This window comes from Lolium rigidum, chromosome 4 (assembly GCF_022539505.1).
Source record: "Lolium rigidum isolate FL_2022 chromosome 4, APGP_CSIRO_Lrig_0.1, whole genome shotgun sequence".
Classification (NCBI taxonomy): domain Eukaryota; kingdom Viridiplantae; phylum Streptophyta; class Magnoliopsida; order Poales; family Poaceae; genus Lolium; species Lolium rigidum.
Window position 1 is genome coordinate 279,288,465 of NC_061511.1, and position 72,089 is coordinate 279,360,553.

Below are 72,089 nucleotides of genomic sequence, written 5' to 3' on the forward strand. Positions count from 1 at the left end.
CCTCAATTCCCTCATGCTGGTCAAGCAATTCCCAGAGGGTGACATCGCAAAGGGAAAGATGGTGATAGACCAGCGACCGGGCTTTAAGAAGGTTCACTAGGTGGAAGCTACAAAGGAGAATGTGCGCCATAAGTGGTTGCCACCAGAGAGCAACGAGGCAAAGCTAAATGTGGATGGCACGTTTTCGACTCACGAACGCGCAGGTATTGGTATGGTGCTGTGGGACTCTAATCGTGAGGTTATTTTTGCTGCGTACAAGCAAATACAACATTTCCAGGATGCAACTGAGGCTGAGATACAAGCGATCGAGGATAGAATGCAACTAACGCTGCAGTGGTCACAGCTGCCTTTCAGCGTGGAATCTGACTGCTCCGAGGTGTAAGGGTATTTTACCCTTATCCATTATTTTGGTAACAATGACACCGTAGCTAGAGTAATCGGACTAATACATGCCTACAAGATTATTCTTAGGTATTAGTCTAATGCCGGTGCAGACCGGGCGCATTCCAGGGACTCAGCAGCACTCGCCCGGCTACGGCCCGGCCCCTCGTCCGGTTCCTGCAGGCTGGCCCGGCGACACCGGCCTATGCACCGGACGGCCCGGAGAATGCGGGCTCCTGCGACATTGACTACCGGAGGACATGTATTGTAAGCCCAAAAGCTCGTCCGGCACTGGCCCGGTGCCAGGCCCGGCGGCTGCCGGCCATTCCAGTCTGTGGCCCGGCGGCAGGCCCGGCCTCCTCGACACATTGCTGAGCTGGACAAGTCCCCAACGGTTAGATTTCAAGTGATACTATATATACCCCTTCTCCTAGCTCAGAACGGTTAGGCACTACACTACAAACTGTTCTTGATATCTCTCTCTCATACTCCATTGTTAGAAACACGAAAACCTCAGATTCCCTCCTCCTCCACCCAAACTCAAATCCCTCCTGGGAAAGGCTAGAGGAGGTTTTGATCTATAGTTCCACCAAGCTAAATATTTTTGCCCCTTGTATTCATCAAGATACCTGCTCTCTAGGGTTTCTTGGAAACCCTAGGTGGGCAAAAAGCGTCTGGAAGCATCCGGGCTATGGATTTGCTCCTGACAAGATTGTGAAGATTTGTAGGCTACATCAAAGTCTACCACAAGTGAAAGAGCTATTCCTTCGTGGGATAGGCTCGGAGAAGAAGGTGAGCCTTCGTGGCGTTTGGAAATCCTTCGTGGTATCCCCACCTCTCCAAACATGACGTGCCTTCTTGCAAAGGAAGGGAACACGGGAATACATCTTCTTCTCCGCGTGCTTACGGTTATCCCTAACCGGATTCTTTACTTGTGTTTTATATCCTGTGAGATCCTTCGTGCTTGATTTACTTGTATTATCATCTAGGGTGCCTCACCTAGTTTGCATAGGCTCACCTTTATATTCCGCAAACCCTAATATTGCAAAGAAAGAATTAAAACTTGTAGAAACCTATTCACCCCTCTAGGTTTACCATCTCTGAACTTTCAATTGGTATTTTGAGCCTGGAATCTTTTTAAGGGCCTTACAGCCTTAAGAGTGAGATGGATAAACTATTCGAGGGTTTGGATGAAGATTGTAACCTCTTGGTTAAGGAAATGAAATCCAGATTCTTAGCATATGAAGCTGAGAAAAAGAAAAAGGATGATGATCTCCAGAGCCAAATGGCGTACATGAGTGCCATACTTAAATGCCTAAATGGTGAGACTTCTAGTGGGGCTACATTCCCTCCGGAAACCTTCCATCATGTCAATCATGACTATCCTAAAAACACTTCGCCCATGCCTCATATAAACCATAGTGGGAATGTTCCACATTTTGATGGAACTCACTTTTCCTTTCTTCTATGGAATCTCATATTCGCAGCTGCGGTGTGGAGATGTGGGAGATCATTGTTGATGGATACCGGAAGCCACAAGATCCCATTAGGCTGACCACCGAATTCTACAACCGTCAACTCAATGCCTCTGCATGTGACAAAATTAGAAGTGGCATCAACCAAAAACTCCTTGATCAAGTCAATGACATTGACTCAGCCAAATAGCTTTGGGATCGGATTGTAGTAATTCAAGAGGGAACCAATCTGATCCAAAAGTCTCTATATGAATCAGCTAAGACCGAGGCGACCTTGTTCATGATCAAGGAAGGAGAAACTATGGCTGAAGCTTAGGGAAGGCTTGGAGCGCTTCGGGTAAAGGTCAAGGGCCTTGTATGTGAAAGCTACAATGATGGCTTTGAAGTGAATGAAGAGTTCATAAAGTCCAAGGTCAGTGCCATGATTGCTGTCAAACAAAAGGACACCAACCTTGCCCTCAATTTGCAAATCCTCACCAAGCAAGAAGATCTGTGCGCAGATGATCTTGTCTCCTATATGGCTGCTAATGACAACATGGCCAAGGCAGGAGAAAAACTCATGGCAATGAACCGTGTCGATGGACCCTCCCACAACCTTGCTTTGAAGTCTAGAGTAGACCGAGAAAGAGAAGAAGTCTATGAGATCGAAGAAGAAGAAGAGATGACTTCAACTAGTGACATGCAACCATACGTTGCTTTCTTTGTCAAGAAGTACAAGAATGATTTCCCAATCTCCTCCAATGAGAAGAAGAGAACGTGCTAAAACTGTGATGAAGACAATCACTTTGCAAATGAGTGCCCTCATGAAAAAAGGGTATATAAGCCAAGGTTTGTCAAAGGTGTCAAGCCAAGATTGAAGCCAAACCCAATCAATGAACGATACAAGAAGAACAAGGGAATAGCCTTTGTTGGTGCTGAGTACATCTCCGATGAAGAGGGAGAAGCTGAGGAGAAGGAGGCCAGAGTGGTTGGTTTGGCTTTCTCCAAACTTGGGTCACTCTTCACATATGATTACTCCAAGGATTATTCCATGGAGTCTTCAACTCCAAATGTTATTGGTTCTTCCTTCATGGCAAGAACAACTCATGATGATGAGTCCTCTGAATCTTCCTCCTCTACGATCATTGGCTCTTGTCTAATGGTAAGGGAAGTGATGACCCACAAGTATAGGGGGTGTATCGTAGTACTTTCGATAAATAAGAGTGTCGAACCCAACGAGGAGCAGAAGGTGTTGACAAGCAGTTTCGATGAAGGATTCACTGTAAATGCTCACAGACAAGTATTCAGGGGGTTTTAATATAGCAGATGAATAAAGTACAAGTAAGTAAAATGCGAGAGAAATAATTGCAGCGAGTGGCCCAATCCTTTTTAGCACAAAGGACAAGCCGGTTTGTTTACTTATAATGACCAAACGTTCTTGAGGACACACGGGAATTTAGTCTAGTGCTTTCGCTTCATATAGCTGATTAATCTTCATTGTTTTGATAAGTGTTGTGTGGGTGAACCTATGCTAATGCACCGCCCTTCCTAGGACTAATACATACTTGTGATTATACCCCTTGCAAGCATCCGCAAATACAAGAAAGTAATTAAGATAAATCTAACCACAGCCTTAAACTGCGAGATCCCGCTACCCCTCCCGCATCGATATACCAACGGGGTTTAGGTTTCTGTCACTCCGGCAACCCCGCAATTAGCAAACGAATACAAGATGCATTCCCCTAGGCCCATAAATGGTGAAGTATCATGTAGTCGACGTTCACATGACACCACTAGAAGAATAACACCACAACTTAAATATCATAACATTGAATACTAACCAACATAATTCACTACTAACATTTAGACTTCACCCATGTCCTCAAGAACTAAACGAACTACTCACGAGACATCATATGGAACATGATCAGAGGTGATATGATGATGAATAACAATCTGAACATAAACCTTGGTTCAACGGTTTCACTCAATAGCATCAATAACAAGTAGAAATCAATACGGGAGAGTTTCCCCTATCAAACAATCAAGATCCAACCCTAATTGTTACAGCGGTGACGAGGTGCAGCGGTGGAGATGGCGGTGATGATGATGGAGATGATGGTGATGATGATGGAGATGATGTCCAGCTCGATGACGATGACGATGGCGTCGATTTCCCCCTCCGGGAGGGAATTTCCCCGGCGGATTTCAGCATGCCGGAGAGCTCTTTTCTCTCTGGTGTTTTTCGCCCCGTAGAGGCGGCTGTGACTCTTCGCCACTATCCTCTGGAGCTTAGGTTTTCGGGACGAAGAAGTACGCGAAGGAGAGGAGGCCAGAGGGGGCTGTGGGCCCCCTCCTCACAAGGCGGCGCGGCCAGGCCTTGGCCCGCGCCGGCCTATGAGGTGGGCCCATGGCGGCCCTCCTCGGCTCCCCCTTCTGGCTCCCTTCGTCTTCTGGAAAAATAGGATTTTTCATATAATTTCCGTCAATTGTTGATCTTCCGAAATATTGCATTCTGACGGCGCTTTTTCCAGCAGAATCCTGACTCCGGTGTGTTATCCTCCAATAATCATGAAACATGCAAAATAGATGAAATAACATAAGTATCATCTCCAAATATGAAATATATCAATGAATAACAGCAATTCATGATATAAAATAGTGATGCAAAATGGACGTATCAACTCCCCCCAAGCTTAGACTTCGCTTGTCCCCAAGCAAAACTGAACTCGGTAAACAAGACCACATGTTTATGGAATGAAGAGTCGATAAATAAAATACGGACAAGAAGCATCATATTCATGCACACAAGACATTCTAGTGAACAACTTCCTCATATAATTCAACTTGAAACAAGTAGAAGGAAATCACAAATAAAGGTGCATAGGAAATCATAATTGGTGATGGCAAACTTTGTTCTTGGTCAGAGAACAGTTAACAGGTTATACTTATCTATTGAGCAGCGCTCTCATATTAAAGCTTATGATAAACTTGCATACTCAATCATAGTAATCTCCTCATAATCATTGATAACTTTCAAAGCTATATTCATTCAGATAAAACTTGTATTAAACAAGGAAGAGTAAAATACATGATGAAATAGATCACAATATAGATGGTTGGATCACAACAACTCAATTGCTTGCTTAAGATGGAGGGAAATAGGTTTACTGACTCAACATAAAGTAAAAGACAGGCCCTTCGCAGAGGGAAGCAGGGATTAAATCATGTGCTAGAGCTTTTTAAGTTTTGAAATCATATAGAGAGCATAAAAGTAAAGTTTTGAGAGGTGTTTGTTGTTGTCAACGAATGGTAGTGGGTATTCTAACCCCTTGCCAAACAGACCTCCAAAGAGCGGCTCCCATGAAGGACGTTATCTCTACCAGCAAGGTAGATCATCCCCCTTCTCTTTTGTTTACACATGTACTTTAGTTTATTTAAGGATGACACTCCTCCCAACCTTTGCTTTCTCAAGCCATGGCTAACCGAATCCTCGGGTGCCTTCCAACATTTCACATACCATGGAGGAGTGTCTATTGCAAAATTAAGTCGCTTACTGATGAATCAGGGCAAAACATGTGAAGAGAGTTATTAATGAAAGTTGATTAATTGGGGCTGGGAACCCCGTTGCCAGCTCTTCTTGCAAAATTACAGGATAAGTGGATGAAGCCACTAGTCCATTAATGGAAGTTGCCTAACAAGACTGAAAGATAAAACACCACATACTTCCTCAGGAGCTATAAAACATTAACACAAATAAGAGGTAATAATTTTTGAATTGTTTAAAGGTAGCACATGCAGTATTTACTTGGAATGGCAGGGAAATACCACATAATAGGTAGTTATGGTGGACACTGATGGCATAGGTTTGGTTTAAGGGTTTGGATGCACGAGAAGCAATCCCTCTCAGTGCAGGTTTTTGGCTAGCAAGGTTGATTAGCAAGCATAAAAGTTGAGGGAAACAAACAAATATACATGTGATAGAAACGATCATGCATCTTCCTTGTAAGCACAAACAATTTTAACTTTAGAATACTAAGCTAGGAACTAACAAGAAAGATAATAACATATCTACATGTGTTTCCTCTTTTCTACTTAAACTCAAGGTGTTGTTGCTATTGACCAATGCTAAGTTTGCCAAAACCAAATAGATTTACTCAATGCTCCCAAAGTGGTGATACCAATACTAACAACAAGATCAATCATATAATAGAGATTGCAAACTAAAATAAGATGTGCAATATGTAAATGATAAGACTTCTCATTAATATTCCATAACGATAACTCACACCAAGGGATACATAGATAACCAACTAAAGAGAGATACTCCCATACCACAACACATCTTATATGATAACTTCCCTACGCATGATATGACACTACTTGATAGTAAAAAGGTAAAAGATAGTGATGATGTGATACCGCGGCACTCCCCCAAGCTTGGAACAAACCAAGGGGGTGCCAATACCGATGATGAATTACTCCTCCGGCGGTGGTGATGAATTCTTCCCATCATCAGACTTCCAAGGAAGAGGCTCTCCATCAACAAACGACATCTTGGTCTCAGGAATCCTGAAACTAGCAGCATAGCTTATGTGTTTAAACCTGTTTTCATACTCACGAGCTTTGATTTTGAACATCATAGAGTTGAGCTTGGAGTTTGTTGGTGGTGTCGTGAAGTGAGAGGATATCGTTCCATAGCTTTGCAATCTCCTTCTCGTGTTCATCAATAAGTTCAGACACGATCTTGTGGAAGATGTCCACTTCACGCTCAGCCATCTTCTTGTAGTTAAAGACTTCTTGTTCTAGCTTCTCCATCCTGTCTTCCAAGCTTCCTTCTCCCTTAGGACCCCGGACATCTTCAATCTGCAACTCTCCATTGACGAGCAACAATTCCTTGGGGTGCATCTTCAACTCGCTCATGTACGGGTTGACGACGTCCTCAAGGAATCTGTCCTTCGGAGTTCCCGACAAAGACATGGCGGCTCTAGATCCGACGCAGATCCTGGCAGAAAACAGCTCGAAACAAAACGCGACGAGAAAATGATATACGGACCTCCAGGGGTCTGGGGGATTATATAGCAAAAAATTTCACGACAAAAGGAAAGCACCAGGTCGAACCAGAGTCGGAGAGGGGTGACGAGGGGCCCTCCTCACAGGGCATCGCGGCCAGGCTGGGGCCCGCGCCGGCCTGTGGGGGCACGCCCTCGTGCGTCTCCTCCACTCCGTTTCGATCTCGTAATTTTTCATATTTTCCAAAAGTTGCAAAAACATTGTTCGGAAAGTTAAACGCTGACTTTTTCTTACCAGAATTATGTACCTATTCAAAGTCGAACTCGCGAGATCGTCAACTTGGCCTTTGATGAAAGCTTCCGGAGTTACCACTTGAATAACATCAACATCTTTATTATAAGAATCACCAGAGATATAATGCTTGATTCTTTGTCCATTTACCACTTGTGTGGCATTACCTTGCAGAGAGCTAATTTTAATTGCTCCTGATCGATACACCTCATCAATGACATATGTTCCTTCCCATTTTGAGAGTAATTTCCCTGCAAAAAATCTGAGACGAGACCGATACAATAGGACTTTATCTCCAACATTAAATTCTATTTTGATAATTCTTCTATCATGCCATTTCTTAACTTTCTCTTTAAAGAGTTTAGCATTTTCATAAGCTTCACTTCTCCATTCATCTAGAGAACTCAATTGTAGCAATCTCTTCTTACCGGCAAGTTTAGGATCTTTATTTAGTTCTCTCACAGCCCGATAAGCTTTGTGCTCTAGTTCTAAAGGTAAATGACAAGCTTTCCCATAAACCATTTTATACGGTGACATACCCATGGGATTTTTATAAGCAATTCTATAAGCCCATAGTGCTTCTTTCAATTTAATAGCCCGAGTTCTTTCTAGATTTATTAACGAGTCTTTTGCAAGATAGATTTAATCTCTCTATTTGATAATTCTACTTGCCCACTAGTTTGAGGATGATAAGCAGAAGCAATTCTATGATTAATACCATATTTAGCAAGAGTTTTTCTAAAACCACCATGAATAAAATGAGAACCTCCATCAGTCATAATATATCTAGGAACTCCAAATCTAGGAAAAATAATATCTAAAAGCATTCTTAAAGAGGTCTCACCATCAAGCACTTTTTGTAGGTATGGCTTCCACGCATTTAGTAACATAATCAACAACGACAAGTATATGAGTGTTACCTTTTGAAGAAGGGAAAGGACCCATGAAGTCAAATCCCCAACAGTCGAATGGTTCAATAACAAGAGTATAATTCATAGGCATTTCATTGCGTCTGGAGATATTACCAACCCTTTGACATTCATCACAAGATAAAATAAACTTCCTTGCATCTTTGAAGAGAGTTGGCCAATAAAAACCTGATTGTAGAACCTTTTGCGCGGTTCTATCTCCGCGTGATGTCCTCCATAAACACTACCATGACACTTACTCAATATCTCTTGTTGTTCATATTCGGGAACACATCTTCGCAGAATACCATCCACTCCTTCTTTATATAAGTGTGGGTCATCCAAAAAATAATGCCTCAAGTCATAAAAGAATTTCCTTCTTTGCTGAGCTGAAAAGGTTGGAGGCAAGTACTTGGATACAATAAAGTTAGCATAATCAGCGTACCAAGGACTATCTCGCGAGCTCACATTTATTATAGCCAATTGTTCATTTGGAAAACTATCATTAACAGGAACAGGATCATAAGCAATATTTTCCAATCTAGACAAATTATCAGCAATGGGATTATCGGCACCTTTCCTATCTATAATATGTAAATCAAATTCTTGCAAGAGAAGCACCCATCTAATAAGTCTTGGTTTAGCATCTTTCTTTGTCATAAGGTATCTAATTGCAAGCATGATCGGTATGAATTGTAACTTTTGAATCAACAATATAGGATCTAAACTTGTCACAAGCAAAGACTACAGCTAATAATTCCTTTTCAGTGGTAGCATAATTTCTTTGAGCAGCATCAAGAGTTTTGCTAGCATAATGAATAACATTCAGTTTCTTATCTACTCGCTGTCCAAGAACAGCGCCTATAGCAAAATTACTAGCATCACACATAATTTCAAAAGGTAAATTCCAATCAGGAGGTTCAACTACAGGAGCAGTTGTTAAGGCTTTCTTTAGAGTTTCAAAAGCTTCCTTACAATCATCATCAAAAACAAAAGGTACATCTTTTTGAAGAAGATTAGTAAGAGGCTTTGAAATCTTAGAAAAGTCTTTAATAAATCTCCTATAAAACCCAGCATGACCAAGAACACTACGAATACCTTTAACATCCCTAGGATAGGGCATCTTCTCAATTGCTTCAACTTTAGCTCTATCAACTTCAATACCGGCCTCTCTCAGAAATTTTATGTCCCAATACAATTCCTTCATTAACCATAAAGTGGCACTTCTCCCAATTAAGAACAAGATTAGTTTCTTCACATCTCTGCAATACTTTATCAAGGTTTCGCAAGCAATTATCAAAGGAATTCCCATAGACAGAAAAATCATCCATGAATACCTCTACAATATTCTCACAAAAGCCATGAAAAATAGCAGACATGCATCTTTGAAAAGTAGCAGGAGCATTACATAAACCAAAAGGCATACGCCTATAAGCATAAGTTCCATAAGGACAAGTGAAAGTGGTTTTCTCTTGATCTTTAGTTTTAACAGCAATTTGTGAAAACCCAGAATAACCATCAAGAAAGCAAAAATGAGTATTTTTAGACAACCTTTCTAACATTTGATCAATAAAAGGTAAAGGGTAATGATCTTTCTTAGTGACTTTATTAACTTTTCGATAATCAATGCACATTCTATACCCTACAACTACTCTTTGAGGGATGAGCTCATCATTATCGTTAGGCACAACGAGTCATTCCTCCTTTCTTAGGAACACAATGCACAGGACTAACCCATCTACTATCAGCAATAGGATATATAATACCAGCTTCAAGAAGTTTTAATACCTCATTCCTTACCACATCCTTCATCTTCGGAATTAGACGACGCTGATGTTCAACAATAGGCTTCGCATCATCTTCCATATTGATAGCATGTTGGCAAATAGAGGGAGAAATCCCCTTCAAGTCATCAAGAGTGTAGCCAATAGCTCCTCGGTGTTTCTTCAATATTTCCAATAACCTTTCTTCCTCAATATCTGAAAGCTTAGAACTAATAATAACAGGATATATTTTCTTATCATCAATATGAGCGTACTTAAGATTATCAGGCAATGGTTTTAAATCAAAAACAGGATCTTCCTTTGGTGGTGGTGTTGTACCTAGATCTTCAACCGGCAAGTCATGTTTAAGAATAGGTTGACGAAGGAAAATGGTTCTTTTTACGAAACCACTTTGAGTGCCAACATATTTGGCAAACACATCGCCAACCTTATCCTTATGTAGAGAATAAGCACCATGGATCAAGATAGGGTTGGATGAGTTACCACTAGTGCAAAAGGAGGAGATGTGGCCCTTCTCACGGCATATGTAGCATGTTCTTCTCTTTTCCTTCTTCTCAATTGATTTCTCCACAACGGGAGCCTTGGCTTGATCCTTCTTGGGTAGCGGCCTTTCTTCAAGTCGAGGAAGACCTTGAGCTTGGCCTTGAGGAAGACCATGAGCTCCATCTTGAGGCCGCTTCCCTTGTTTCTTCTCGCCAAGTGGCTTCTTCTTCAAGGGGCATGATCTAACATGATGCCCTTCAATCTTGCACTTGAAGCACACAATCTTGGCGGGGTCCTTCACATGCCCTTGTCCCTTCTTCCGCTTGTGCGTGGTGGACTTGTTCTTGTTGTTGGAGTTGAATCCAATTCCACTCTTGTCATTGGGGGATTGCTTCCCTTCATGACCATTTACCAAGTCCTTCTTCAAAGAAGTGACTTGCGCCTCGAGCTCTTCGATTTCCTCTACATGGTTAGTAATAACACAAGTACTAGAGGAAGTGGAAGCTTCATTGTGAGAGCAACAAGGCAAGGTATGTAATTCACCACAAGGTATAGCAATAGCATGGGTGGGTGAATTACTAGCACTAGCACGTGGAATTGTAGAGCAACAAGGCATAGAAGGTAGTTCACCACAAGATAAATCAATAGCATGAGTGGGTGAACTAAAAGCACTAGCACATGGCAAAATAGCATTTTGAGAGGTAGTGCTAGTACTCACATGAGGCTCACAAGATTTTACCTTTGGCATGATAGCCTCATGAGCTAACTTTAGCAAATCATGAGAGACTAGAAGATCATCATGGGAGCTAGAAATCTTTCCATGACTTTCTTCCAATTTCTCATAATTGCTTGTTAGCAAAGCAAGTTGAGCCCTTAGCTCAACATTCTCCTTCAAGATGGATGCTTCACAAGAGGTAGAGTTAGTAGCACAAGCATTATCAATTATAGCATAAGGAGAAGGCAACTTAGCAAGCTCAATTAGGTTGAGAGCCTTAAATCGCTCATGTGACTCGGTGAGTTTGATGAGCTCACTCTCAATGGTCCTAGAACCATTTTTTGAGAAGCTCAAAATCCTCAAGGAGTTTAGCATGAGCAATTACTAGCTCATCATTTTTAATTTGAAAATCATGTGCCACCTCTAAAGCTCTATCACGAGATTCCTTTACTTTAGATAGCTCTAGAGTAAAGGTCTCCTCAAGAGATTCATTGGTGGTTTGTTGTTCTTCAAGAGCTTCACTAAGAGTTGCAATCTCGTTTGCATACTCGCGCTCATGCCCTTCCATTTTCTCAATAAGTTTTGTGCTCTCAATGGCAAAAGCCAAGATTTTCATGAAGTTAGAGCAAGCAAATTTCTTATCATGGAGATCATGGAATACAAACTCACCCATCATGTTTAAGGAAGCAACATTAAGTTCTTCCATATCATCATCCTCATCATCACTAGATAGATAGGGTTCCAAGGAAGGAGATACCTTAGAAGCCTTAGCCATAAGGCAAGTGTAAGAACCGTGAGATGAAGAGGATGAAGTAGTTGAAGCTCCATCCAAGATCTTGTCTTGGCCCATAGTATCTTCGGTTTTCTCTACATTGTTAGTCACACAAATACTAGAGTAAAACGAAGCATTCTTATCATGGCCACAAGACAAGGCAAGCATATCAACATGGGATGAAGATATGCAAGGACTATCAACACTAGCATGTAAAGCATTTATAGTGCTATAAGTGTTCAAGTCCAAAGATGAAACATTGCAATGGGATAGGGATGAAGAATCATCAAGAGAAGGCTCACCATCAACAATGCAATGTTCATCACCACTCACCATAGCATTACCTTGTGTCTTACCACACATTGGTGAAGTGGAAGGAGTGCGATCATCCTCAATGGTCTTGGACCCACCATATGTATCTCCAAGCTTTGTCCAAAACTCATGAGCACTCCGGAAAGGCGCGATGGAGGAAATCACTACATGACTCACAACATGGCAAAGCACTTTAGTAGCTTGAGCATCTAGATAAGAGTTTTTCTTCTCCTCAAAAGATGGATTTTGTGGATCCTTAGGAGGAGAAAAACCCATATCAAGAATTTTCTCCACATGTGGGTGCATGCCCCTAAAATAATCAAGCATGTAGAATTTCCAAGCATCATAATTAGTGCCATCAAATGTATAATAGGAAATGTGCACTAATCCTCTAGCCGACGTCATACTCTCTAGGCGGTGAAGCCCAACAAGATAAGAGAGCCCTATCTCTGTTACCAATTGAATGTACTAGGACGTCGCCTAGAGGGGGGTGAATAGGCGGTGTATAAAAACTTCTACTTGAGAGCTAAACTAGGCGGAATAAAACTAAGCATGTGTATACTAGTTTAGCTCAAAGCCTATCAACTAGGGGTTTGCCTAAGAGCACCAACAACCTATGCTAGCATGATGAGCAACAAGGTGATAACAAGCTAGGTATAGCACATCAAGCAAGATAGATATAACAAGGTAAAGCGCATAGGTAAAGGAGCTCGGGTTGAGAAGTAACCGGTGCACGAGGAGACGACGATATATCCCGAAGTTCACACCCAAGGGTGCTATGTCTCCGCCTGGAGCGGTGTGGAGGCACAAGGCACTCCAATGAGCCACTAGGGCCACCGTATTCTCATCGAGCCTTTCCACCAAGGGGAAAGCCTCGATCCACTAAGGGACCCTTGAGGGTGGTCACCGAACCCGTACAAGCTTGGGCAAAACCCCAAGTATCAAGCTTGAGGCAACTCCACAACACGGAGGCTCTCAAGTACAAGGCCACAAGAGGCTACAACACGCCACACTGGCAACAAAGCCACAAAGACACCAACGCGCCACAACCGGCTCCAAAACCACAAAGGCTAACACACTCCACAAAGGCCACAATGCCACAAAGGCCACCACGCCACAAAGACGATAAGGCCACTAAGGCTACAAGGCCACAAAGGATACAACACCACAAAGGCAACAACGCCACAAAGGCCACCACGCCACAAAGACGATAAGACCACTAAGGCAAGAACACCACTAAGGTAACAAGGCCACTAAGGAAACAACACCACTAAGGTAACATGCCCTCTACAAGATCGAAACCCCGGAGAGAACCCAAACCGATGCACCTAATGCAATGGCTAAGAACACCACTAAGATGCCCAAGTTCTTCTCTCCCAAATTCCAACAAAGCTACAAAAGCTATTGGGGGAATAAGGGAGGAAGAACAAATATGTGGAGAAACACCAAATAACTCCAAGACCTAGATCTAGCAAGATCCCCTCACTTGGAGAGGGATTCAATTGGTGAAGCTCTAGATCTAGGTCTCCTCTCTCCTTTCCCCAAAAAAATATGCAAGAAATAGTGGGGGATCAAGAGGAGGAAGAAACAACTCAAGGTCAACAATGGAGGAGAGAGAATGGAGGGGAAGAAGTGTTTAGGTCGGAGGTGGGAGAGAGGTATATATAGGGGACCCAGAAATATGACTGTTGGGGCTGAAAAACGGTCAGATCCGCGCCCAAAGCGGTACTACCGCTTGTCGAAGCGGTACTACCGCTTGCGCGTGAACTGCGCACAAACCAGATGGAAAACACCCCAAACCGGTAGTACCGCTACTCGGAGCGGTACTACCGCTTGTGTGTAAATCTGAGCAAAACTGAAATCAGAGAGAGAGTTGGCGGCGCGGTGGGCAGAGCAGCAGTGCAGCAGCATGCGGTAGCAGCGGCAGCATGCGGCGTGAGCGGGAGAGCGAGGCGCGCACGCGTAGATCGAGGGCGAGCAGCGAGCGGCAGCGTGGGCGTCGAGGCGCGTGCGGGTCAACGCGCTTGCGTCTCCGCGCGAGAGCGTGCGAGGCCTGGCTGCAGCGAGCGGGCAGCGGCAGCAGTGCGGTGGTGGGCCAGCGAGCTGCGGCGGCCCACGCGGGGATGGAGGCGCGGCCAGCTGGGCAGGAGATGGGGCCGGCCGGATGGGGCTGGGCCGGTACTGCCGGCCACGGTACCGGGCCGGTACCGTAAGTGGGCTACGGTACTACCGGGCCGGTACCGGCCTGGTACCGCTTGCGATCCAGTAAGCCAAAACGCGCGTGCGGTACTTTGGCCGGTACCGCCCACGGTACTACCACCCGGCCCAATAAGATTTTCCTTTTTCTTTTTAAATAGATGCATACGGAAAACGCAATATCTTGAGCTAGGAAGATCGGAATGACATGAAACCAATTTTGTTGGAAAGAGGGCGACAAGAGCTACATCTTTACAAGGTGAAGACATGCAAAGGAGTGAGTGATGGTTTTTTCATGGTCATAGAGGTGTAACCTCTCAATATGGTATATCGGGAAAATCATCACCCTCGCACATGCAACATGCAATGCAACCGGAATCCGTTTCAGATGAGCTAGAGCTTGTCATGAGAATGAAAACAAGCTCTAACTCATCTCATGGATAAGAACCAAGAACAACCAAGAAACACGATGCAATGCATGCAAGGTTTGAGCTCTCTCCGATGATGCGACCCGCTATCCTATTGAGCACAAACCTTGTCCTTGCACGTTCCTCTCGAGTCGGCAAGCTCCGTCTTCATCCTCTTCATGATTGTACATGCCACCGTCTTCCTCCAACATACACACCACCGTCTTCTTCCATCTTGTACGCACGCCACCGTCTTCATCCATCTTCAACGCCGTCTTCTCTCTTCATCTTCTACGCCGTCTTCTCTCTTCATCTTCAACACCGTCTTCTCTCTTCATCTTCTACACCGTCTTCGTCTCTCTTCGACACCATCTTCATCATTGTACTCCGTCTTCTCCATCTTTCAACCTTGAGTCCAACATGGCTATGGACTTGACCTAAGATTCTCAATGCAACCGTTAGTCCATAGGGATTATCGTCAATTACCAAAACCACACATGGTGTAATGGACATGTTCTTTCAGCAGAGAAGGAGGAGAGCGTGAGGGCTCTCTCTCTTCTCACTCACTTACAAGAACTAGAACAGGCCCCCTTATAACCACTCCACATTTCTCTCAGCTAGCAACGTGGGACTCAACTTTAGTCCCACACCTTGCCATACCCACATGGGACAAGAGAATTTTAGAATTTGTATCGGGCTATAAGCTCAAACACCATTTCCAACAATCTTCCACAAAATCTCGTTGGCACAATTAATACCATTATTCCAGAATATTGTTTTATATACTAGTGCGAGGTGGGGACTCTTAAGTTGAACTTCCACTAAGAACTTGATATTACACTAGTTTGCAGTTTGAATACTAGACTATGCCTTGAACTACAAGTTTTTTGTGCACTAGCTTCACACAAAGCTTAGACCGATATAGGTCTATCGTGAGGCTTCCTCGCGGTGCGGAGCTTAATTATCTGTCATACTCCAAGGCCTTTCATTAGTTTATTAGAGAACACCCAAATCTCATAGATGGCGGCGTTTAACAATCAGACTCACATAGATGTGTTCTTCAAAAGATGTTCTGTAGGACAACATCTTTGCTTGAATAATCCACTTAGAACACATTAAGATAAACATCAACCTGCCATGTATATTAGGAGATTATTGCATCTTCACGGAAAGGTAATTCAGTGTAGGGATACTCTCCTCCCAAATGACCAACAACTTGTCTCCCAGCTCTAATTCCACTTAGAACACATTAAGATAAACATCAACCTGCCATGCATATTAGGAGAGTATTGCATCTTCACGAAAAGGTAATTCAGTCTAGGGATACTGTCCTCCTAGGTGACCAACAACTTGTCTCCCAGCTCTAATTCACGGGATCTCCGATCACATAGAGTGGGTTACCGCTATGGACAACTCATAGTGTGGGTCGCAAGCCCACCTCCATCGATGCATTCTCTATCACATTGCGCGATAGACCCTTTATGAAGGGATCTGCCAAGTTTCTCGATGTCGCGTCTCGCCTACGCGGGCACCGGAGATGATCACACCCCCATTTCTTGTTGGTTAGTGGGCACAAAGGCGTTTCGGCCTCAACGCCGCCTTAGGATCATTCCTAGACGGAGAAATATCATACACAAAGCACACACGGTCATTTTTTACCCAGGTTCAAGCCGCCCTTCGGCTAACAACCCTACGTCCTGCTTTGGTGGATTATCTTGTGGATACAAAGTATAATGGAGATGAACTCTTAGCCGGGAGGACGCTTTGATCGGATCCTACACCTCCCGGACTTCCTCAATCTTTTCCTCACTCTCCCCCTCTCTCGATCTTGGCCTTGATGTTGCCAAGAACATGTCTTTGTCTCTCTCTCTATTGACCGCGTGTTCCTCCTTCTCTCTCTGGAACGTAAAACTTCCTCGCAACCTAAAACCTCTCCTTCCGTGAAAACCTCTCTTCTGAATGTCCAAAAAACCCTCTTGCAACGTGTGAATCTCTGCCTTATATACCTCCAGAGGTGATCACAACGAATCACTGGGGCACCGCCCAAGAGGTTTTCCGGCTCAATCAGATGGAGCCACGATGTGTATGGCAATATATCAATTTCCCATGTTATTCTGTGTCTCGATGTCTTTGTTTGAGTAGTGACTTGTCCATGGCAATTGTGATATAGTTTGTTGTTGGTTGCATATAAGCATATGTTATCTTCTATGATGATATTGTTGTACTAACATATGAGTGCACGCATATGTTGGGGGATGCACAAGGTTTTCATGTTGATAGGATGATGGACATCTGGAGCTTGACAAAAACCATGTCCTAATGGGAAGATTCATGTTGTATTAATTCATGGTTAATCAACGGGGGTATAACTATGGGAACCTCTAAACTTACAGCGGTTGTTGGACTTTATGTCTTAATAATTCCCTTGTTTGTTCTTAATTGGCCTTGGGATCAATCACTAGCTAGTTGTGTATTTGATCATGTTTATGGTTGCACCAATCTATGGCTCCTCTCTACAAGAAATAATAAAAAGACTATCTTTGTGCTTCACTAATTGTGGCAACCAACCAAATGATATAGCAATTTGCTTGAACTATTACTCCCTTGAGTTACTCCACTTTACCTCACTTTAATTTACTTTTTTGCATTAGTTTTACTCTTTGCATTTTAATTTCAGCACATATAGTTTTATACTAGAAACCTCTTCACACACACAAACACATTATAGATCCTAGCGTTGCACAGAAGGCCACATAAGTAGGTTATTGGGATTTAGAGAATAGTTAGTTTACCTTTAGCTCCTCGTGGGTTTGACACTCAAATACTTAATGAACTGTACTACGGTAATCCCCGCACTTGGAGGGTATCAACGACTCAATATCTTTTCCACATAGTGGGACTGAAGCAATGTAATCCCACCGTTATCATGCTTGAGAAGATTGATATTTAAGATTACATAAGCTACTGCTAAGTCCTCCATCTCAGAGCAACGAGATATAAACTCTTTGACCCCCTTAATAACAATAAGGCTGGTCCCAAAGATCAGTATGTCATGAACATAGAGACAAAGGATAATTCCCTCGCCCCACCATGGTGATAGTATACACACTTGTTAGATTCGTTTACAACAAAGCGTTCAGTGTTTAAGGTTCTTTTGAACTTCTTGTGCCACTGCTTAGGTGCTTGCTTTAGACCATACAAAGACTTCAATAACTTACACACCTTTCCTTCCTAACCAGCTACTACATATCCATCCTCATCAAGCTCTCCATTTAGGAAAGCTGTCTTAACGTCCATTTGATGAACGAGACGACCATACGAGGCAACCAAGGAAGGAGATACTTCAATAGTGGTCACTTCGAGCTACACGTGAATATGTATTAAAGAAGTCTTCGCCTTCCTTTTGGGTATAACCCTTTGGCCACAAGACGTGCCTTGTACTTTCCAATAGTACCATTGCGCCTAAGTTTTTTCTTGAACGCCTATTTACATCCTACAGGTGTGCACCAATAAGGAAGATTAGTAACCTCCCAAGTTCCATTAGCTACGATGGAATCCATCTCGCTACAGACGGTTTCTTTCCAATAGTCAGCATCCTGATATGCATAAGCTTCTGAAATTAAAGTGGGCGTATCATCCACGAGGTACACAATGAAATCATCACCAAAGAACTTTGTCCTCTATCTCTTGCTACTTTTGGGAGCTTCATTATTGTCCTCCACAGGATTATCATGGTGTTATATTGTTGCCTGCCAAAACTCACCGGCGAGCAGTGGTTAAGCAACACGAAGAGCCGGGAGGCTCCCAAGGCCGCTTAGTGGACCCTGGCACCTCGCGTCGTCCCGCAAGTTTCCTGCACACGTCCTGGCGGTTGCAAGGGCGTGCCACCCGACCTAGACCCGATCGGGAAGGTGTTAGATTGCTTCGATTGTTCCTGCATGGTAGACACGTAAACATTAAATACGAGCCCTATCGGCTCTCGGGTTGCCACTGTGGATCGGCTCAAAGAGCCGATCGCCCCATGGTTCACGTTGGATTTGCAATGACATGGGGATCCTGCTTGATCAAAACAAAGCTAAACCAATCTACGACAGTTTAGGGTTTTCACCGCATAACCGGAACATCCTACGCGTAGTTGGGCCTAGCAGACACGAAAGATGATGCAAACTATCCCTAGAAGAGGCCTAAAAACCAACATTACGTCAATTCCCGGAACATCCCTTATAGGAACGGTAAACAACACCTAGCGCGCTACCGGATCCTCCAACCCCGGCATAAGGCCTAATCATGCGAGATATTAAACTAATCCTTGAAGAACAAGGAGCAACTATAACGAGATCGGATCTACTAAGCATCGAACAAGCAAGATGCTGCCCTTACGCCCGCATAGGCGTAAGGGCAGCTAGGTGTCGAGAGACGGCATTGCTAAGCGGATATGCATAAGAAAAGCATCAATGCAAGCCCCAAAACACCTAAGATAGGTAGTGCTACTCGCCATCAACAACGCTTCGGCCACGAGTAACACAAGGTAGACGAATAAACGTGTACTGCCTAGATCGCGAGATGCGATCTAGGCAGCATGATGCTTACCCGGAAGGAAACCCTCGAAGTAAGGGGTGGCGATGCGCCTAGTTTGTGTTTGTTGTGAACGTTGATTGTTGTTTATTTCATAAACCCTAGATACATATTTATAGTCCTGGGGACTTTCTAATTCAGGCGTGCACCGAACCGTGCACGGGTTAAACTCTAACTTCTAAACTAAGATGCGATCTACTATAATACGGATACACGGGCAATTTAGCCCAAACTCTTCGTGTAAGGCCGCTTCAAAGATGCTTCACGTGTAATCTTCTAAGCCCATCTCACTTACGGCCTATCTCCTGATTTGGCCAAAATCTGGTGATAACACATGCCCCCTGGTTTTGGTAATGATAATTTCAAAACCACTCTGTTTTTCCTTTGAAGGGTCATGTCGTGGCAGAGCCGAACTGTCGCAGAGTCTTTCATCATGTCGCCTCGCCTCCTCAGCTTTTCTGCGTGCATTGACAGATTCGGCATCATGTCCTCGAGAACCGTTATGGCATTAAATCTCCACCACAACCCCTTTATTTATCTGTGCCGAACGGTTCGCCACTTCATCCCCCTGCTCTGTCCTGTCCACCAACACCCAAAAAACCCTCCTCCCCTGTAGCAATGTCTTCCTCTTCTCCTACCTCCTCAGGTCTCTCCACCCAATCTTCGCCGAAGAGCAAGAATGAAGACGACCTCCACTCCGGGGCGAACCCCACCTCCTCCGACAAGGAGGAGAAAGCAGAAGAAGTAGGGGAGAAAGAGGGGAAGGATGATTCCTCCTCCTCCGCCAGGTACCCGCCAAAGAAGCGCTCCCGCATGTGGGCGGACAGCGAGGACGATGATGACGACGAGGAAGGAGAAGAAGAGGAGGAGGATGATTCCTCCTCTTCCGTTGGGTATCCGCCGGCGAAGCCCTTCCGCGCTTGGGCGGACAGCGAGGATGATGATGATGACGAGGAAGAAGAGGCTCCGGCCGAAGGCTGGGGCAGCAGCGACAAGGAATTCTCCGGAGGCAGCACCGATGGCAACTCCGATGCCGACGATGATGCTAGCGAGGATTAGCAATGTAGGATTAGTAGTCCCTGAGCAATCGGCTCTTCTTTTGTTCTTGCCTTCTTGAGCAATCGGCTCCTCATTGTAAAAATCCTCCCTTATTAATGAAGAAGGCATTTCTCAGCTGATTCTGTCCCTTTTCACACTTTGCCGATTAAAGCGAGTCGACACATTAAGAGCCGATAGCAGAGCATCGGCCCTTGCCATAAAACGCGAGCAAGGCCAACTCTATCGATTTTCAAATGGTGACCTGCGACCTATCTGAAGCGCATAACTCAGATCCCCAAATTACCGTTTGAACAGATCCAGCCCACGGCCATATGAACCTCAGGTGTCGATCGTGCAGATTTGCAACTGCAGCGGTCCCAAGGGCAATATCACCTAATGCCCATGCTATGGTTTCCTTCCAGCAACTCTGGTGATTTTCTTCTGCAACAACCCACCACTTCGGCAGAAGCTTATGATGCAGGGTCAGCCGATGACACTCCGGTCGGCTTCCCAAAACAGAATGCCTACCAAATCAGCTGCCCTCCGAGCCTCAGCCAAGGCGAGAAAAGTAGTGAGCCAGCCAAACGTGCCACCATCGGCTTCCAAGTTATAATGCAGAGCCAGCCGATTTCAACAAAATCGGCTCCCCAGAGCAGAGAACCTTCAGGGTGAGCTGCCCCCCGAGCTTCTCCAGTTCACTTCTTGCGTCTTGCTGATCAGATCGGCTCATCATCTCTGGCAGGCTGATGTAACTCACCCTTAACCTGATCTGCATGCTTATACTGGCACTGCTAAACTCGAGGATCTGCAGAAGGAGTTGGAGGCCTTGAGAAGGAGTTCATCCAGTAGAGCCTCTCCTTGTAACTCGATAACTGCTCCATTGAGCCTCTGCTTATAACAGTTGTACCTCCTGAGTCGATGGCCATGCATCGGCTTTCTATCCTTAAGTCGATGTCTGCGCATCGGCTATGCTAAAAAAAATTGTATTTTTTACGGCCGAGTTATTTATGCATCGGCCCCCATACTTCAATACCCATCATCATCAAAGAATATCTTGGGCTGTTGGGCATTTGAAAGCCACTTCAAACTTCATATCCTCGTGTTTTATCCACCTAGGTGCCCCCCGAGCCGATTCTTTCAAGTAATTGAGGGTATCGGCTCTTCAGACATTCCCTGTTAGATCAATGCTGAACCCAGGCAAAAACATATGTCGAGGATAATTTTGGCCGATTGCTGGAATCGGCCTCCTTCTTCATTGCAATGCTTAGTAAATTTTTACCACGTCTTGATCTCTTACTGTAGCTACGTGACATGCTTGAGATGAGATTTTTGCTTTCCATTTTTTGGGGCCGATCGCTGGGATCAGCCTCGCCACGTACGTCCATTGTCTTGGACCTTGCTACTCTGTCAGGATCATGGACACTATGTTTGTATCAGCCGATGCCTCTGCATCGGCTTTTGTCTGTTTAGGGCGCCACACTTTCTTCGGCGGGCGCCACCGTCTCCAATGTTTGCTGAATTTTCACGGCCAAATCGGGTCGTGCTTTCCTCAACGTATACAGGTACTGTGCCTCGGCTTCCTCCAGGTTTCGTAGCCGCTGCACCCTACGCTTCTGAGAATGGCTGAGTCCATCAGGGCACCACCTTGGCCGGTGATACCTATCTTATTCACCATCTGACTCCTCAAAGTCTTCTTCTTGAGATGACTCAGCTCGTTTGTTCTGAGGTGGGAGAGGTCCTAGACGCTCGAACACTGAAACCTTGTTTGTCCTTTTCCTTCGCTGTCTGCATTCTGGGCAGTTCCCGATTGTTGGCAAAACAAAGGACAGTCCCAATGCCTATCCATGTTATCTTGCTCCCTTGACCTCCCTCTAGCGTGAAGCTCGTACCCGTTGTTGTTTCTATCATGTTGACGATACCTCCTGTCCTCGACATCAGACCGACGATATCTCTCATCATCTACGTCGTAGCGCCGACGTCGGTCATACTGCTGTTCATATTTGTTAAGGAGATGCGCGGAGAGTGGACATTGATACCGCACGCTTCTCACTTCCTCTTCGGTTAGGTACCATCTATCATCGTCATGGGGCCGGTCGCGTGGATCGGCCTCCTCTTTATCCTTGCCATGGGAGTGGCTGCTCTCTGCTTTATCTTTGCCATGGTGATTCACAAGCCCTGCCATGTTGACATCAAAAGAAAACTCTGGCTCGCGCCCTATGGAGTGGCTAAGATCCACCATGTTGACGCCAGGAAATGGACGTGTGTCAACCTTCATAGCAAATTGTCCGAAAGTTAATCGGCCTGATTCTATCGCCATTTGAATCTGTGCGCGCAATACTTTGCAGTCGTTGGTAGCGTGAGTGAACGTGTGATGCCATTTGCAGTATGGCCTACCGTTCATCTCCTGTGACGTGGGAATTTTGTGGCCTTCGGGTAACTTCAACTGTTTCTCCTTCAGCAGCAAATCAAAAAACTGCTCAGCTTTGCTCAAATCAAAGTCAAACCCTCTTGGCGGCCCTGGTTGATTCACCCACTTGCAGGACACAGGTACTGCCGTCCGAGCCCATTCAGCCACCGTGACTTCCTGATCTTCGGAAGGATCTTCATCCGCCTCTGCATCGACCAGGCCTATCGTGCGCTTGTACTTGTCTTGGTACAGTTCTGGGTGGCGCTGTTCATACAACGTCGATCTCCGGACCATGTGCGCCAACGAATTGTACTCCACTTGGAACGTCGGATCCTTGAGTGGCGCTGCGAGGCTCGCCACGGCCAGCTCGACCGCTTCTTTCTCAGACAAATGAACCGAATAACATCGGTTCTTGACAGTTCTGAAACGCTGAATGTATTCAGACACTGTCTCTCCTCGCCTTTGCCGAACCTGGGTCAGATCGGCAATGCCAGCTTCAGCAGCTTCTGAATGATATTGTGTGTGAAACTGCTCTTCCAGCTGCTTCCATGATCGAACTGAGTTTGGCTGCAACGAGGTGTACCACCCAAAAGCTGGACCGGTGAGAGATTGCGCAAAAAACCTCACACGCAGCTGATCCGATGCTGAAACCAGGCCTAGCTGGGCCAAGTATCGGCTCACGTGCTCGATGGAGCTAGATCCTTCTGATCCACTGAATTTTGTGAAGTCAGGGAGCCGATACTTAGGTGGCAACGGGATCAGGTCAAACTCGTTGGGGTACGGCTTGGAATAGCCGATTATTTTCTTCTTCGGCAGGATGCCGAATTGGTCTCTCAAGACTGCACTGATCTGATCCACGGTGGAAGCTGTAGCAGTTGAGATTTCATGACTTGGTGCAGTGGCGTATTTAGCTAGCCACGCCTGTTTCTCAGCGTCTGCTCCCACAGTCCCTGCTGCTCCAGCCATCCCCCTGCCGTAACAATTGCTCCTGCTCCGACAATCCCTCCTGTTGGAGTCTGGATCGCTTGCGTCCAGTTGTTGCAGTCCGGCACGTATGTGCACACGTATCCATGTGGGATCTCCTTGGGCGGCTCATATAAGAATTGATAGTCGCCAAGATCACCTCCAACCTTGTAGACAACGTATGCTGGTGAACCTTGTTGCTGTGGAGCTGCCATCGCGTACGGCAATGGTGGCCTGGTGTGGAGTTGCATCTCTCCCTGGTGAGTCCCTAGCACAGGCCCCGAGGGGAGTACCGATGCTTCATGATTTCTTGGACCACATGAAGCGCGACGCGCTCCAAAGTATTCACCGGGCTCTCGGAATGCCGATGCAGCGAATGAGCCACAACGTAGTTGATTTCCTGACGCAGGGCTCGCAGTACGTTCCTCCGAAGGGAGAGACAGATCCAAACCATCAAGAATTCCTTGGGGAGTGAATCCTTTAAACCTGATGCCGTGCGACCGGGTCTTCTCAAAGGAGCCGATGAGTTCGGCTTCATAGATGGCCTTCAGCTCATCGTATTTCTTCTTGTGCTCCGCAGGGAGATCCTCGTACTTGATCGGTTCGTCCGCCATCTCGGACGCAGGTGTTGACGTGGATGTTGTCGAAGATGGTCCCACCGGGCGTGCCAGAATGTGTTGCCTGCCAAAACTCACCAGCGAGCAGTGGTTAAGCAACGTACACGAAGAGCCGGGAGGCTCCCAAGGCCGCTTAGTGGACCCTGGCACCTCGCGTCGTCCCGCAAGTTTCCTGCACACGTCCTGGCGGTTGCAAGGGCGTGCCACCTGACCTAGACCCGATCGGGAAGGTGTTAGATTGCTTCGATTGTTCCCGCATGGTAGACACGTAAACATTAAATACGAGCCCTATCGGCTCTCGGGTTGCATCGTGGATCGGCTCAAAGAGCCGATCGCCCCATGGTTCACGTTGGATTTGCAATGACATGGGGATCCCGCTTGATCAAAACAAAGCTAAACCAATCTACGACGGTTTAGGGTTTTCACCGCATAACCGGAACATCCTACTCGTAGTTGGGCCTAGCAGACACGAAAGATGATGCAAACTATCCCTAGAAGAGGCCTAAAAACCAACATTACGTCAATTCCCGGAACATCCCTTATAGGAACGGTAAACAACACCTAGCGCGCTACCGGATCCTCCAACCCCAGCATAAGTCCTAATCATGCAGATATTAAACTAATCCTTGAAGAACAAGGAGCAACTATAACAGATCGGATCTACTAAGCATCGAACAAGCAAGATGCTGCCCTTACGCCCAGATAGGCGTAAGGGCAGCTAGGTGTCGAGGGACGGCATCGCTAAGCAGATATGCATAAGAAAAGCATCAATGCAAGCCCCAAAACACCTAAGATAGGTAGTGCTACTCGCCATCAACAACGCTTCAGCACGAGTAACACAAGGTAGACGAACAAACGTGTACTGCCTAGATCGCGAGATGCGATCTAGGAAGCATGATGCTTACCCGGAAGGAAACCCTCGAAGGAAGGGGTGGCGATGCGCCTGGTTTGTGTTTGTTGTGAACGTTGATTGTTGTTTATTTCATAAACCCTAGATACATATTTGTAGTCCTAGGGACTTTCTAATTCAGGCGTGCACCGAACCGTGCACGGGTTAAACTCTAACTTCTAAACTAAGATGCGATCTACTATAATACAGATACACGGGCAATTTAGCCCAAACTCTTCGTGTAAGGCCGCTTCAAAGATGCTTCACGTGTAATCTTCTAAGCCCATCTCACTTACGGCCTATCTCCTGATTTGGCCAAAATCTGGTGATAACATATATCGCAATGGTAGGTTCAGGAATTGTAATTAACTCCTGACTTGATGAACTACGCATCTCATGATTTGATGAGCTAGACATTTTTTCATGGGAAAGATGTCCTCAAAGGAAGTCGCATCATTCGAATCCATAATTGTACCAACATGCATATCAGGTACCTCAAATTTCACTATAAAAAATCTATAGCCAATGCTATGAAATGCATATTCTAGAAAAAACACAATCCATAGTTTTTGCTCCAAGCTTGCGCTTCTGGGTATGGGCACATTCACTTTCGCCAAATAACCCCAAGTCCGTAAGTAGGAGAGTTTCAGTCTTTTCCTTTCACATTCCTCAAATGGAGTAATGGTTTTGTTCTTTGCGGGAACACGGTCTAGGACATGATACGCAGTCATTATCGCCTCCCCCACCATGCCTTGGATAGACCAGATGTATCTAACATGGCATTAAGCAAATCAGTTAGAGTACAGTTCTTATTTTTGGCTGCCCCATTTGAATGACATGAGTAGGGAGGAGTCCTCTCATGGATAGTACCATGCTCCGCACAAAAAGAATCAAACTCATTGGAAAATACTCTTCACCATGATCATACCTAAACCGTTTAATCTTTCGATCAAGTTGGTTTTCCATTTCAGCTTTATAGATTTTGAAGTTATTAAAAGCTTAATCTTTAGATTTCAGAAGGTACATATAACAATATCGAGTGGAGTCATCAATTAAAGTCATGAAGTACCTTTTTCTACCTTTTGTCAACTCGCCATTCCTTTCACAAAGATCTGAATGCAGGAGTTCTGGCGGTGAGAAATCTCTTACCTCAATAGTCTTTTGAGACTTGCGAGGTTGCTTAGCTTGCGCGTGCACTTGACACTTGCAACTCTTGACAGTAGTAAATTTCATAATTAAATTCATATTGAATAGCCGCGTCATGCACCCAAAATTAATATGGCAAAGTCCTGAATGCCAAATATTGGACTCACTATCATTGCAAACATGGTTAATACTTTGAGTACATAAGTCCGACAAAGATAAGCGGAACAAGCCTCCACACTCATAACCCTTTCCAACAATTTTTCCATACTTAGATATTACAACTTTGTTGGACTCAAAACCAACTTAAAACCATCTCTACATAAAAGCGATTCACTGACACCATGAACAGAAGAACGTGAGCCGTTTCCCATCAACATGGAGCAAGTCTTGCGACCCGATAATAAGAAAACTTGGAAACATCAGAACATACATGTGTATTGGCACACATATCAATCCACCAATCAGGAGAACTACATACTGAAAAGACAATAGGAAAAATATCGTACCCGACGTCCTTCATTTCAGTATCACTACCAATAACAACATTGGTGGTCTTGCCGCTGTTCCTACACTTGTCATAGCGATTCGGGCAATTAGGAGCCCAATGATTAAGCTCACGACATGTGTGGTGATACGTCCAAATTGCATCACTATTTTGAATCATAATTTACGGTTATTCATTGCTATATTTCATATTTATAGATGATACTTATGTTATTTCATCTATTTTTTCATGTTTGATGATTATTGGAGAATCAACTGCCGGAGTCAGAATTCTGCTGGAAAAAGGGATGTCAAGATACCATATTTTTGAAGAACAATAGTTCCCAGAAAATACCCAGAAATTCCTATTTTGCCAGATGCCGGAGGAAGCAGAAGGGGAGCCTGAGGTGGGCCAGGAGGGGCCCACACCATCCCTAGGTGCGGGCCACCCCCTGGCCGCGCCTAGGCATGGTGTGGTGGCCCTGGCCCACTTCTGACATCGTGTCTTCGCGTATTTCATCCCCCGAGAACCCTAAACAGTGGGAGAGTGGACAGAGAAATATTCCGCCGCCGCTACGGGGCAGAAAACCATAGAGAGAGAAAAGCTCTCCGGCAGGAAGAAATCTACCGGGAAATTCCCTCCCGGATGGGGGAAATCATCGCTATCGTCACCGCCATCAAGCTGGACTTCATCGGAATCATCATCATCTCTCCATCACCAGCACCGTCATCTCCACCATCTCCACTCCGTCTCGATGTAACATTTTTGGGTTTGATCTTGTCTAGTTCATAGGGCATTTCCCGATGTTGATTACTCCTTGTAGTTGATGCTATTGAGTGAAATCATTGGTTTAAGGTTTATGTCCATATTGTTATTCATCATTATATCACCTCTGATTATGATCTATATGATGTCTTGTGGGTAGTTTGTTTAGTTCTTGAGGACATGGGAGAAGTCAAGATGTTAGTTGTGGAACTATGTTGAGTAATATTTAATGGTTTGATATTTAAGTTGTGGTGTTATTCTTCTAGTGGTGTCATGTGAACGTCGACTACATGATACTTCACCTTTATGGGCCTAGGGGAATGCATCGTGTATTTGGCTACTAATTGTGGGGGTGCAGGAGTGACAGAAATCTATACCCCCGTTAGGAAACTAGTGCATGAGGGAGTGTAGGATCTCAAAGTTTAAGGATGTGGTTAGATATATCTTAATTACTTTCTTCTAGTTGCGGATGCTTGCAAGGGGTATAATCACAAGTATGCATTAGTCTAAGTTGGGTAGTGCAATAGCATAGGTTCACCCACATAACACCTACCAAACCGATAAATATTATTCAGCTGCGTGAAGCGAAAGCACTTGACAAAATTCTCGTGTGTCCTCAGGAACGTTTAGTCATCATAAGTAAAACAACCAGCTTGTCCTTTGCTCTAGAAAGGATTGGTCCACTCCCTGCAATTATTATTATTGTCTTTCATTTACTCGTACTTTATTTACTTGCAATATCAAATACCCCTAAAAACCCATTTGCTAGTGTATACAGTGAATCCTTGATCAAAACTGCTTGTCAATACCTTCTGCTCCTCGTTGGGTTCGACACTCTTATTTATCGAAAGTACTACGATACACCCCTTATATTTGTGGGTCATCATGTGGCAAGCCCTTTCTTCTTATCAGTCTTCTTCTTGAAGTTGGTTGAGTGTGAGGCCTAGTTCTTGCCATCAAACTTACAGTTGCCATTTGTTGTTTTTGAACTTGTGGGGTTGGAAGTTTTTCTTCTGTACAAAATCCGCACTAGAATCTCCCTCAAAACCTCGAGCGCTTGTTCTTTGCTCTTGTCTTTTCTTTCACATGAAGAAACCCAATGCGATCCGAAACAGAAATTCCTTGTCTCTTATGTTTCAAAGAAGTAGCAAAGTTCCTCCACGAGGAAGAAAGCTTGGCAATAATGCCACCGGCCACAAACTTGTCCAGAACTGCTCAAGTCCTTTGGCAAGTGACCGTATCTCATGAGCTTGCTCAACAACGGAGCACACACTAGTCATCTTGTAGTCATAGTATTGCTCCATGGCATACAACTCAGTGCCAACATTTAAGACCCCAAATTTAGCCTCTAGTGCAACCCACGCATCCTTACCATGATCAAATGTCATGTACCAGTCAACAATGTTGTCCGCAAGAATACTGAAAAGAGTTGTCTTAAACCTGGCATGGACTTTCTCATAAGCTTCCTCCTAGACAGGAGAAAGATCACCCTCAGGTTTGCCAAGAGTGGCGAACCATTAAAGAGAGGCGACCTAGTAGCAGCGGCAACTCCACTTCAATTCATTTGTCTGTACTCAGGTTTTTGTATTGTTATGTATATAAGCAAATTACCATATAATTTAATTCAAATAAAAAATTAATAAATCATGACTATAGAAATAACAAGTAAACTAAACATGCATATCAACAAAGTAGATGAACAGATAGCATCTACACAAGATAAACCTATCGCATCTACTTCAAACAGCTGAACTAGAAACACTACGAAGGTCTGAAGCGGGAAGGACATAAGCACGTATGGTCCAGTGTTGGCCGAAGCAGAAGCAGTGGCATTTGCGGCGGCAGCGGCGACAGCTGCGTCGGTTTTGTCGCCCATGTTGAGTTTGTCGAAGAGGTCGTCGATTTCTAAGAAGTCTTTGTTCGGGAACTCGTCGTTGAGCGATGTCGTGTTGCCAGTAGTCACGCGTAAGCGCTCTCCAAAAACCTGATTGCCCCTCATCCGTCCAGGTCTACGAGAGGCAGGGATCCAGAGGCCTACGGTCTCATCGGTCGGTGCACGCCGAAAGACGGGATGAGAAACACGAAAGCGACGGCTCCGATTTATATAGTGCGGTCAAGAAGGTCATGGGACACCGACCACGTCCGAGTAAGCCACGATCCAGAAAATCCGTAACGAAACGGCTTCATTAATGTCACAGCCTGCGTCGTGGCATCCGTGACGAGGCGGCGGCGGAGAAAGAGTGCGCGAGGGCTCTCTCTCTTCCCACTCACTTATAAGAACTAGAATAGCACCCTTATAAGCCACGACACACCTCTCTCAACTAACAATGTGAGACTAAATTTTAATCCCACCATTTACCATACCTACATGGGATCAAGAAAATTTCAGAATTTGTATTGGCTATGGGTAAGACCCAAAGGCAAATTCCAACACAACGTCATGACCACTTGTGCAATGCTTGGAGCTATTTGTCATTGTTGTTAATCCAATCAACATAATGATTATCGATAGAAGACCAACTGACCTCGTGACTGAGAGTCTTTTATTAAACAGCTGTGGTCTGTCGGATCTCAAGTTTTAAACTCGTTGCTTGCTCCGGTCTTCGACGTAGTTACCGTTGCTTTCGACGCAGCTCATACGCTGATCGGCGCTCATCAGTCTTGGAACGCTGAGCTTGTTCTTTTTTGGGTTTACCTTCGGCATGTTTATGCTGTTGCTTCGGTGGATCTTTTTTTCTTTTCCGTTAAAACTTGTTGTCATACGATGTATGATCGTTCTTTTTTTCCTTTTTCTTTAAAACTTGTTCTTGTATGATGTATGATAATTGTTGCTTTATTTATAAAAGGAGGCAAAAGATTGTTGTCTCCGATGAACGCTTCGCTGTTCCACGTGAGTCCCACGTTCGGTTAGTTCACTCACTAATCAGTATAATCACTAACGAAGTATATTGCCACTTGCCGTACCTAGCCCTGTCTACATATTCCAGGCGCTGCTACTTCAGTAGTCAAATCGAGTCCACTGCGGGAGTAAGAAAAGTCTACAGTGAAATCCAACAATGGCGGGTGCAGCACCGGCTGACGAAGATGGATCGCCGAGGAAGACGAAGCAGGGCGGCTTCAAGACGATGCCCTTCATACTAGGTGACTTTCATTTCCCTTAATTTCTTTCTGTATGGAACAGCATTTCGATCGCGACTGTTTCGAAATTACAGTCGCTGAATGTGTGTGTGCCGACGCCGTGAAGCGAACGAGGTATGCGACAGGTTCGCCACGGCCGGCTTCAACGCCAACATGATCACCTACCTGACGCAGCAGCTCCACCTTCCGCTGGTGGAGGCCTCCAACCTGCTCACCAACTTCATGGGGACGGCAGCCTTCACCCCGGTCTTCGGCGCCATCATCGCCGACTCCTACGCCGGCCGATACTGGACCATCGCATCCGGCGGCGTGTTCTACCAGCTCGGCATGCTCGGCCTCGTCCTCTCCGCGCTCCTCCCTTCCCTCCGCCCCGCCACGTGCACCACTACCGCATCGACGGCGACGTCGTGCCAGCGCGCCAACGGTGGGCAGCTCGCCGTGCTCTACGTGTCGCTGCTCTTCACCGCGCTCGGGTCAGGCGGCATCCGGCCATGCGTGGTGGCGTTCGGCGCGGACCAGTTCGGCGTCGGAGGGAGGCGCCCCGGCGGCGACCAGAAGTGGAGCTTCTTCAACTTCTACTTCTTCACCATGGGGCTCGCCGTGCTCCTGGCGCTGACGGTGGTGGTGTACATCCAGGAGAACGTCGGCTGGGGCTGGGGTTTCGGGATCCCGGCCATCGCCATGTTCGTCTCCGTGTTGTCGTTCGTGGTCGGGTACCCTCTCTACGTCAGGGTCAAGCCCGGCGGAAGCCCCTTCGTGAGGTTGGTCCACGTCATCGTCGCGGCGATCAGGAAGAGGAAGGAGACAGTGCCGGAGGACGCCGCCATGCTGTACCAGAACAAGGAGCTGGACGCTCCCATCGCCGCCGACGGGAGGCTGCTCCACATATACCTGTAAATGGAAACGGCAGGCCACGGCGCCGCTGGCCCAAGCCCATTTCCCTTGCTAAGTAGACACCCGCTAACAGAAAAATAATCGTGGCGGCCCTTCACGGATCCCCCGCTACCGCCGTCACGCCGCTCCTGAGTCCTGACCTTCTCCATGGCGATGGAGTCCGCCGCCCCCCCCCCCCCCATCCCTCCGCTCACCCCCTACTCCGCTCTTGGCCTGCAAGTACTCCACGCGGGGCCGCCCTTGTCCCCTCTCTCGCGCGGCCGGGCGGGATTCCCGATCCCCTCTCTCGCGAGCCCGTGGGTGCGCGGTGGTCACCACTGAATCGTGCAGAGGAAGTGTAGCAGTCAGCAGCAGGAGGGGAATGCTCCGTTGCGGCGTGATCTCACCGCAAGGCCGCAGGCTAGTTCCCTCGGCGTAGTTTTCGGGCATGGATGGGACGGCCGCGGCGGAGGCGGACGGCGACGGCGGAGGCGGACGGCGTGGACGGCGATACGCAGATTAAGCCCCGCCGTCAGGGAGCGAGGAGCTGGAGATGCCGTCTACGCCGCTCCCGCTGGCGCGCGAGCCCGACTGGTCGGAGCACTTCTCCTTCTTCAGCTCAGAAGCAGCGCCACGGACGGACTCCGGTGTCCAGGCCAGACGACAGCGTCACCCAGCAGCAGCGGCGCTGCCTCGACACCGGAGCCGACGAGAGGGTGGAGGAGCTCACGGTGCGGAACTGCATCAGCTACTCCGTCGCCCAGTCCGATGCCTCTGCTGCCGGAAGCAAGAAACCACAACCGGACGTATACGAGGCAACATCGTATTCTACATTCATACGGAAATTTGGTCAGCTACGTAGCGGGCAACCGGCCAGCCGCTTACCGTGACGGGAGTAAATGGACAAGCTGAAACGTCCCGTTCTATTTAAAAGGGCACAAGCGGCACTTGGTGGAACGCCACGGACGTGTCCATTTACAGGTATAGCTCCACACCAACCAGCTTAGGCAAGTAACCTCGAGTTGGTACACTTGGTTCCAGTTTCCATGTGCATCATCGTGTCTTTTTCCTCGCGTGGTTCCTTTGTTTATCCTTCGGTTTCGGCGCAATCCAACTTGTCAATTATTAACGCATAACCTCCTTGCTTGCCCCCACGTGAAGGTTCTTGGATCGAGCGGCAATAGTGACAACGACCGATGCCATTGACTCCGGCGCCGAGCCGAACCCATGGCGGCTGTCGACGGTGCACCGCGTCGAGGAGCTCAAGTCCATCGTCCGCATGCTGCCGCTCTGGGCGGCCAGCATCACCCTCATCGCCGCCGCCTCGCACAACTTCACCTTCGCCATCCAGCAGTCGCGCACCATGGAACGCCGCCTTTCGCCGCGGTTCGAGATCCCGCCCGCCAGCATGATCATCTTCACCACGCTCACAATGCTCGTCAGCCTCTCCCTCTACGACCGCATCTTTGTACCCATCGCGCGCCGCTACACCGGCCGGCAGTCGGGGATCTCCTACTTCCAGCGCATGGGGGCCGGGCTGGCCGTCTCCGTCCTCGGCGTCCTCACGGGGGCGCTCGTGGAAGGCAAGCGGCGAGCGGTTGCTGCGGAGCACGGGCTCTTGGACAGCCCCGGTGCCACCGTGCCGATCAGCGTGTTCTGGCTGGTGCCGCAGTACGCGCTCCACGGGGTCAGCGACGCGCTCTCCACCGTGGCGCACATGGAGTTCCTCTACGACCAGTCGCCGGAGAGCATGCGCAGCTCGGCCGCCGCGCTGTTCTGGGTCGCCGGCTCACTCGGGAACTACCTGGGCACCGTGCTCGTCACCGTGGTGCAGAGCGCCAGCGGAGGAGAATGGCTGCAGGATAACATCAACAGGGGAAGGCTGGACTACTACTACTGGCTCGTCACCTTCCTCATGCTGCTCAACCTTGTCTACTACATCGTTTGCTTCCATTTTTACACCCTCAAGTCGTTCGAGGTGGACGCCGCAGACGAGCCGCAGCGCCAACAAGATGGCGGTGAGGACCGAAGTGTAGAGCGGCAGAATGAGCTGTGCGGTGGGCAGATTGGAGCTTAAATTCCAGAAATTGTGAAGGTCCCTTTTAACAGCACAGGCTCACGGAGAGTAACTTAAACTCACACTATCTTTAAAGTGAGCATAGCTTAACTGATTGGGGTTGTACATCTCGGTTTAAACCTTCATGGAAGTAATTTTAGGTTTTATTTAGTGCCTAACTAACAGCTACCTGTTTTCTAACTGAGGAACAGACAATTTTTTCCTTCCAGTCATGTGACGTCACCTGTCAAGTCTAACCTCGCACCATCCCGACAGGACCAGTTGTGAACCATTTCGAGCGGGCTTCGGTTTGGGCCTTGTAATGTGAGTCGGGTTTTTCTTCATTTTCCATGGGTTGCACGTATGTAACATTCTCGGTAAGTGTTAACATGGTTTGGGGTAGTTCTGCCTTGTAGTGGCGTTCAGTGTTTTTTCTTTACCATCACCAAACCGAAAGTAAGAGCTCATAATAATTAAGGCAAACAAATGATAAGCCATGAAATTGAAATAAAATGTAATTCAATCTTCTCTCTGCAATAATATACCAAATTTAAAGCAAACAAATTGTCTTACAACCATGACGTTTACACAAAAGGGACTACTAAAACAATAGTTCTTCAGCACAACATTCAAAATGACATTGACCTTTGACTAAAATTAACACTGGTTACTTAACACAGAACCCTAGCCCCCCTACAACCGTTGAAAGAAAGTGGAAAACAAAAACTACCCATGAAACTTCCATGAGCATGGCGAGGCCAATATCCAGCTCATTGTCGACAACGGAACTCCACCATGATAAACCGATAAAAATGCGCCCTTTTGGCAGAATAGGATATGGTACTTTCTTCTACTTAATATACATGCTGAGAGCAAGATGCAGAATGCTAGAGCTGCATAATTTAGAAAAGAAAAATTGAAAAATCAAGGAGGACATATATGGCATAGAATTGCAACATACAAATTACTGTACCTATGGCTACAAGAATCTAGAAACAAAAGATATGAAAATTACCAATTGAGTTAGTTCAATTTCTGATATAGTGAGATGGTGCACTAAAACAGGTCCCATCCCAACTCTGCACGCAAGCATGGGAGCACCTTCAAACCTGTAGCCCAATGGTAAAAGAACCAAGTTCCTACAACCTTCATTTGGATCATCATTTACACACGAAACCGAAAGAAACACAAAATCATGAAGAAGATCAGAGCAAAAAGAAAGGGATAGACTGAAATAAGAAACTTATTGAAGAAGTATAGCGAAACCCTGCTAACGAAGAAGGGTCTGCATAAAAGGGAAAAACTTGAAAAAATAAAGATGTAAATATGTACTGCATTTTAATCCTATTAAAAATTAGGGTAATATAACCAAGCAGATTTCTCCTAGAATTTTTTGTTTATACCACTACATTTTAATAAAAAATAGTCTCTTGTAAATTAAGTTCGTGGTGACATTATATTATGATGAGACAAGATTGCTGAAAGAAAGTACAAAACAGCTGGCTTCAAGCCTAATATCAAAAGTCAGTAAAAAAGGGACTGATCAAAAGTAAGACGGCAAGCTGCAATGTAGATGAATATATGCAAGCAGACAAAATATCTCAATGAATGATGGTAGTGAAGGATACATGGACTATACATAGAGAATGCACGATTTAGTGAACAAGACATGGACAGAATATGCAAGGTATCTAAGCCACAAACCAGCAATGACATAATAAATGCCTGAAAAGAGAGTTAAAACTGAAGAAATAGAATATGAAGAAATATATTAAATGACTGAAAAAAGAAATGGAAGCACATATCATGTTTTGTCTATCAATATTAAATGAAAAAAAAGTCAAAACAATTGATTGACTAAAGAAACCAAAGAGACTAAGAGGGGCTGAAGAATAACAGGAGTACTAAAGAAAACATCAAACTAAACTGAAGAAGCATCAGACTAACGAGCTACAGCGGCTCCACGCACATTGTTCCATCCTGGCTTAACTACCTGCTCACTTTTGGGAAAAATCATGCACGGACACCAAATAAATAAATAAATAAATAAATAAATAGACTGAGAAAGAGAGAGATAGGTGGACGGAAGAGTTAATCTGTTTACTACTTTGAACAAGTTAACTGAAGAGGAACTGAACTTTACTGAAGAGTTAAACCGGAGAAGGAAAAAATAAATAAAGAAGTTCAATAATGAATTACTCCATTTCTTCATTTTCTTCCATCACTCACTTTTTGGAACTTATTCATCGGAGACTGAAGAAATAACGAAACAAAGAAACTAAAGAAATACTTACAAAGAAAGAGAGAGAAACACTGAATACATAAATAATGAGAAGACACCAAAACAAAGTGACCGATTTGAAGAAAATGAAGAAATGGAGAATGAAGATTGAACAAAGGAAGAGGGAAGATTGAACAAAGGGTGGCTGAAATGCAAATAGTTGAACAAAGATATACTTAAAAAAATAAGGGATGAAGAAGGGAAAGGGAACAAATAGAGATTAAAGAAATATTGAATGAAGAAAGAAAGAAAAAGCACTCAAGTTATTAAAAAATGACCGGTGAAAGAACATGATGAAAAAGAGAATGGAGACTAAATAAAGACACTGAAGGACTGAATAACTCATAAAGTGAAGAACCTCACTAACCTAAAATAAGAACTGAACAAAAATTGACTTAGTAAAGAAGATCTCTTCTACATGGAACTGAAGACACTGAGACAAATAGAACGTGGAACTAGGGAACAATTTTGAATGAGCAACAAAAACACACAGAAAGAGAGATAACTGAGAAAAATATGAATAAGCAAACAAGAACAGAGAGATGGAAAGGTATGTTGAGGAGGAGTGCACCGGCTGCTGTTGGCGCCTGATTCATGCTGGATGGAGAATAGTACAACGCGAAGTAGCCGAGTGCATGAAATGACAAGCTGAAAAAACTAAGAAAACCGTTGCTATACTGAAAAAACTGAAAAATGAGGAAATAAGAAAATCATGTGGAAACAAATAACTAAGAAATGAAAGGAAGGAAAGCCCGAGCAATGAAGAACTAGGACCAAAGAACTCGAAAGAAAGAGATTGGCCAACTGAAGAGACATGAAGAAGAATACTGAGCTATCTAACATAGAGAGACTGAAAACGGCAAGAAGACTGAGAGAACACACAAATGAAGAGTTGAAATAAAATATAAAATGAACAAGCTGAAAAATGATTGACTAAAGAAATAGTAAGATTGAAAATGATTGACTAAAGAAATAGTAATACCGAAAAATAAGGGAACCGGTAAAATACGAAGACTGAAAAATAGAAGACGGAGGACTGGAGAAGTTATTGTAGAAGTAGCATGTGACATAGAGGAGTAAGCAAAGTAGAAACACATGAGATTAAAAATATTGGCAGAAAAAGGAGAAATTCTTTCTTTTTCCCTTCCCTGATGAAAATTTATAGCTTGCAAGTTACAGAGTGAACGTGCATACAAAAAACATTGAAAGCTTTAAGATAGTTTCTTCTAATTAACAGATCTGATATACATATGCAGGAGTAACTTCTCTACTGCATCGCTTGATGCACTAGCTTGTTCACAATTTTCAGGTTTCAACATTGGATGGGATGCAACTAGACTCATTGCCTGAATGAGGATAAACATCACGACATGCCTTGGAAACATATCATCTGACCTTCTGATGATATGATGCCTAAAATACTAGACAAGGTGCATCCATTGTTCTGGATTATTCAATGCTAGAATGTACAAAACTCAAAGGCATCCAGGACCAAACATAATTTATATTGTATCAACTAATCTAAACTAAAGGTGCATCAAAGTACAAAAGGCAGAGGGTTCATCCGTATATGAAGAGAACACATATGTTTAACTGAAACCTGAAAACATCCATATTGGGAAATGGAAGTTATGTATCCTTATCATGAATCATCCAGGTTAGATTACTGGGTGGCTGTCTCAAATTTGCCTTTGAAGTAGTTGTAAACCATAATCAAAGGTGACTGTGCAGGTTAAGTTATAGACCAATTGTTTGTCATTACATGGACCTAGAGGCTACCCTTCTCCATACATCTCATAAGAAGAAGTTATCTACTATAAAGTGATAACAGAGCAATTGCAAAGCCCCTAACTGAATAATTCACTGACTTATACATATATACTGATAAAACACAATCGCCACACCAGCATGAGGGCCATTCATCGTATTCAGAATTTCAGATACATGTAAAGCTCCCTAACCGGGACAAATCTGAAGCAAGAAACAGGCCAGCAAAAATACCTAACTGATTCAAGCTGTGAGCATACAATTCAAATTACAGACCATAAATCAAAACTAAATGCAAGTCTAATCAAGGTGCTGGCCGACGAAACTGAGACCCAAACAATTCAAGCTATATCTACATCAATAAATCAAGTAGACTAAAGACGAATGGGGACGAAACCCCTAACCCAGCACTGAAACAAACAGCCCGGCTAAGGCCGCCGCGCTCCCCCCAAGTTCTAGGCTCCCCCACCGTAGTAAAATAGATCACTGACCTAACAAATCTCATGGGATTCGCGCCACCAGTGAGACCAAACCCAATCAAACTCTCAGCGTAAATGAGCAATTAAATGGAGCAAAGCATAGTATAAGGAACCTATGGAGAACGGCAGAGGAGTACCCGTCTCACCGGTGTTATCCATGCCTTCAATGCCCCACAGCCGCCGCTCTCCCCGTCGTCGGTCGACCGGCTGCGGGGTCCCAGCCGACCTCTCCCCCATGGCATCTCACTCTGCCCCCTCCTCTCCCAAGCCTGAGCGTTTGAGCGAAAGAGACGGAGAGACTGTTGGACTGAAATGAAAAAAACTCAAATAGCTATGTTGACTTGGCCCAACACGAGCCCAGGAAATGAGAAGGCTCGATGAGGGAGAGCTGGGAGAGGGTTGCGATTCGTGCGGCGGGATCGAGATCAAACGGACAGAAAAGTGTCTGTGCACCAATTGAAAAACAGCTAGGTGTTGTTTAGGAAAAGTGTCTATTTATACTTGAGAAACAGGTTGTCATGTATGCATCCTTGGTTGGTGTTGAGCCTAGCTCAGCTGAAATATTCTCCAAATTTTAAAACCTTGAGGTCAAGAATAGAGCTTTTCTGTGTAAGTGGCTTTGTAAGCTACTAACGGAAGATGGGATGTGGCAGAATACTCAAAGAATGAAATATGTCGGCTCTCGTTGTCATGGATATGACCACAGCAGGTGCTATAGGCTGCAGCACTTTGTTGATGCGGGGCAAGAAAGGCGTAGCTATGTACGGACCGAGATGCACAAGATACAAGGTTTTACCCAGGTTTAGCCCCTCCGAAGTAGTAAAAGGCCTACGTCCTGCTAGATTTTTATTGCTTGATAGTGTTTACAATGGAGGTGCTCAGTCAGTCGGCGTGGCGACTAGGAGCAGGGGTTTAGGAGGAATGGAGATCAGATCCCTTCCAGGGTTTAGCCCGGGGGTTTATATATGCACGCCCGATCTAGGGTTTACAGGAGATAATATTATGCATATCTTCTTGCTAAAAGGCTGGAGGGCCTTGCCCGTGCGCCAAGTCTTCAACTGCCAATGTCTTGGGCCACTCGCTGGGGCGTCAGCATAGTCGCTAGGGTTTTGGCCCAGTCGTCTGCGGACTGGACCCCCTCTTGGTCCTTCTTCATCTATCGAGTGGGACATGTGTTAGGCCCCCTAGGGCATATCCCCATCAGTAGTCCCCGAGCGCATCATGGACGCGTTGAAGGCTTCAGGCCAATCGAGTGAAATGCTTGGACGGGGTCGTAGTCGACTCAGTGATCAGCTCCTGAAACAGAGAAACCACCAAGTGAAAAAGACTGGTCGCACTCGCCGACTGTGCGCCAGGTGCAGTCGAAATGCCGCATGACGTCAGCAGGAGTCATAGGCCGTTTGAGCGAAGCGCCACGACATTTCCAACCGTTGTCGAAGGTTAACGGCTAGTTAACGTTTCCTCGAAGATTTCACCAAAGATCCGGGGCGTTAAATCTTGAGTAGTGATCACGGCGGAGATCTGGACCTTTGATTGCCTTCTCTTCGGTGACGGCGTTGGAGGAATTGCCGAGGGTATAAATAGAAGGAGTGTGCCCTAATGGCGGCTCCGCACTCTCTTTCTCGTTGATGCATGTAAAATTCATACATGAACTTTGTAATTTATTAACACATATTCTCACATATTTGCAATACTCCCTCCGATCCGTAAAAAGTGTCTGACGGTTCATTTTGCAAAACAGGCCCTTAAATTTATTCTGTCGTCAACCCGCAATCCAACCTCAGCTCTCGTCGTAACCCGCACCCGCTCCCCGCATTCGCCCCACCCCCCTCCGCTCTTGCTCTCTCTCTCTGCTCTCCTCCACCTTCGACTCACCGAGCTCCACACCGCGAAAAGGCTGACTTCGTGGTCCAACCCGGTGACAAATCACCAGATCCGGCGTCGGCGAGGTTGGATCCGGTTGCTGTGAGGCCGGACACGCCGGATCCAGTGGCCACAAGGCCGCACCCTCGCTCCTCCCGCGGCTGCGCCTCGCCGTGGCGGACCCGTACGACGCCGACAAGGAGCCGAAGCAGCAACTTAATCCGGCGCTCGAGTTCCCGATAACGTCCATGTCGAGCTCGCTCGCCTCTCCACGGTTAGCCAGATCCCGACCACATTAGCCAGATCCCGACCACATCTCGTCTTGGCCGGAGGAGGTGGTGTGGGAAGTGGGAACTGGCCGGAGGAGGAGCTAGCACTTCTGTTTGATCGATCCGGCCAGAATCGAGCTGGACCAGATCCGGCAGCAGCGAGCTGGAGTAGATCGAACCGGCCAGAACGTGGAAGCTAGCGTGCGTGGATAACTACTTTTATGAGGAACGGGTTTTTGTGATTTCGGAAGGGCTTAATTGTAAAACAAAATTATAATAGCCATCGGACACTTTTTTGGGATCGGAGGGAGTATATATGATGTTATTTCCATGTTTAATTTATATTGATTTATGGGGATTTACCAATGACCCCTTTATTTGGGTTATAACCCTGCAAAACAGGAAAACTCTATTTTGTGTATTTTTCACTTTTAAAGACTTATACGGAGTCAAACCGAGCTAGGATTTTGGAGATGTCATTTTTTCATCAAGAGAAGCAGTATGGGCACTTGGACCAGACCTGGAGGGCTTGGAGGCCCAAAAGAGGCCAGGTGGTGCGCCCAGCAGGGGGGCGTGCCACCCAGGCTCTTTTGGACATCGATTGTCCAGTTCGCTTGATTCTTTCATGAAAAGATTTATTTTGACCTAAAACCACTGTATATATGACCCCCAAGGGTTCTCTAGAGGAGAGTGTCATAGGAAGACGAAAATGGAGGATGCAACAACGAAGATTGGAGGAGGAAACTCCGGCGAAACCGCCCCCAGGGGGATCTCCACCTTCTCCAACATCTTCCTCATCAACACAATGATCAAGAGGGAGTAGTCCACCTCTGGACTACGGTTAGGAATGTAAATGGTACGGATAATTGCCGCTCCGAATCCGTATCTGTATCCGTTTTTAAGGATATGGTATGCATTTTTTAAAATCCATCGGATATGGATACAGATGCGGATAGTGATCAAGCGGATATCCGGCGGATACGGTAGAGGATATGGTATTGATACTATCCGACGGATACGGATTATCCGCCATTTTTTACAGATTATCCGAGGTGCACAAAGAGAATAATCCGAGAAAATTGACCCAACCCTAAATATTTAGACAATATAGTTAGTTCATCGACCAAAATATGTATTCTATTAGCACACAATTTACTTTGTTGTGCGAACAAGTGTGTACATTTAGCTATAGTCAATAATTACAAACATATTTTACATAAAAAACATACTTCTATTTTTATGTGTATATTTTCTTAATAATCCGCTTCCGATCTGAGCCCGGTCCGAATCCGCTCCATATCCGTAATCCGATATAATTGGCATCCGAATCCGAATCTGACCATTATCCGCTCCGATCCGAATCCGTTACAAAAATATGTTAAAATATATGGTAAGAGCAATATCCGATTCGATCCGTTTACGTCCCTAACTACGGGTTTGTGGCAGTAGCTTGATCTATTTCTCTCATGTTCTTCATAGTTCTTAGTACCATCTAAGCTGCCCAACTTGATTTTAGCCATATATGTAATTCCTATGTGGTGGATCTTTATTTATGATACTCCCTCCATTCCTTTTTATAATGCCTATAGATTTTTGGCATTTGTTTCAGAATATAAGGTTGTAGCTTGACTTTTTTCAATTACCCCCTCTACCGGTCAGCTCCCACACGACATGCATTAAAAAAATCCATACAAAAGGGAAACAATTAATTGAGATTCCTAATGCATGACCCCAACGATTACTTAGATTTAGGAAGCATTGTTTTTCTTTCCTTAATAGTAGAACCTGACTGCACATATATGGAGAGTCAATCAGAGAGGTTTGTGGGATTTTTTATGTTAATTTAGGAAGTTATCGATTTCCCTCATTTTACTTTGATCTCAAATCGTTAAGCCAATGGGTCTTTTTGTAAAAAATACTCTTGCGCTAATTTTCGTGCCAAAAAAATATAGGCACTATAGAATGGAACGTAGGGAGTATTGTTCCATGATATTTGACTCTACTTTGTGTAAGATGTATTGATATATTTATATTATGTAACCCGTTCTTAAGTATTGGTTCTGATCCAACTTGTATGCAAGAACATGTGTAGGGTGATGTGTGTGTTAGATGGAATAGCATGGTTTTACTGATTAAACAGTGACAACAAAGTCATGATCTATTATGGCTTTTCCTTTTCTTGCTATCTCACTAGGGATAAAGTGAATGCATGTTCTATGTTCGTCACGTGACGAAAGTAATGATCGTGTTTGTTCAAGGTAGCATATTTGATATTCAAACATCATGTCAAAGTACTTATGGCTATACTCTCTTAATTCTTAATACAATATTGCACGGAGTTTTCCCTTTCTTTTGGAGTATAAGAGAGATGTGCTGCATCATCTCTACGTCAGGACATGATTCCTGTATGAATACGTATCTTACAAATATTGAAATTATATTCTTATTACCTCATTGATGAATTGTTATTATTCACTATAACTTAAAAGAGAGAATAGTTAAGTGAACCCATGAACCCCAGTCCAATTTTAATCATAAGAAACACCTTTTCATTCATTGCATTTATCTTAGTTTCTGCTTGCAGCACTATTTTAATCGGAAAATACAAAAATATTTAGTTATCTTATTTGCACATAAAACCCAAAAAAATCAATCATTTACTGCTTTTATTTAGTTTACTTTACTTGTCTAGTTTATCTTACTTTCGTTACAACTTTATTTTACTATTACTAAGACAAAATCTTTTGCTCGACAGTGGAGTTGGAGACACAAGACTTTATTTTGTTTTGCAGGATTGCTAGAAGAAGAGAGGGAGAGATAACAATTTTCCCAATTCCCTGAGAGTTCGATATAACCCTCGAGTTACCCTCGTGAGGAAAATATTCTACTCAAACAACACTCTACACTTGGAGTCCCAACGTCATCAAGACTATTTTTTGGCGCCGTTGTCGGGGAGTTGGAAGAGTTATATCACTATTGTTGTTGCGCGGTGAAGCATAAGGCAAATGCCAAACTACTTTCTGGCACCGTTGTGAGCTCTCTTTTCTCTTTTAGATTTTGCAAAGTATTTTATTTGTCTTGTTTTCAGTCTTTACTTTCTACTTCTTTCTTTCAAAACACAAAAACAAATAAAAATCAATATCAATTTTCCTATAGTAATTATGAATAGACAACATAAAGAGTTAAAAATGGCAGCACGTGATTGCAGCCATGTTGCCAACAAAAAGGGTTTTAGATATCACATTGATCCTAAAATAATGATTAGAATTTATAGTACGATATTTGTTAATGGGAATGCAACAGCTGCTGAATGGCATATCATAAATTTTGACAAATTTGTGATAAAATAATGACTCCCAACATAGATCCTAGGTATTAAGAGTTAAGTTATTCCCACACTCCTTGATTGGATTAGTTAGAGTATGGTATGAAAGTACACCTGCAAAAGATTTAAAATTATGCTTCAATTTTAGGGCATCATTTCTGGAGAAATTTGGGGAGTGCACTTTTGATAACCAAAAACTTATGCTCGATTTTAAATAATTAGAAAGGGAAGGTGTCATTCAAGCATCGAGAAGATTTTAAAAATTCACTTGCAACTTAGAACATGGGCTAAGAGATTGGATGCTATTAAACAATTTTTTACTTTGGCTTAAATCAACACACTAAGTGTATCTTAGACAAAGAATCCGACATTCCCTTTATGCTCAACAAGCCTTATGACGCGCTTATGATATTAGATGGAATGGTGGCATAAGATAATATTTATATGAGTATAAAAAATGTTGGAATCATAGATATGTATATCAAGGAAGAAATTGAAATCGAAGAATGATGAGTGCATTTTTAGCATGTATTTACACCGCTATTTCATTAAGTTATCATTGTGTAGTAATAGGATTTTTATATTTCACCGCGCTAGCGCACCCTTTTATGCTTGACTACATAGGATCTTGAAATAATAAGGAAATAATGAAATATCAATAAAAACTGCCATTTTATGGTATTTTGACGTGATAAAAATCATTTAAGCACTTAATTATGCACCTGGGCGAAGAGAGGATGCGAGAATAACTTCCAGTAAGTTTAGCAGGCATCGGTACGGGGGGATTCTACCCGTACCGTCCGCCTGTATGACCTGTCAGGAGCATCGCCTCGTCAAATAGTTTAATCTCGCGCAGACGGCACAAAGATCTGAGACACACAACTCCATAAAACAGAGAAACACTACCCCAGATCAGATCTAGAGAAGGAACTTTGGTGAAGACAACATCTCGGATTCTACGTGGATCCTCGGAGGACAAGGCATCATCCCCTTCATCATCAAGCGTTGCATCACCAATAACATTCACCTCCAACCATAGCTGTAATCTTGATTGCTATTGTGGATTTGTGTTTGAATTCATTTCATCCCCTCCATAAGATTATGATGATGTTCTTGATTGCTTCCATGTGTGAGTAGTTCCTTTAGTTCTTGGGGAGATGGAAAACCGTAGCATGAATATGACATGAATCTAAGATGATTTATGGTTTTAAGTATTAATGTGTGTTAGTTTTCTCTCTTGATATTATGTGTTGTGCACCATGTGTTTACCTTATGTCTCGGGAGGTAACTACCCTTTGAAGTGTGGTAAAGTGAATAGCGAGAAGTGACATTACCGTATCGGCACTTTAACACATGGATGAGGGGGGTAAATAGGGACTCACCAAGCTCATATTGATAACCACGGGGTACAAATCTTAATAGCAATAGTCAATATGTGGCTTGCAAAATACTACCTGCTGTGGTTATTTAGAGATGCGATGATCGATGGCTTTCTGGACGCATCATATTACTGATCTCTCCCACACACAATATGGTTAAATCATACTTCATCTTGATTAACATAAATCCCAATGCTAGAGGTGGATCCAATAATCCCTGAGAAAACTTTGTCTTATTTAGTTTCAACCCATTTCTTATAACGCTTTTACTGCTTTATTTACTTTATTGCAACCAATTACAACCATCCCCTAAAAACATTTTGAGATCAGAAAAAAATTAACAATTAATCTTTAATAGGTAGTAGCAAGGGGCATTAAGACCTTAACTAGTATATCCTCGTGGTTCGATACTCTTATTTCGAAACTAGCTACAATTGATATGTGTTCTTGCAGTTATCGAACAATAAGAAAAATAAAAAGAAAGTATTACTACACCAGAGGAAGAAGAAACACATATGCTTAGAAATCATAAACAAATAGAAGAAATAAAAATGCTTAGTGAAATAAGAGAGCAGTTATTAGAGCTTGACAAAGGTAGCTTGCATGAATTAATTGCTATTCTTGAAAAAATCTCTAAAGATCCTACTATCAATGTTCATCAAGCTAGTTTTGCCTCTTATATTGCTAATTATGTTATTAAAGAAAAAATAGAAAGGCTTCGATCCCCAAGATATGAATTGCTATAGACAAAGAGACACATCATGCCATTCTAGATTTAGGATCTAGTGTCTCGGATATATCTAAAGAACTATATGATTTTCTTAATCTTAAAAACATGGAAAATGCTCTGTAGATGTTTTACTTCCTGATGATTCAACTAAAAAAGCATTAGGAAGAGTTAATAATGTTATGGTTGAATTACATATGACATAATTACATGTGGATTTTATTGTCATGAACATGGGTAGCAATACCTCTAGTCCTATAATTTTTGGGAGACCATTTTTTAGAACCACAGGAGCAATTATTTATTCAAAATAGGGGAATGTTAAATTACAATTCCCACATAAGAAGTGTATGGAGCACTTTCCTAGTAAGAAGGAAGTAGGACCAAAATTTAAGCTACCACATGATCTCCATACAACTTCAACCAAGTAAGTAAGCCTAGCTATATGGCTATAAGGAAAGCGCTTTACGGGCAGCAACCCGAGATGTATTTTTATTTTTATTTTCTCTCTACATTCTTGTTGTAGCATGTTAATTTTCTTTTAGTTTACTCTCTGGTCTTTAAATAAAGTACTAAGTTTTTACACAGTTGGATGATAAAAATTGCAAAACAAATATTGAGTTGATGATTCTTGCGCTGCACTTTTTAGTGCACAATTTTTCTATTTTTTGGTAACTCCTTAAATCTTAATAAATTCACAGTATATGCAACATTTCATCCTATATATACATAAAAATTGGCTAGAATTCCTGTCATGTCTAAGTGGCCGAAAAAAATTTAGTTCTACTACAGCTAAAATTCTGGACAGATTTTGTCTCTTAATGCTAAAACCATTCTTTCAAGTATAAAAATGATTTTTGCTTGAATCTTTTGATACTACAATGAGTAGGACATTATGTGATATCTGGTTCATGAAGAAATGATTTTATCTATGAATAAAATAGCAGCAAGCATATTATCCGTGTACCAGTAATGACAACCCATAGAAAAGAATTGGAAGAAAGTTTTGTGTTGAAGTTTTTCATAGGGAATCGAGGAACACCACACCAAGAGCAATCCAAGAATGGTGAATACCCTAAGCTTGGGGATAACCAAGGCACCCCATTGTACATATATTAAAACTATCGGTTTGCACACTTCTAAACTTTTTTTTTTGAGCAACATAGAATTCTCGATAAAACTTGGAGCGTCATTTATTTGTTTTGTGTATAGTTTTGTTTTAAATTAAATAAGACCATCAAATTGAATACTTATCCTTCTTATGAAAGATCTATTTAACAAAACTCTATTTTCATGAATGCCTCAATAAAAATAAGTTGCATATTATTAAAAGATGAAGAAGGATGCAAATTACAAGCCGAAATTTATCACTCAAATGCTTTGTTGAGTGATGATGTGCTATGTGACTTATTTAGTGCTACTTGTTACTAGTATACATAGATGTTTAACATTAATTATCATTGTTTGATGATGAATGAATAGCACTATGGATACTATCGCATGCTTCAAGATCTCTTGCTAGCCCAAAAAAATGAATTCTCACACAAGCATAGACTTGTTTCCAATTCAACTAAAACCCAAATGTCTATCTGATGCATGTCAAATGCATACATGAACTTTGTCCTTTCTCATATTTAATTCTTACATATTTGCAACATATATGATGATAACACTGATGGCGTGTAATTCACACGTTCGTTGGGAACCCCAAGAGGAAGGTATGATGCGCACAACAGCAAGTTTTCCCTCAGAAAGAAACCAAGGTTTATCGAACCAGGAGGAGCCAAGAAGCACGTTGAAGGTTGATGGCGGCGGGATGTAGTGCGGCGCAACACCAGGGATTCCGGCGCCAACGTGGAACCTGCACAACACAACCAAAGTACTTTGCCCCAACGAAACAAGGTGAGGTTGTCAATCTCACCGGCTTGCCGTAACAAAGGATTAACCGTATTGTGTGGAAGATGATTGTTTGCAAGAAAACAAGAAAGAACAAGTATTGCAGCAGATTTGTATTTCAAGTATAAAAGAATGGACCGGGGTCCACAGTTCACTAGAGGTGTCTCTCCCATAAGATAAAAGCATGTTGGGTGAACAAATTACAGTCGGGCAATTGACAAATAGAGAGGGCATAACAATGCACATACATGTCATGATAAGTACGAGTGAGATTTAATTGGGCATTACGACAAAGTACATAGACCGCCATCCAACTGCATCTATGCCTAAAAAGTCCACCTTCAGAGTTATCATCCGAACCCCTTCCAAGTATTAAGTTGCAAAGCAACGATACAATTGCATTAAGTATGGTGCGTAATGTAATCAACAACTACATCCTTAGACATAGCATCAATGTTTTATCCCTAGTGGCAACAACAATCCACAACCTTAGAACTTTCCATCATCGTCCCAGATATCAATGGAGGCATGAACCCACTATCGAGCATAAATACTCCCTCTTGGAGTTAAGAGCAAAAACTTGGCCAGAACCTCTACTAATAACGGAGAGCATGCAAGATCATAAACAACACATAGGTAATAACTTGATAATTAACATAACATGGTATTCTCTATCCATCGGATCCCGACAAACACAACATATAGCATTACAGATAGATGATCTTGATCATGTTAGGCAGCTCACAAGATCCAACAATGAAGCACAATGAGGAGAAGACAACCATCTAGCTACTCGCTATGGACCCATAGTCCAGGGGTGAACTACTCACTCATCACTTCGGAGGCGACCATGGCGGTGAAGAGTCCTCCGGGAGATGAATCCCCTCTCCGGCAGGGTGCCGGAGGAGATCTCCGAATCCCCCGAGATGGGATTGGCGGCGGCGGCGTCTCCGGAAGGTTTTCCGTATCGTGGCTCTCGATGCGGGGTTTTCGCGACGGAGGCTTTAAGTAGGCGGAAGGGCAACGTGGGGGCCACACGAGGGCCCCACACCATAGGTCGGCGCGGCCGGGGCCCGGGCCGCGCCGCCCTATGGTGGCGGCCCCTCGTGGCCCCACTTCGACTCCTCTTCGGTCTTCCGGAAGCTTCGTGGCCAAATAGGACCGTGGGCGTTGATTTCGTCCAATTCCGAGAATATTTCGTTACTAGGATTTCTGAAACCAAAAACAGCAGAAAACAAGAATCGGCTCTTCGGCATCTTGTTAATAGGTTAGTTCCGGAAAATGCACGAATATGACATAAAGTGTGCATAAAACATGTAGATATCATCAATAATGTGGCATGGAACATAAGAAATTATCGATACGTCGGAGACGTATCGCATCCCCAAGCTTAGTTTCGCTCGTCCCGAGCGAGTAAAACGATAATAAAGATAATTTCTGAAGTGACATGCCATCATAACCTTGATCATACTATTTGTAAACATATGTAATGAATGCAGTGATCAAAACAATGGTAATGACATGAGTAAACAAGTGAATCATAAAGCAAAGACTTTTCATGAATAGTACTTCAAGACAAGCATTAATAAGTCTTGCATAAGAGTTAACTCATAAATCAATAAATCAAAGTAAAGGTATTGAAGCAACACAAAGGAAGATTAAGTTTCAGCGGTTGCTTTCAACTTGTAACATGTATATCTCATGGATAATTGTCAACATAGAGTAATATAACAAGTGCAATATGCAAGTATGTAGGAATCAATGCACGGTTCACACAAGTGTTTGCTTCTTGAGGTGGAGAGAGATAGGTGAACCGACTCAACATAAAAGTAAAAAGAATGGTCCTTCAAAGAGGAAAGCATCGATTGCTATATTTGTGCTAGAGCTTTTATTTTGAAAACATGAAACAATTTTGTCAACGGTAGTAATAAAGCATATGAGTTATGTAAATTATATCTTACAAGTTGCAAGCCTCATGCATAGTATACTAATAGTGCCCGCACCTTGTCCTAATTAGCTTGGACTACCGGATCATCACAATACACATGTTTTAACCAAGTGTCACAATGGGGTACCTCCATGCCGCTCTGTACAAAGGTCTAAGGAGAAAGCTCGCATTTTGGATTTCTCGCTTTTGATTATTCTCAACTTAGACATCCATACCGGGACAACATGGACAACAGATAATGGACTCCTCTTTAATGCATAAGCATGTGGCAACAATTATTATTCTCATATGAGATTGAGGATATATGTCCAAAACTGAAACTTCCACCATGAATCATGGCTTTAGTTAGCGGCCCAATGTTCTTCTCTAACAATATGCATGCTCCAACCATTAAGGTGGTAGATCTCTATTACTTCAGACAAGACGGACATGCATAGCAACTCACATGATATTCAACAAAGAATAGTTGATGGCGTCCCCAGAAACATGGTTATCGCACAACAAGCAACTTGATAAGAGATAAAGTGCATAATTACATACTCAATACCACAATAGTTTTTAAGCTATTTGTCCCATGAGCTATATATTGCAAAGGTGAATGATGGAATTTTAAAGGTAGCACTCAAGCAATTTACTTTGGAATGGCGGATAAATACCATGTAGTAGGTAGGTATGGTGGACACAAATGGCATAGTGGTTGGCTCAAGGATTTTGGATGCATGAGAAGTATTCCCTCTCGATACAAGGTTTAGGCTAGCAAGGTTATTTGAAACAAACACAAGGATGAACGGTGCAGCAAAACTCACATAAAAGACATATTGTAAACATTATAAGACTCTACACCGTCTTCCTTGTTGTTCAAAACTCAATACTAGATATTATCTAGACTCTAGAGAAACCAAATATGCAAACCAAATTAGCAAGCTCTAAGTGTTTCTTCATTAATGGGTGGAAAGTATATGATGCAAGAGCTTAAACATGAGCACAACAATTTCCAAGTATCAAATTATCCAAGACATTTTAGAATTACTACATGTAGTATTTTCCAATTCCAACCATATAACAATTTAACGAAGAAGAAACTTCGCCATGAATACTATGAGTAGAGCCTAAGGACATACTTGTCCATATGCTACAACGGAGCGTGTCTCTCTCCCACAAATTGAATGCTAGGATCCATTTTATTCAAACAAAACAAAAACAACACCAACCCGACGCTCCAAGCAAAGTGCATAAGATGTGACGGAATAAAAATATAGTTTCGGGGAGGAACCTCGATAATGTTGTCGATGAAGAAGGGGATGCCTTGGGCATCCCCAAGCTTAGACGCTTGAGTCTTCTTAGAATACGCAGGGGTGAACCACCGGGGCATCCCCAAGCTTAGAGCTTTCACTCTCCTTGATCATATTGTATCATACTCCTCTCTTGATCCTTAAAAACTTCCTCCACACCAAACTCGAAACAACTCATTAGAGGGTTAGTGCACAATAAAAATTAACATGTTCAGAGGTGACACAATCATTCTTAACACTTCTGGACATTGCATAAAGCTACTGGACATTAATGGATCAAAGAAATTCATCCAACATAGCAAAAGAGGCAATGCGAAATAAAAGGCAGAATCTGTCAAAACAGAATAGTCCGTAAAGATGGATTTTATTAGGGCACCAGACTTGCTCAAATGAAAATGCCCAAATTGAATGAAAGTTGCGTACATATCCGGGGATCACTCACGTAAATTGGCTTAATTTTCCGAGTTACCTACAGAGAATTAGACCCAGATTCGTGACAGCAAATAAATCTGTTTCTGCGCAGTAATCCAAATCTAGTATTTACTTTACTATCAAAGACTTTACTTGGCACAACAAAACATAAAACTAAGATAAGGAGAGGTTGCTACAGTAGTAAACAACTTCCAAGACTCAAATATAAAATAAAGTACTGTAGTAAAAACATGGGTTGTCTCCCATAAGCGCTTTTCTTTAACGCCTTTCAGCTAGGCGCAGAAAGTGTATATCAAGTATTATCAAAGGGTGGTGCATCTACAGCGGGGTTTGGAGTTTTCTCAACCATGCATAGTATATTGGATACATAAGTTCAGCGTCTCCCTTTTCATTAGTCTTGGGCTTGCTACTCTCATCGAACAAATTTTCAGGAACAAGCCAAGCATAGTTATTTTCTAGTGCATCATTCATAGCTAGGAGTTTACATGGTATTGGTGCTTTGATCTCCCCACCATCATTAGTATTATTAGTGTACCTTATTCTATCCATGTCCATTTTTTCAAGGGGACCAACAAAATTAGTATGAGAACCAAGCATATTAAATTTAGCAAAGACCTTTCTAGCCTCTCTTGCTAGACCACCAAATTCTCTAAGAAGGGTTTCTAAAACAAAATCTTTCTTTTCCCCCTCTTCCATATCACCGAGTGTAAGAAACATATGTTGGATTATATGATTGAGATTAACAAATTTAGTTTCCAACATGCGAACTAAAGCAGCAGACGGCAATTTCATAAGTAGGAGCAAGTTCTACCAAGTGTCTATCTTCAAAATCTTCAACGGTACTAACATGACTGAAAAATTCTTCTATATTGTTTCTCCCAATTATAGACCCGCGTCCTACCGGTATGTCTTTTGTGGTAAAATTAAAAGGAAACATGATGAATCAAGTAAAGTAAATGCAAGTAACTAATTTTTTTGTGTTTTTTGATATAGCAAACAAGATAGTAAATAAAGTAAAGCTAGCAACTAATTTTTTTGTGTTTTGATATAATGCAGCAAACAAAGTAGTAAATAAAATAAAGCAAGACAAAAACAAAGTAAATAGGTTGGGAAGTGGAGACTCCCCTTGCAGCGTGTCTTGATCTCCCCGGCAACGGCGCCAGAAAATATGCTTGATGGCGTGTAATTCACACGTTCGTTGGGAACTCCAAGAGGAAGGTATGAAGCGCACAGCAGCAAGTTTTCCCTCAGAAAGAAACCAAGGTTTATCGAACCAGGAGGAGCCAAGAAGCACGTTGAAGGTTGATGGCGGCGGGATGTAGTGCGGCGCAACACCAGGGATTCCGGCGCCAACGTGGAACCTGCACAACACAACCAAAGTACTTTGCCCCAACGAAACAGATGATGTTGTCAATCTCACCGGCTTGCTGTAACAAAGGATTAACCGTATTGTGTGGAAGATGATTGTTTGCAAGAAAACAAGTAAAGAACAAGTATTGCAACAGATTTGTATTTCGAGTATAAAAGAATGGACCGGGGTCCACAGTTCACTAGAGGTGTCTCTCCCATAAGATAAAAGCATGTTGGGTGAACAAATTACAGTCGGGCAATTGACAAATAGAGAGGGCATAACAATGCACATACATGTCATGATAAGTACGAGTGAGATTTAATTGGGCATTACGACAAAGTACATAGACCGCCATCCAACTGCATCTATGCCTAAAAAGTCCACCTTCGAGTTATCATCCGAACCCCTTCCAGTATTAAGTTGCAAAGCAACGAGACAATTGCATTAAGTATGGTGCGTAATGTAATCAACAACTACATCCTTAGACATAGCATCAATGTTTTATCCCTAGTGGCAACAGCAATCCACAACCTTAGAACTTTCTGTCACTGTCCCAGATATCAATGGAGGCATGCATGAACCCACTATCGAGCATAAATACTCCCTCTTGGAGTTAAGAGCAAAAACTTGGCCAGAGCCTCTACTAATAACGGAGAGCATGCAAGATCATAAACAACACATAGGTAATAACTTGATAATTAACATAACATGGTATTCTCTATCCATCGGATCCCGACAAACACAACATATAGCATTACGGATAGATGATCTTGATCATGTTAGGCAGCTCACAAGATCCAACAATGAAGCACAATGAGGAGAAGACAACCATCTAGCTACTGCTATGGACCCATAGTCCAGGGGTGAACTACTCACTCATCACTCCGGAGGCGACCATGGCGGTGAAGAGTCCTCCGGGAGATGAATCCCCTCTCCGGCAGGGTGCCGGAGGAGATCTCCGGAATCCCCGAGATGGGATTGGCGGCGGCGGCGTCTCGGGAAGGTTTTCCGTATCGTGGCTCTCGATGCGGGGTTTTCGCGACGGAGGCTTTAAGTAGGCGGAAGGGCAACGTGGGGGCCACACGAGGGCCCCACACCATAGGTCGGCGCGGCCGGGGCCCGGGCCGCGCCGCCCTATGGTGGCGGCCCCTCGTGGCCCCACTTCGACTCCTCTTCGGTCTTCCGGAAGCTTCGTGGCAAAATAGGACCACGGGCGTTGATTTCGTCCAATTCGAGAATATTTCGTTACTAGGATTTACGAAACCAAAAACAGCAGAAAACAGAAGCGGCTCTTCGGCATCTCGTCAATAGGTTAGTTCCGGAAAACGCATAAATATGACATAAAGTGTGCATAAAACATGTAGATATCTGATACGTCTCCGACGTATCGATAATTTCTTATGTTCTATGCCATATTATTGATGATACCTACATGTTTTATGCACACTTTATGTCATATTCTTGCATTTTCTGGAACTAACCTATTAACAAGATGCCGAAGTGCCAGCTTGCTTTTCGCTGTTTTTGGTTTCGAAAATCCTAGTAACGAAATATTCTCGGAATTGGACGAAATCAAGACCCAGGTCCCTATTTTTCCCGGAGCCTTCCGAACACCCGAGAGCCGCCGGAGGAAGCCCCGGGGCCCCACACCACACCCCGGCGTGGCCGAGAGGGGGCCGCGCCGCCCTATGGTGTGGGCCCCCGAGACCCCTCCGAGGCTGCCCTTCCGCCTATTTAAAGCCTCCGTCGAGAAAACCCCGATGCGAAAAACCACGATACGGAAAACCTTCCGCAGCCGCCGCCATCGCGAAGCCAAGATCCGGGGGACAGGAGTCTCTGTTCCGGCACCCTGCCGGAGCGGGGAAGTGCCCCGGAAGGCTTCCCCATCGACACCACCGCCATCTCCACCGCCATCTTCATCACCGCTGCTGCTCCCATGAGGAGGGAGTAGTTCTCCATCGAGGCTCGGGGCTGTACCGGTAGCTATGTGGTTAATCTCTCTCCTATGTGCTTCAATACAATAATCTCATGAGCTGCCTTACATGATTGAGATTCATATGATGATGCTTGTAATCTAGATGTCGTTATGCTAGTCAAGTGAGTTTTACTTATGTGATCTCCGGAGACTCCTTGTCCCACGTGTGTAAAGGTGACAGTGTGTGCGCCGTGTGGATCTCTTAGGCTATATTTCACGGAATACTTATTCACTGTTATGAAGAGCATAGTGAAGTGCTTATTTATATCTCTTTATGATTGCAATGTGTTTTGTATCACAATTTATCTATGTGCTACTCTAGTGATGTTATTAAAGTAGTTTTATTCCTCCTGCACGATGTAATGGTGACAGTGTGTGCATCCGTGTTAGTACTTGGTGTAGGCTATGATTGTAATCTCTTGTAGATTATGAAGTTAACTATTGCTATGATAGTATTGATGTGATCTATGCCTCCTTCATGGTATGATGGTGACAGTGTGCATACTATGTTAGTACTTGGTTTAGTCTTATTGATCTTTCATGCACTCTAAGGTTATTTAAATATGAACATTGAATTGTGGAGCTTGTTAACTCCGGCATTGAGGGTTCGTGTAATCCTACGCAATGTGTTCATCATCCAACAAGAGAGTGTAGAGTATGTATTTATCTATTCTGTTATGTGATCAATGTTGAGAGTGTCCACTAGTGAAAGTGTAATCCCTAGGCCTTGTTCCTAAATATCGCTATCGCTGCTTGTTTACTTGTTTTCTTGCGTTACTACTCGCTGCGTTACTACTCGCTGCGTTACTCATCGCTTGTTTACTTGTCCCGGGCAAAGCACTTTTCTCGGTGCCGTTGCTACTACTTATTCATACCACCTGTATTTCACTATCTCTTCGCCGAACTAGTGCACCTATTAGGTGTGTTGGGGACACAAGAGACTTCTTGCTTTGTGGTTGCAGGGTTGCATGAGAGGGATATCTTTGACCTCTTCCTCCCCGAGTTCGATAAACCTTGGGTGATCCACTTAAGGGAAACTTGCTGCTGTTCTACAAACCTCTGCTCTTGGAGGCCCAACACTGTCTACAAGAATAGAAGCTCCCGTAGACATCAAGCACTTTTCTGGCACCGTTTCCGGGGAGGTAAGGTAAAAGGTATTCACATCCTCCGACTACTAAGCTATTTCCTAGCACTGTTGCCGGTGTGTGAGTGCTCGAAGCTATCTCCTTTAGATTCTGCAATTGCATCTTTTTGTTTCTTGTTTTTATTTTCACTAGTTAGGCATAATGGAAAGCAACAAAAAATTTGGTGAGCTTTTTAATCTTTTTCCTGATTTAGAATTGTTTGGTGCGAACATTAAAAAACCAATGGAACCTTATTCGCATGCTAGTAGCGATGTTATTAGTATGAATGCAATTACCGCTAATGCTATGGAGAAGTCTAAGCTTGGGGAAGCTAGTTTTTGTAATCTTTTTAGCTTCCCATCTTTAGGTGAGAAAATTTGCTCTGATAATAGTTTATCTCCCATATGCGATAACTCTAATGCTGCTTGTGATATTTTAAATGCACCTACTGAAAGTATTCCATATAAAATACCTATGAAAATTATTGAACGTGTTATGGATAACCGCTATGAAGGGGATGGAACTGTGCATCCCGGAGATCATTTACTCGTTTTTGCATGAATTATGCGGGTTATTCAAGTGTGCAGGTATCTCTATGGATGAAGTGAAGAAGAAATTATTCTCTATGTCGTTGTCTGGTAAAGCGGCGCATTGGCATAAACTGCTGAAGGATGAGCATTCTCTTGATTGGAAGGATATTGTGCCTCTATTTTATTCTAAATTCTACCCTCCAAGTGAAATTCACAAAGACCGAAACCGAATATATAATTTCTGGCCTCATGATGGAGAGAGTATTGCCCAAGCATGGGAGAGATTGAAGTCTTTAATGCTCAAATGCCCCAATCATGAGCTTCCAGGTAATATCATCATTGATAATTTCTATGCAAGACTTTCTTTTCAAGATAAGACCTTGCTGGATGCTACTTGTTCTGGATCATTCACGCGCAACAAAGAAGAGTTTAAAAGGGGCCTTCTTGATCGGATTAAGGAGAACGTTGAAGATTGGGAGAACGACAAAGGTAAAGAGTCAGGTATAAATTATGATTATGAATGCATTGAAACTTTTATGGATACCGATAAATTTCGAAATATGAGTGTTACTTATGGTCTTGACTCTCAAGTTGCTGCAAATCTTTATAAAGCCTTTGCTTCTCATTTTGAATTGCCTAAAAATAATTTTGATAAGTATCATGAACCTTTTAAAGAGGCTTGCATGAAGAATGAAATTGTTGTTAATTATTGTAATGAGCATGCTCAAACTCCTAAGAATGTTATTTCCTATAAGCATGTTAATTTTTGTGGAATACATAGACCTTGTGGAATTAATCAAATCAAAGATGAATATTGTATCCATCATGCTAATGAAAAAACTAGAAAGTGGTTTAGGGTTCTAGATGATCTTGGTAAAAAAGTTTGTGCCCTCTATCCTTTTATTTGTGAAGTTTGCCATGAAGTGGGTCATTTTAATTTTCAATGCTCCTCCAATGATAATTTGAACCCAATGAGTGCTGCAAATTTGTATTGTGACGATGAAATTACTCCTAATCAGCATGATGAACTTACTTTATTTTTGGGGTGTGAAGAACTGTCGAGAAAAATCTCTTTGTTACATATGAGTGATCTTGATATTGATGATGTCCTGCATGGGTGTTTTTCTTATTGCATTGATAATAGCCATACAAATACTTACGTACAAAATATTTTAGAAGATGACACCTTGCCAAAATATGATAGGACCGCTGTGTGTTTTCAACTAATTAATGAAAAGGAGGGATCCTCCCAAGTTTCTTCTATTGTTTCTGAAAGTAAATCAGGTTATGCGGACAAGCCACCTTTCAAGCCTCTTCCTCCTAAAGAAGGGAACGAGGAGAAGGAAGAGAAGAAGAAGAAGAAGGGAACGAAGAAGAAGAAGAAGAAGAAGAAGAAGAAGAATAAAAAGAAAGAGGTAACGGCGTATCCCCGCGTGAATGAGATAACGCTAGGTAACCGTAAGTATGTTGCTCCTAATGATTATTATGATAATGAATCTGAATACGATGATCTTCCTATGCCCTTTACATACATTAGTGATCATGATTTGAATGAGCACACTACTTTTGATATTACAAATCTCCGGGAAACTAATTCTGAAAATGATGATAATAATTGCCATAGTGTCAGTGCTATCCATGCTTCCTCCCATAATGATATAGAAAGCTCTAAGCTTGGGGAAGAGGTGTTTGAAAATCCTTTTGCTACTGATCATTATGTGTTTGATACATCTCCTTCTAATAACAATGATGGTATGGACACGGATAAACCAACTGTGAAAGATAACTATTCTATTTCTTATGATGACACTGTGCCTCCGACCTTTGATGATTATTATAAAGAATGCTATGATATAGTTTATAACTATCCTTATGAAACTTGTCATAGTCATGATTGGATTACCAAAAACAATTCCCTTAATATGCAACTTGTTTACCATGTTCAAATTCTTGATAATAATCTTGCTCCAATTACTATTAATGAGAATAACTTTTCTTATGCCAAATTTAATGATACTTCTATGCATATGAACTATGATAAGAATGTTTTAAGTGATGGGTATATTGTGGATTTCATCAATGATGCTACTGAAAGTTATTATGAGAGAGGGAAATATGGTTATATGCATTTCAATAATATTAAGTTTCCCTCTTTATGTTGAGAATCTTGAAGTTACTCGTGTTTTATCCTCTTATGCTTGTCACTTTGTTCTTCATGAATTCATTTGTGTACAAGATTCCTCTGCATAGGAAGCATGTTAGGCTTAAATGTGTTTTGAATTTGCCTCTTGAAGCTCTCTTTTGCTTCAAATACTATTTCTTGCGAGTGCATCATCAAAACTGCTGAGCCCATCTTAATGGCTATAAAGAAAGAACTTCTTGGGAGATAACCCATGTGTTATTTTGCTACAGTACTTTGTTTTATATTTGTGTCTTGGAAGTTGTTTACTACTGTAGCAACCTCTCCTTATCTTATTTTATTGCATTGTTGTGCCAAGTAAAGTCGTTGATAGAAAGGTTGATACTAGATTTGGATTACTGCGCAGAAACAGATTTCTTTGCTGTCACTAATCTGGGTCTAATTCTCTGTAGGTAACTCAGAAAATTAAGCCAATTTACGTGAGTGATCCTCAGATATGTACGCAACTTTCATTCAATTTGGGCATTTTCATTTGAGCAAGTCTGGTGCCCTAATAAAATCCATCTTTACGGACTGTTCTGTTTTGACAGATTCTGCCTTTCATTTCGCATTGCCTCTTTTGCTATGTTGGATGAATTTCTTTGATCCATTAATGTCCAGTAGCTTTATGCAATGTCCAGAAGTGTTAAGAATGATTGTGTCACCTCTGAACATGTTAATTTTTATTATGCACTAACCCTCTAATGAGTTTGTTTTGAGTTTGGTGTGGAGGAAGTTTTCAAGGGTCAAGAGAGGAGGATGATATACTATGATCAAGGAGAGTGAAAGCTCTAAGCTTGGGGATGCCCCGGTGGTTCACCCCTGCATATTATAAGAAGACTCAAGCGTCTAAGCTTGGAGATGCCCAAGGCATTCCCTTCTTCATCGACAACATTATCAGGTTCCTCCCCTGAAACTATATTTTTATTCCGTCACATCTTATGCACTTTGCTTGGAGCGTCGGTTTGTCTTTGTTTTTTTGTTTTGTTTGAATAAAATGGATCCTAGCATTCACTTTGTGGGAGAGAGACACGCTCCGCTGTAGCATATGGACAAGTATGTCCTTAGGCTCTACTCATAGTATTCATGGCGAAGTTTCTTCTTCGTTAAATTGTTATATGGTTGGAATTGGAAAATACTACATGTAGTAATTCTAAAATGTCTTGGATAATTTGATACTTGGCAATTGTTGTGCTCATGTTTAAGCTCTTGCATCATATACTTTGCACCTATTAATGAAGAAATACATAGAGCTTGCTAAAATTTGGTTTGCATAATTGGTCTCTCTAGAGTCTAGATAATATCTAGTATTGAGTTTTGAACAACAAGGAAGACGGTGTAGAATCTTATAATGTTTACAATATGTCTTTTATGTGAGTTTTGCTGCACCGGTTCATCCTTGTGTTTGTTCAAATAACCTTGCTAGCCTAAACCTTGTATCGAGAGGGAATACTTCTCATGCATCCAAAATACTTGAGCCAACCACTATGCCATTTGTGTCGACCATACCTACCTACTACATGGTATTTATCCGCCATTCCAAAGTAAATTGCTTGAGTGCTACCTTTAAAATTCCATCATTCACCTTTGCAATATATAGCTCATGGGACAAATAGCTTAAAAACTATTGTGGTATTGAATATGTACTTATGCACTTTATCTCTTATTAAGTTGCTTGTTGTGCGATAACCATGTTTCTGGGGACGCCATCAACTATTCTTTGTTGAATATCATGTGAGTTGCTATGCATGTCCGTCTTGTCTGAAGTAAGAGAGATCTACCACCTTAATGGTTGGAGCATGCATATTGCACTACTAGGGAAAGGCTTACCGCCGGCGTCCTAAAATGGCTTACCGCCGGCGCCTTCGCATTCGCCGGCGATCACCTCGCCGGTGGTAATGCCTCATCGCCGGCTCCTTCCAATTCGCCGGTGGTAAGTAGCCGTTACCGCCGGCGTTTTACACACTCGCCGGGGTAAGCCTTTCCGTCGGCGCCTTCGCATCTCGCCGGGGCTTGGATGTTACCGCCGGCGCTTCCCGTTTCGCCGGCGATAACACCGACAGAGCATCAGGTCCTTACCGCCGGCGCTTCCCATTTCGCTCGCGGTAATACCGACAGGACCATCAGGTCCTTACCGCCGGCGCCTTCCCATTTCGCCGGCAGTAATATGAACAGGAGCAAAAAATAAAACTCGAATTAGACAATATATACACCGTAATTCATAGCATATACACAGAATATACGAGCAAGTACAAGAATGACAAGCAAGATATACATCAGATGCAAGATAAACATCATTGGCAATACACATCATTAGAAATTCCCGAAATGTCCACAACATGCATGCATGCATCAATAACACAAGTGTCGACCATATGGTTCAACCATCACGAGTCGAAGTAGCACATGTTACAGAAATACATATAAGTCCAGTGTCGATGGCCTAGCTAAACAACAATGACATAATAAACTAGAGAGACGGTGGCGGCAAGCATCATCACGATGAAAGGGGTCCTCCACATCTCCCTCCTCTGTCCCACTCGAAAGTTGGCGTATCGAGTTTCCGCCTCCTCCAAAGTGGTGTACCCCTTGTAGCTGTTGCCGCTGAAACGGTGGACCTGCCTCCTACAGTCTTCCCGGTCCTCGTAGACTCCAGGAACCCTGCCGTGGTAGACGACATAGTACGTCATCTATGCAAACACAGAAAAAAGAAATGAAAGTTGTTAGTACATTAGTAGAGAGAGATATAACATAGAGTAGTGCAAAGAAAAAACATGGAAATTACTTAAGTAATTTTATGACTAACATTTGCAAAGGACAAAAGTGTTTGAGTCAAGTCGGCTTCGGCGGGAAGGGACGGATGCCCTCGAGCGTGTTGAATGTTCTGTCATCACATCCATCTTCTAATCGGCCTTCTATCTCGGCCTTAGAAAGTTCGGGACCATAGTGGAACAAGCCACCATTACCGCAGACATCCCTCCACAGTATTGTGCAAATGGTCCGCTGGATGGCACGGAACTCGGCTCTCACGTTTTCATCGGTGGTGTCCGCCATGTTCACGGACATCCGCTGAAGACTGGATGGCAATAAGAGATCGTTCTGAGACCTTACAATCGACCTCATCTGTAGGATGGCAAACCAGGCCTCCATCCCATTGTCATGCGCCGATTGCTTGAGGCAGGGGAACTTGGTTATGTGGTTGCACACATAGCAACCTTTCACTTTCTTCTCATGCCTGATTTTGTCGATGCCAACCTCGGCTATGAAGCCGCTGAGGGCTTTATCAAGTGTAGACTTAAGGTCGGTGAAGTCCTTGTCCGGATCAAGCCCGGAGTCGAGGTAACCGACATCTGAATGATACGGGTAAAAGAGGAGGAGGGTGCAGTACTTGAATCTGCGCAAAATGGAAATAAACCATCATACTCGATCAACTATGAAGGAAATTCATGAAAGAATATAATAGAGGGTACTCTAGTAACCAAATACTTACTCGCGGAAATATGGTATGACAAAGCATTTCTTATCCTTGTTTAACACCAAGAAATCCTTGATGTACTTCGCTAGAAACGCTTGTTCGTTCTGACGACAGCTGGAGTCATGTAGAAGGGGTCCATGATAGCGATGTGCGCTGTGTTCTCCATGGCGATATCGTGCGCCATGCTGAGCGATAGGAGGCGGACCAAGTTTCGGTCGAGCTGTTGCATGTTCAAGAGCCCGAAGATGTCTTCATATCGAATGAACATCAAGTCCGCGAGGTATGTGGTGACAAAACCAAAGCCGGTGGGCACCTTCGCCGTCAAAACCGGGTACGAGGGATTTCTATCTCGAAGAAGTAGGTCCTCCTTCATTAGAACAAGTATCATGCAAGCTCCTCATATCCGGCGTCACCTGCCGGACAATGTGTGCCGGCAGCATAGGCTGGCCTATGTGATGCATCTTCCTCCACGGGGTCGGCAACTTGTCATTAACCACTTTCTTGCTTGCGGCAACATCTCCGGACTTCTTCCGCTTCCCGGCCTTCTTCTTACTGCAACCGGGAGTGGCGTTTTGTTTCATACCCTCCGTGGTCGCACCAAGGAGTGTCCTCGGGGTAAGCCCAACTCGGGGTGGAGCGGTGAAGGAGGTAGTGTCTTCCTGCTCGGGAGTTTCTTGTGAAAGGAACAACTTCTTCTTTAGCGTACGATCGGCGGGTGGCTTGTAAGGAGAAACCCCGTCGCCCTCCATCTCAGCGATGAACGTATCGATTGGAGCTTGATCGATGTCCAACGCGTTTCCGTGCTCGACTGTCGGGCTGACTGCCGGGCTGGCTATCGGGCCCAAAAGGACCACCAGCTCGGTGGAGGACTCGGGGCAGCCGTCGCATCCCGAGGAGTGACCATGCCATAGCTTGCCTCCGAACCTGAGGCGGCGGTGTTCAGCCGAATTAGGGCTTTCGGCCATAGAAGGATGTGATTCTTGAGGTCCCCGAGAGTGAGCGGGGTTTCTGTTTCCGGGGGTTGATAAGGAGGATGGAGGTCTTGGCATCCCGGTAACGACCGGTTCACGCGAACCCGGCTCACGCTATCATCCATCCTGACGCAGTGGAAAATCCGATGTGTTGGCAGGATGACACTGCCGCTCGCTACAGCCTTCAACTTGTTGTCCACATTCGTAGCAAGGTGCAAGGAGTCGCGTTCTCCCGTGAAAACATGTGTAGGTCAGAGAGGGGCGACGACAAAGTAACTAATTTGTAGAGCTTGAGAGACTAAATTAATTACTGTGAGGGCGTCGAGCTCGGCTCGCGTTGAAGGACCGAGGCCAAGCGTGCAGGTGACTGAGGGGCTAGTACTGGGGCCCCCCAGGTCCGGCGAATCCTCTCTAGCGCCGACATTGCCGGCGGGTGGAGTCACCAAGTTGGGTGTGCATTGAGCGTGTCTAGTTGGAGGCCGGTTGTCCGAGTTGCCGGCGCCTAGGCTGATAACCGGCATCGGTCCCTCACCGCCGGCGTCGAAGTAATTCTTCATCGACAGCACAAGATCAGGGATGATTTCATTGACCCTGTTGGCCAGCGCGTCATCGACCTTGCTAGCAACCTCGGCACTGACGCGTTGCTGAACCTCGGCACTGACTCGTTGCTGAACCTCGGCACTGACGCGTTGTGATGGCGTGTATTTCCCACGTTCGTTGGGCAACCCCAAGAGGAAGGTATGATGCGCACAACAGCAAGTTTTCCCTCAGAAAGAAACCAAGGTTTATCGAACCAGGAGGAGCCAAGAAGCACGTTGAAGGTTGATGGCGGCGGGATGTAGTGCGGCGCAACACCATGGATTCCGGCGCCAACGTGGAACCTGCACAACACAACCAAAGTACTTTTCCCCAACGAAACAAGCGAGGTTGTCAATCTCACCGGCTTGCTGTAACAAAGGATTAACCGTATTGTGTGGAAGATGATTGTTTGCGGGGAAAACGAGTAAAACAATTATTGCGAGCAGATTTGTATTTCGAGTATTAAAGAATGGACCGGGGTCCACAGTTCACTAGAGGTGTCTCTCCCATAAGATAAAAGCATGTTGGGTGAACAAATTACGGTCGGGCAATTGACAAATAGAGAGGGCATAACAATGCACATACATGTCATGATAAGTACGAGTGAGATTTAATTGGGCATTACGACAAAGTACATAGACCGCCATCCAATCGCATCTATGCCTAAAAGTCCACCTTCGAGTTATCATCCGAACCCCTTCCAGTATTAAGTTGCAAATCAACGAGACAATTGCATTAAGTATGGTGCGTAATGTAATCAACAACTACATCCTCGGACATAGCGCCAATGTTTTATCCCTAGTGGCAACAAGCACAACACAACCTTAGAACTTTCCGTCACTTCGTCCCAGTGTCAATGCGGGCATGAACCCACTATCGAGCATAAATACTCCCTCTTGGAGTTAAAAGTAAAAACTTGGCCAGAGCCTCTACTAGTAACGGAGAGCATGCAAGATCATAAACAACACGTATGTAATAACTTGATAATTAACATAACATGGTATTCTCTATCCATCGGATCCCGACAAACACAACATAGAGTATTACAGATAGATGATCTTGATCATGTTAAGCAGCTCACAAGATCCAACAATGAAGCACAATGAGGAGAAGACAACCATCTAGCTACTGCTATGGACCCATAGTCCGGGGGTGAACTACTCACTCATCACTCCGGAGGCGACCATGGCGGTGTAGAGTCCTCCGGGAGATGAATCCCCTCTCCGACAGGGTGCCGGAGGAGATCTCCGAATCCCCGAGATGGGATCGGCGGCGGCGGCGTCTCGCATGGGTTTTCCGTATCGTGGTTTTTCGCATCGGGGTTTCGCGACGAAGTCTTTAAGTAGGCGGAAGGGCGACGTGGGGGCCACAGGGGGCCCCACACCACAGGTCGGCGCGGACAAGGGCTGGGCCGCGCCGCCCTATGGTGGCAGCCCCTCGTGGCCCCACTTCGTATACTTTTCGGTCTTCTGGAAGGTTCGTGGCAAAATAGGACCCTGGGACTTGATTTCGTCCAATTCCGAGAATATTTCGTTACTAGGATTTCTGAAACCAAAAACAACTAGAACAAAGAATCGGCACTTCGGCATCTTGTTAATAGGTTAGTTCCGGAAAATGCACGAATATGACATAAAGTGTGCATAAAACATGTAGGTATCATCAATAATATGGCATAGAATATAAGAAATTATCGATACGTCGGAGACGTATCAAGCATCCCCAAGCTTAGTTACTGCTCGTCCCGAGCAGGTAAAACGATAACAAAGATAATTTCTGAAGTGACATGCCATCATAACCTTGATCATACTATTTGTAAACATATGTAGTGGATGCAGCGATCAAAACAATGGTAATGACATGAGTAAACAAGTGAATCATAAAGCAAAGACTTTTCATGAATAGTACTTCAAGACAAGCATTAATAAGTCTTGCATAAGAGTTAACTCATAAAGCAATAAATCAAAGTAAAGGTATTGAAGCAACACAAAGGAAGATTAAGTTTCAGCGGTTGCTTTCAACTTGTAACATGTATATCTCATGGATAATTGTCAACATAGAGTAATATAACAAGTGCAATATGCAAGTATGTAGGAATCAATGCACAGTTCACACAAGTGTTTGCTTCTTGAGGTGGAGAGAGATAGGTGAACTGACTCAACATAAAAGTAAAAGAATGGTCCTTCAAAGAGGAAAGCATCGATTGCTATATTTGTGCTAGAGCTTTTATTTTGAAAACATGAAACAATTTTGTCAACGGTAGTAATAAAGCATATGAGTTATGAAAGTTATATCTTACAAGTTGCAAGCCTCATGCATAGTATACTAATAGTGCCCGCACCTTGTCCTAATTAGCTTGGACTACCGGATCTTTGCAATGCACATGTTTTAACCAAGTGTCACAATGGGGTACCTCCATGCCGCCTGTACAAAGGTCTAAGGAGAAAGCTCGCATTTTGGATTTCTCGCTTTTGATTATTCTCAACTTAGACATCCATACCGGGACAACATGGACAACAGATAATGGACTCCTCTTTAATGCATAAGCATGTGGCAACAATTATTATTCTCATATGAGATTGAGGATATATGTCCAAAACTGAAACTTCCACCATGAATCATGACTTTAGTTAGCGGCCCAATGTTCTTCTCTAACAATATGCATGCTCCAACCATTAAGGTGGTAGATCTCTCTTACTTCAGACAAGACGGACATGCATAGAAACTCACATGATATTCAACAAGGAATAGTTGATGGCGTCCCCAGAAACATGGTTATCGCACAACAAGCAACTTAATAAGAGATAAAGTGCATAAGTACATATTCAATACCACAATAGTTTTTAAGCTATTTGTCCCATGAGCTATATATTGCAAAGGTGAATGATGGAATTTTAAAGGTAACACTCAAGCAATTTACTTTGGAATGGCGGAGAAATACCATGTAGTAGGTAGGTATGGTGGACACAAATGGCATAGTGGTTGGCTCAAGTATTTTGGATGCATGATAAGTATTCCCTCTCGATACAAGGTTTAGGCTAGCAAGGTTATTTGAAACAAACACAAGGATGAACGGTGCAGCAAAACTCACATAAAAGACATATTGTAAACATCATAAGACTCCACACCGTCTTCCTTGTTGTTCAAAACTCAATACTAGATGTTATCTAGACTCTAGAGAAACCAAATATGCAAACCAAATTAGCAAGCTCTAAGTATTTCTTCATTAATGGGTGCAAAGTATATGATGCAAGAGCTTAAACATGAGCACAATAATTGCCAAATATCAAATTATCCAAGACATTTTAGAGTTACTACATGTAGCATTTTCCAATTCCAACAATATAACAATTTAACGAAGAAGAAACTTCGCCATGAATACTATGAGTAGAGCCTAAGGACATACTTGTCCATATGCTACAGCGGAGCGTGTCTCTCTCCCATAAAGTGAATGCCAGGATCCATTTTATTCAAACAAAACAAAAACAAAAACAAACCGACGCTCCAAGCAAAGTGCATAAGATGTGACGGAATAAAAATATAGTTTCAGGGGAGGAACTCGATAATGTTGTCGATGAAGAAGGGGATGCCTTGGTAATCCCCAAGCTTAGACGCTTGAGTCTTCTTAGAATATGCAGGGGTGAACCACCGGGGCATCCCCAAGCTTAGAGCTTTCACTCTCCTTGATCATATTGCATCATACTCCTCTCTTGATCCTTGAAAACTTCCTCCACACCAAACTCGAAACAACTCATTAGAGGGTTAGTGCATAATAAAAATTCACATGTTCAGAGGTGACACAATCATTCTTAACACTTCTGGACATTGCATAAAGCTACTGGACATTAATGGATCAAAGAAATTCATCCAACATAGCAAAAGAGGCAATGCGAAATAAAAGACAGAATCTGTCAAAACAGAACAGACCGTAAAGATGGATTTTATTAGGCCACCAGACTTGCTCAAATGAAAATGCTCAAATTGAATGAAAGTTGCGTACATATCTGAGGATCATGCACGTAAACTGGCTTAATTTTCTGAGCTACCTACAGGGAGGTAGACCCAGATTCGTGACAGCAAAGAAATCTGGAACTGCGCAGTAATCCAAATCTAGTATCAACCTTTCTATCAACGACTTTACTTGGCACAACAAAACACAAAAATAAGATAAGGAGAGGTTGCTACAGTAGTAAACAACTTCCAAGACACAAATATAAAACAAAGTACTGTAGCAAAATAACACATGGGTTATCTCCCAAGAAGTTCTTTCTTTATAGCCATTAAGATGGGCTCAGCAGTTTTAATGATGCACTCGCAAGAAATAGTAGTTGAAGCAAAAGAGGGCATCAAAAGGCAAATTCAAAACAATTTTAAGCCTAACATGCTTCCTATGCATAGGAATCTTGTAAGTAAACATGTTCATGAAGAGCAAAGTAACAAGCATAGGAAGATAAAACAAGTGTAGCTTCAAAAAATTTAGCACATAGAGAGGTGTTTTAGTAACATGAAAATTTCTACAACCATATTTTCCTCTCTCATAATAATTTTCAGTAGCATCATGAGCAAACTCAACAATGTAACTATCACATAAAGCATTCTTATCATGAGTCTCATGCATAAAATTATTACTCTCCACGTAAGCATAATCAATTTTATTAGTTGTAGTGGGAGCAAATTCAACAAAGTGGCTATCATCATATATAGGAGGCATATTGTAATCATAAAAGAAAATTTTCTCTTCAATGCTTGGGGGACTAAAAAGATCATGCTCATCAGAGTCAGCTTCCCCAAGCTTAGAATTTTCCATAGCATTAGCAACAATGGTGTTCAAAGCATCCATAGTAATAACATTCCCATTAACATGCATATAAAGTTCCATGGGTTTTTTAATTCTCTCTTCAAACACATCATGTCCTAATTCAAGATAAAGTTCATAAAGATCTCTCATATTTTTGTTGTTTTCCATTATGCTTAACTAGTGAAATAAAAACATGCATGATATTAAGTAAAGTAAAACAAGTAACTAATTTTTTTGTGTTTTTGATATAGCAAACAAGATAGCAAATAAAGTAAAACTAGCAACTATTTTTTTTGTATTTTGATTTAGTGCAGCAAACAAAGTAGTAAATAAACTAAACAAGACAAAAACAAAGTAAAGAGGTTGAGAAGTGGAGACTCCCCTTGCAGCGTGTCTTGATCTCCCCGGCAACGGCGCCAGAAAAAGAGCTGTTGCCGTGGGAGTTGGCAATTTTCGTGGTGTAGGTTTTCTTCAGTTCCCCGGCAACGGCGCCAGAAAAAGAGCTTGATGGCGTGTATTTCACACGTTCGTTGGGCAACCCCAAGAGGAAGGTATGATGCGCACAGCAGCAAGTTTTCCCTCGGAAAGAAACCAAGGTTTATCGAACCAGGAGGAGCCAAGAAGCACGTTGAAGGTTGATGGCGGCGGGATGTAGTGCGGCGCAACACCGAGGATTCCGGCGCCAACGTTGAACCCGCACAACACAACCAAAGTACTTTGCCCCAACGAAACAGTGAGGTTGTCAATCTCACCGGCTTGTCTGTAACAAAGGATTAACCGTATTGTGTGGAAGATGATTGTTTGCAGGGAAAACAAGTAAAACAAGTATTGCAGCAGATTTGTATTTCGAGTATTAAAGAATGGACCGGGGTCCATAGTTCACTAGAGGTGTCTCTCCCATAAGATAAAAGCATGTTGGGTGAACAAATTACAGTCGGGCAATTGACAAATAGAGAGGGCATAACAATGCACATACATGTCATGATAAGTACAGTGAGATTTAATTGGGCATTACGACAAAGTACATAGACCGCCATCCAACCGCATCTATGCCTAAAAAGTCCACCTTCGAGTTATCATCCGAACCCCTTCCAAGTATTAAGTTGCAAAGCAACGAGACAATTGCATTAAGTATGGTGCGTAATGTAATCAACAACTACATCCTCGGACATAGCGCCAATGTTTTATCCCTAGTGGCAATAGAACAACACAACCTTAGAACTTTCTGTCACTGTCCCAGGTGTCAATGCACGCATGAACCCACTATCGAGCATAAATACTCCCTCTTGGAGTTAAAAGCAAAAACTTGGCCAGAGCCTCTACTAGTAACGGAGAGCATGCAAGATCATAAACAACACGTATGTAGTAACTTGATAATTAACATAACATGGTATTCTCTATCCATCGGATCCCGACAAACACAACATAGAGTATTACAGATAGATGATCTTGATCATGTTAAGCAGCTCACAAGATCCAACAATGAAGCACAATGAGGAGAAGACAACCATCTAGCTACTGCTATGGACCCATAGTCCAGGGGTGAACTACTCACTCATCACTCCGGAGGCGACCATGGCGGTGTAGAGTCCTCCGGGAGATGAATCCCCTCTCCGGCAGGGTGCCGGAGGAGATCTCCGTAATCCCCCGAGATGGGATCGGCGGCGGCGGCGTCTCGGTAAGGTTTTCCGTATCGTGGTTTTTCGCATCGGGGGTTTCGCGACGAAGGCTTTAAGTAGGCGGAAGGGCGACGTGGGGGCCACACGGGGCCCCACACCACGGGTCGGCGCGGCCAAGGGCTGGGCCGCGCCGCCCTATGGTGGCAGCCCCTCGTGGCCCCACTTCGTATCCTTTTCAGTCTTCTGGAAGGTTCGTGGCAAAATAGGACCTTGGGACTTGATTTCGTCCAATTTCGAGAATATTTCGTTACTAGGATTTCTGAAACCAAAAACAGCAGAAAACAATAACTGGCACTTCGGCATCTTGTTAATAGGTTAGTTCCAGAAAATGCACGAATATGACATAAAGTGTGCATAAAACATGTAGGTATCATCAATAATATGGCATAGAACATAAGAAATTATCGATACGTCGGAGACGTATCACGTTGCTCCATGGTTGTTTCCAAGTCGGCCACCTTTTTCAGAAGAGCCTCGTGCTCCCGGTCCTTCTACGCCTGCCGCGACTCCCTAGTGCTTGCGGGCACGTCCAAGCCATAGTCGGCAAGCTTGCGACCTCCTCCGGCGCCGGGGACACGGTGGGGCTTGTCCAAAGCGGCCGCGCCTTCACGGTGTTCGGACCCACGATAAAAGGCGTGTCCCACGGGACTTTGCCCGTCGACGTCTGGGACGAGGAGCCAGCTGATTCGGCGGCTGCTTGTTCCGTCAACTGCCAGAAGTAACATGAAAATTTTTAGAATGTAATGGACTTGGTGAACAGTATCAAATTAATAAGCTGGTAAATTGCTTACCACTGCTTTCTCTAGTGCCATCACCTTCGCGTCGGCGACCAACTCAACTCCCACCACCACATCAGGTTTCGTGACACGTTTCCCACCCAATTCTCGATGGTATCGGGACCTGAGATATGCCCCGAAGAGTGGGTCTTTGTACTTGGCAAAAGGGGCTCGAGGCCAGCATTTATGTAGGCCTGGTCCTCCTTGTCCCATACCGGCTGCTTGCCTTTGAAGCCACGGCAACCGAGATTGTGGTGACCGATGTTCTTATCCGCCAGCTCCTTCCCCCAGGTCGATTGTCGTTTGCTGTACTCGAGCTCCTCGTTTTCCAAGAATTTATTATACTTGCTCCGGCGTCATCCGCGGGAAGTGGCGCTGGATCTCTTCCCAAGTCTCATTGTCACCAAGCATCCCCCTCAGCATGGTTTTATAACCGCTGAGGTTCTTGGAGAACTTAGAGAGGGCTCGTCTGTTCACGATGTTATCCTTGGGATCCTCGTTCATGTATTCCACAGGGAACTCATACCGTGTGTGCAGCCGCGCAAGGAGTTGGGCCTGCAGATGCTGCTTCTTCTTGGTTCGGAGTTTCGTCTCGTTGACGTCGACGACGTCCCGAAGGATTGCTCCCAGTTGGAGGCCGTACCCCTTCGCCACGTGCTTGGGCTCAGTAGGAAGACCGGTCTTGGCGTCCACCGTGGTGATTATGTCGCGAGTGGTGCCGACCCTGTTTGGGCGCCGCTGCTTCCGTTTCCTCTTGGCCTCGATAGTAGTATCCGAGCTACCCCCGGCAACGCCACTGTCGGTGGTCTCGTCGGCAGCGGCCCTCTCATCCTCACCATCGTTGTCCATCTCAGCATCCTCCTCCTCCGAGGACTCGTCATCGCTGCACGGAAGTTCCTCCGGCTGATCCGAGACCATGAGCTCCGTAGTGCTCATCCAACTTCCGCTGAGAAGACCCGTCAACGTCTTCGTTGGGGTCTGCAGAAGACGACATCGCTAGCTAGAGAACAATAGCATCAAAAGTATAGTAAGTACTACTGTAAGTGTTTGAGCCAGAGTAAGTACTATTTGTTCATATGCAATGAAACTGAATGAACCATAATGAATGAGCTTATGCAAGTACCATCACAACATATGTGTGTTATCTTTGTTATATACGGCATAATTCTGCTCAAATAAGTTCCTATTTCAGTTTCTAGGAGGTGTGCAGGATAGATTAACCTAGTCATGTGAAGGCTACTAAATAATTTTCTACCAAATTTGACATATCAAAAGAGTAAACTGAGTCATACTGCGCGTAAATTTGAGCTATTTGACGTCTACCAAATCC

The 72,089-nt window shown here is 43.8% G+C and overlaps 1 protein-coding gene across 1 annotated transcript; it reads left to right on the top strand.

Annotated features, from left to right (window-relative positions):
- Positions 1-30,701: 30,701 nt before the first annotated feature.
- LOC124648852 (protein NRT1/ PTR FAMILY 3.1-like) lies at positions 30,702-33,688 on the top strand. Its single transcript, XM_047188544.1, has 4 exons — positions 30,702-30,741; positions 30,845-31,623; positions 32,605-32,618; positions 32,773-33,688. Exons 1-4 carry the CDS (start codon positions 30,726-30,728, stop codon positions 33,686-33,688), a joined length of 1,725 nt encoding a protein of 574 aa, XP_047044500.1. The 5' UTR covers positions 30,702-30,725.
- Positions 33,689-72,089: the final 38,401 nt, after the last annotated feature.